Source organism: Emydura macquarii, unplaced genomic scaffold (assembly GCF_026122565.2).
Source record: "Emydura macquarii macquarii isolate MOO-44397 ecotype Brisbane River unplaced genomic scaffold, CSIRO-AGI_Emac_v2 contig_3470, whole genome shotgun sequence".
In the NCBI taxonomy this organism is placed as follows: Eukaryota; Metazoa; Chordata; order Testudines; family Chelidae; genus Emydura; species Emydura macquarii.
In genome coordinates, this window is record NW_027133607.1 from 4,701,475 (window position 1) to 4,773,563 (window position 72,089).

The window sequence follows — 72,089 nt, forward strand, 5'->3', positions numbered from 1 at the left end:
CCCAGAGACACTGCAGACTATCTACAGCAATAGCTGACTTGTTGCCCAGCACAGTGCTCACTGGTTCTTAGCAACTTTAAACTTCCATCTAGAAAGAACCAAAGTACTCTATCATCCAGTCTCTTGTCCAACATGACACCCACTGGGCTTTTTTGGCTTTTTCTTTTTTTAAAACACATGACATCAACCGACCCAAACAATCAACTGACAAGATGCTGAATCTAAACTAAACCTTAGGAGCAGATATTGGGGATAACACAAACATTCTGATCTTCAAGTCTGACCACAACCTCAGTCAGGCAAGGATTATGATATTCCCTCCATCCCATCAGGATATAGAAGCAACCAAACTGGACTCCCTCCAGAAACTCCAGGACATTTTACATTTTCAGCATGCCCTAAACAGGCAAGGCCCTCAGATGCAAGGAGAAGATGCTGAGGAATTAATACATTTTATTAAAGGTAAAGTTTAAAAGTACAAACAATTCACAGAGTTTACACAAAGAGTTGCTGGACATCTGGGTATTGTGTACAGATTATTGACAAGAGCAGAGTTTGGTTAGAAGTTTTAACAAGTGCAAGGAATACATAATCTGCAGTAACCCGGATACAGGGATCGAGGGTTTGATTTGGAAAAAAAAGCGATCAGTAATTTGGGAACATCACTTATTGTAGGGGTTACATAGGATGTAGTTAATGGGGAGTAGATATGTCCATAATAGTGGATTGTCCCTCATCGAGTCAGTGATGTGATGTAGATAGTCCTTTAATCTATAAATTCTATGAAATCTATAATATAATAATAAATTCTAATATAATAATAAAAAATAAATAATATAAAATAAAATAATAATATAAATTCTATAAAATCTATAATCACCTGTTAACCATGATATATAACACCCTGGCCTTGTGTTACTCATATCCACAACAACTGTGCAGGTCACGTTAACTCACCAATGAACTTTGTCAGATGAATGGCACAGGCAGGAGAATAGGCTGTCAATGGTGCAAAATTCCAAATCCATATGCCAACAGCAGAAAGACATTCTACAGAAGAACTATGCTATGACAGGGAAAACAAAAAAGAGAACCAGAAATAAAGCATTCTCAATTTAGGGATCCAGCTATGAAGACATGGGATGATACTCAAGAGTAGCCTAATCAAAACCTAAACTCTTTTTAGGTCACTTCAAGGCCTTCCTCCCTGAGGATGCTTTCTCACCATAACTGGAAACATTTTTTTTTAAAACCCCCTTTGTCATATGGTGGCCCCAGCTGGAACATCCTCCTGCAGCAGTCCCTGGAACAACAGGAACACCTACTTTAATTTCCCTTTCCAGAGTCCCAGAAATAGTCCAGACCATCTTCCCAAGTATTAATGCAGCCCTTGTGAGATTCGTTTATTATATGCACATAAATCATAACAAAACAAGTCCCAACAGTCCCTCAACAATCAGCCCCAACATCTCTCAACATGCTCTGGCATCTCTCACCATACCTCATGCCCAAGCCTCCAGGTCTCTTTGGCCCTCCAGCTCTGAGAGCCAGCAGACATCTCTGCCTTCTGCTCTCAGCCTTCAGCTCTCTCCCACTTTTTCTGCCCGTGGCTCTCTGACTCAGCTAGATACCCCCTCCACTGGCTTCCTAAACCTCAGCCCTTTTCAGCCTCCCAGCAATGGCTTTGGCTCCTCAACCTCAGCAGGCTAGCCTTGCCATTGGCTTCCTGCTAATTCCTCCTTCTTTCTAAGAAATGCCTGCAGAGACCTTTCCTCTGAGACCTCCAGCCTCCTGACCTAAGGCAGCTCTCACTTGCCCATTTTCCTGACTAATTCTCATAGACTGCTCTCACCAGATCTCGTCCCTGATCCTTCACAGCGCTAGGTGCTGTCCCACCCTCTTAATTGATTAAACTGGGAGAATCTGTTCTGGCAAGGGGGAGCTGGACCTGCTTCATTTACAGGGGCAAGACACATTGTGACATTCATATTGTTACCCATGATAATCTAGTTTACACCCAGGAAGCACTTAGGCAGTATGGTGATAGGCAGTATAACAACCCCTAAGACAAACATATTGGTAATATTACTATCCTAGACCAGTATCCCTTGATTTTATTTGGTAGTTGGGACAATCAACAAGAATCTTGAGAAGATCTAAGCCAAAGCAATGCAAAGCAATGGAGAAAATGCATGCTTTTTGAGTGCTAGTGAATTCCAAAAACAAAAACCAACAAAACCTAAAATATCCTAGAGCTGTGGCACTATGGACAAACCCGTGTTGACTTAACATGCATTTTATTGACTTCAGTCAAGCATAAGCCAGGGCAGAATTTGGCCTTATGACTGTATGCCATCAGGGCTGACTACTGCTGGCATTTGCCTGTCCAGTATCAGTTCCCTTGAATACTTCCCAATTTAAGTGTCATTCCCCTGAAGGATCTTCACTACCTGCTCAAACATTCTACAGCTACGTTGAGTCTTTCTGCTAAGTGGCGGACTATGCTGAAGATACTTGGCTAACTAGGCATGTATTTTCAAGACCTCTTTCCACACTGATTTACACAATTTTTTGTTGGGATAATAGGTGATCAACCAACCGCCATATAAATTAATAAGACTCAAACTAAGTACGCTCCTCTCATTTCTAAAATATATATCTATAATATATAGCACTGGCTGCCTTGGTGACCAAAAGCCTTGAATGTACCCCCCACTCCACATTCTGTGTACTGCCCATCATTATAGCTCATTATGCATTAACTCATATCTACACTTAACTTTCCTTTTCAAAATAGCATTAATCTTTTCTCTGTATTTCAGTTGGGGGTTCAACAGCATGTCAAGAACACTGTCACCAAATTCCATAATCTGAGACCAGCTAATGTCAATTAACAGATGGATCAAGGCCCAAGGAACTGCTTCTATAAATGCTCCCAGAAAACCACAATATATTCATGCATTCTTCTAATATCACCTGATTTGAGGCTGTCAGAGTCACTTAACTGCTTGGATAGGAAAACTCTCTCTAATCCCATGTTGATACAACCAATTTTTGCTTTGCTTCACAAGCCAGCTATATTGCACTACAGTGTCCAACACTTTCCATGAGACATTTTCAGACTATTAGATTGTGTTTTTACAAATTAAGACCTGATATTCCACTCCTTTACCCTGGTTTTATGTCAGGATAACAAAGCAGAGAGACATACTCACATTGTCTAGATAAAATAACTAATAAGTCAATTTCCTGTTCTGTCTTATGCTACAAGAACCGCTCTCATGAGTAAGTTTTCTGGATTTGTGGCTAACCTGATATGGCAATACTTGGTATTGAAACTGCTTTCCTGTTATAACAAACCTTTGTTAGGAAAACAGAAAGGTACTTTTTTACACTATAAGAGCTACCAGGTGCAAATTTCATAGTTGCCCCCAACTCTATATCCCTTCTCTTCTTCCACCACCACTTGTGACATATAAGTTATACATGTATAGTGGAATCTTTGTCAATGGAGAATCAGTTGTTTGTTTGTTTGTTTTTTGAAGACTTTAAAGTCAAATACCAGTCCAAAAAGTCATAACATCATGGGCATATCAAAGTGAAAAAATTCTATGGTCCCAATTCCCCATACTGGCATTGAAGTCAGTTACACCAATGTAAATTGGAAGTGAGACAGAAGATAAATCACACACTATGCTAGTTTGAAATTCCATAGCCAGATTCTGCTCTCTATTACAGTGTACATCCTGAAAAGTCTACTTACCCTGATGGAGGTAAACCAACATGCCTCCATCAGAAGCAAAAAACTTATACTGGTGTAAATCCAGGGTGAGAGCCAGATCTAGGAATACTTTATCTATGATGCATTCTGGAACAGTCCCTGCAGCTATGTTCCAGAAGCATTTCTGTTTTGGCCTCTGGCCAGTTTTAGCAAAAGCTGAAGTACATACTGTCTAGCTAACCTATTTTTAATTGAGTTTATATGTTGCAAAAAACTTGGTTCCACCTACTGGATAAACCTCTAATGCAAAATAAAATGGTGCTGGGTCATACTGCCCTCTTTTAGAAATACTGACATTCAGAGTAGAGTAGAAACATCATCTTATTTAAAAAGGGAACATGTGCCACCTAGGTTTTGCAGTGCTTAATTTGAAAGTCATTGCCTTGCCATGCCAGTATATGGCATCATCATCCTTTCTGGTTCAATCACACTGGATGTTTTGCTCAACTATACACAGCATGAAGTGTCAAACTTTAAATTCACATGTTGAAATTATGTGCCCTTACTGCAGTTGATGCGACTCACAAAACAGTACCTACAGCATTGATCTGTTTTGGTAACTATTTCAAAATCTTAATCGTTATCTTAATTCAAGGCTTTGAATTAGTTCCAGTGGACTCCCCTTTAATCAAAGGTTAAAAGTCATTGCTATGTTCTATAACAAGAACAGAATATGACCATTAAAAAGCAAAAAAAAAAATCCCATAAATTCATTTACCAGTGTAACTTAGATGATAATTTCCCTTCTCATTTTAAAAGATATAAACAATTAATATTTACATCTCTGAATCAGACTGCAACCACATCTGTCTTAAAACCTGCTATGTTATCAACATTTTGAGAATGCTCCAAATAATCTAGGATGGTATTGTCCACAATCAGGACAAATACTTTGATCATTAACCCTAGTCACGCCTTTGACGCTTTAAAAACTCATCTCATAGATTATTCATATTGAAAATGTCTTAAGTATTTTCTCCGAGCCCACCAAAGTTCTTCAGTATAAAGGCCTTTTATCCAAGCTTTAGTGCAAAATATGTTGTTCCATGTTAGTTGGGTCCTTCCATAATTAACATTATGTGGTCTTGTACTTTTTGCCCAGGCATAATTTGGGAGCACAGTTCTTGCTCTAGCAGCGGGATGAGGGGATCAACTAGTAAACAAAAACAACTAATATTTCCCTCCTACCCTCAATATGTTTCCAAAATATAACTGTACACTTCACAAAAATTCTGTGGTCTAACAAAAATCTCTTATGGATACTGCACCACCTTGTGGTGCCTTGCAGTAAAGCCCTCTTCTACTGGCGTCCACTAGATCACTCTCATGGTCCGTGCCTCATCATCGCCACCAATATTCCAAGGGCAAAGCTATATAGAAGGTGGAATGCCTTTACCACCTCAGTACCTTCCACCACAAAGTCAGAGAGACAGAATAAACAAGGACTCTGACAGAAAGGGGAAGGCAGGTAGGAAGTATGAATATGCAGAGCCATCTTGAAGAACTCTGGTTAGAAATAAGCAACTGTCAATTCTTCTTCTAGTGATTCTACATATTCCCACTTATGGCAGACTGATAAGCAATGCTGAAAACTGGCCTGGAGGCAGGAGTAGGGTCCTAGTTGAAGAGAGACTGAAGCACTGCTTTACCAAATCCAGCATTTGCCCTGGATGCCAAGTCCAAAGCACAGTGCTTAATGAAAGTGTGCACCAAAAAGTCCACATTACAGCTCTGCAAATTTCAGCAATTGGCACCTACAAGCAAAGTAAGTAGCCAAAGCGCTAGTGGAATGTGGTTAAATCAAAGCAAGTACAGGAACTTTTCCTTGCATATAGCATTCAACAATACATTGTTTAATCCCTCTAGAGACAGCCTGTGAAGAAACTTTATAACCCAGCTGTTTTTTTAGTATAAGACAGAAACAATCTCTATGATTTACAAAAACTTTTAATTTCCATCTAAATAATAAGCGAGGACCCTTAGGGCATCCAAAGCATATAGGACAGATTTCCCCTTATTAGAATGAGACTTAGGGGGGAAAGCAGCAAATTAATAGTCTTGATTGATATGAAAATCAGACACCAACCTTAGGTAGGGATCTGGGATCATGGTCTAAGAACTACAGTACCTTGTCTTTATAAAAAGAAGTGAAAGGAGGATCAGTCATAAAGGTATTCAACTCCCTCACTCTCCTGGCCAACAGGGTGTCAATAATGAAAGCCATTGTGATAGATAAACAATAGAAAGAACATTCAGCTATGGCTTCAAAGAGCAATTTTACCAGCATGGCAAACACCAAGTTGAGATTCCAAGAAGTGACAGGATCTCTAACAGGGATACACATTTGATAAACCTTTTGTAAACCTTTTAACCAAACAATGAACAATGACCTACCATCAACTGAAGTACAATGGGTGGAGATGGCTGCCAATGAACTTTTTACAATTCATTAGATAACACCTGAGATTTTTAAACACACAGTATAACACAAGGAATGGAAGCAAGTACAAGAAAATCAGATTTTCCCTTCATCCATGCCTAAAATCTGGTTCACTTCATACAGTGTGTACTTGGGCAAAACATCCAGTGTGATTTAAGCTGCTTCTAGTAGACTGTTTTCTGGCCTTAATTAGCATGTCCTGCACAGACAAAAGACATGACAGCTCAAGAACAGACAGAATCCAAGTCCAATCACACACACCATCAGGGGAATTGTGAATCTGGGTTGCAGACTACTGGTACTGTTGATACCTTTGACTTTACAAAAAGTACTACAACAATGACGAAGACTGGGGGTCAGACTCCCTCTGGTTCCAAAAAAGAGTTGAGGGCCTCTTCCTAGCAGAGGAAATTAAACCCAAAGAGCAAGCAGGCTGTCGATCTCACATCCTTTAGTTTTTCCAGGAATTCGTCTGTCTTTTCACTGGAAAGACCCTCTCCTTTAACGGGGAAATCCTCCAGCTTAAGTCTAGTGTCTAGAGCTAGTGAGAAGGAATGAAGCCAAGCATGCTTCCTCCTCATGCTCACAGCAGATGCCAATGCTCTGCAGTAGAGTCTGAAGCTTCAAGGAGGATCTGAGGGAATGCTTGGCTACATTTTAGTCCTCCATTAAAATGGCATTTGCCAAACTTCTTCTGTTGTCAGGTAAGTTCTGTAAAAAAATAGTCACATCCCATAAACGGAACTGGTATCGGACCATGACCGTCTAATAGTTTGCCATCCAAATACTGAGGGATGATGATGCGAACAAATTTCTCTCCAACAAATCAATCTTTTTCCCTTCCCTATCAGATAGTGTGGAGTGTGGCAGTCCAGATCTTGCCCTGTTATTGGCAGCAGCCACCACCAGTGAATTAGGTACAGGATGGATACGTAACTAGAAAAATCCCAAGAGGGTATTTGATACAATTTGTCAGCCTCTCTGGAGACCAAATGACAAGAAGCAGACGCAGACCATACAGATTTAGCCAGCTGTAGCAAACCACCCAAAACGGGTAGGGGATATTCTACTCCTAGAAGTAGTACCAAGGAATCAAACACTGGGTGTGAAGACTCTTCCACAGGCACTGCAAGCAGATTCAGAGTGGACGACCAAATCATGCAATCCACCAAATCATGAAACTGCAAAGCATCCTTGGAAGAAGAGGAAATGATAAATCCAGGAGGTGGTGTTCGTCCAGTGATAAATCCAGTTCATAGTCTATTTCCAAATGCTCCTGCTCAAAAGAGGGGAGCTATCACTTCATCTTCTTCCTTGGACAGCATTTCAGGCATTGCTGTCTGTAGCACTGAGGGATCCTGAGAAATCAGATCTGAGAATCTCTGGACTGCCAGATCCTTTGCAGATGAAACATTACACACGGAGGATATCCTGATGTTGCCCCAATAAGGCCATAGGCCGCAGGACTGCCAGTCTTTCCAGCAATTAGAGTGAAGAAACATGCCTACAGAGGTGGACCAAAGACTAGTGCAATGCAAGCCACATGTTTCTGCATTCTTTATCTTCCTCCAGGTAAGGATCTGCATCTGAATCTAAGATAGAGTGCACTGGGAATAACAGATCTGGAGGGTGATATGGGGATCCAACTCTTTGTGGAGACCCTAGGGTCCTCAGAGGAGGAAACAGAGTGTTCCACAGAAAGGTCAACATGTTTTGGATTCTTCTAAGAGGAGATGAGGAAGAATACCTTGGAAGTGGAGGAACATGCCTCCTCTTCCAAACCTTGTGTTTTTACACTCAGATCCAACACATGCACAGAAGCCAAAAGATTAACTTGGGCTGTCATTTTGACAAAACTTTCTGGAAACAAGGACGTGGATAGAATCAATACAGGAAACAAAGATTTGGTCCGTATCAAATCTGATGACTTACACAAATCCATCTCCCATGCTGCTGAAGCAGGTTTCTCTAAGGGTCCAAGAACCAGAACCTGGTCTGCATTGCCTGGGACAGCTGATGTTCCCCCAGTGACACTGGGAGGCCATGCAGAGAATGGCCATAGCCAGGGAGCACTGTGGAGAGTACGTGCTGCAGGAAGTACCACCCAAGGGAGTCAAAATGATAATATCCTGCGGTCCTCTGATTGGCCAAGTGCCCTATTTACCACAGGAGTTGCCCTAGGATGTTATCCAGGCCACCACATGGACTCTGACCTGCTGTGACTTCATCCAAATGTTGCCTTGTCTCCGACCCCAGCCTGACTCTGACCCAGATCTGACACACTAATCAAATCCATGTTCCCGGATCCAGAAGTGGAAATCAGAACAGACCCTGGTCTTACAACCAGATAAGTTCTGATGGGATTGGATATTTGCAAGGCATGAGGTAACGGCTCCAGCAAAGATGGCCAAGCTGTCTCTCAAGCCGTTCTTTCAGAACTGGGTCAGTTGATTTGGACATATGTAGTCTCAGGGTTTTGACTCAGAGAATCACAGGGACCAGATCCAGCCGACAGGGGCTGCACTTTCTTGGAACCCTTCAGTTGTTCAGAGCCGCTGGAAATCTCAGGAGCCAAGACTGGCCTTCTAGACCTTGGATCTAAGGATAGATCACATCCAGAAGGTCTGGCCTTGACAGCCTCTTTCAGAAGGAAGAATTGTTAACGAGTCTCTCTTGTAGGCTCTGGGAGTAAAGATCCGACTAACTGAACATCCAGAAGGCGTGTGTCCTTCTGCCAGGAACATAAGGCATCACAGGTGGTCAATGAATGCCAGGAAGACAGCTGGGCAATAAGTGTACCTCCTGAATCCCAGCTTTCTCTGCTTCTTTGATTCTGCCATAAACATGAACTTGGGGGAAAAATTACTAACTAACTATACTTAGCAAGCTAACACTATCTTAAGAAACAAAAAAGCTCCAACTCCAAAGAGACCAGAGAGGTTCACATCCATCCAGGCACACAGTTGGAAGGAATCAAGTTAGTGAGGGTGTTCTACCTCCTATATAGCCTCTCCCTCAGTTAATCCGTGATGCTGAGAGGAAGGATGGGGAGGGGTATAAGAGCACTTTAGCTAACACTTGCAGAAGAGGGCTCTTACTGTAAGGCAAAACAAGGTGGTGAAATACTCATAAGTGGGAATATGCAGAGCCACTCGAAGAAAAACTAGTAGATTTCATCCTCTCCCATCTAGTTTTATTCATAGGTTGGAAGAGGAAAATAGCTTTCCTGCTTTTTCAATTCCTAAATGGCTTCTTAACTTTGAATAAACTAGTCATTGAAGTGAACTAGGTGAATAAACTGAAATGGAGAAAGATATTCTTTCTGCACCTGCAGAAGATGCTACTGCTATCAAAAGCTGGTTTAGCATTTAAAAACATTCTAGTTCCAGGTGCTTAGCCAGTGATTTCTACCAATTCAGTTGTTTGACTTTCTTTGTAACTTGGTAGCAAACATATGCTGCTTAATATTATTTTTTGTATTTAAATTATTTTAATAGATTGTAATAATTTTAGTCCTTAAAATTGGTTGATAATTACACATTTAATTTTAAATTGGTTAATTTAAAAAAAATAAACTTGTATTTAATTTAAATTAAAAAATTAATTTTTATCCACCCTGCTGAAGCTGCACAAAGAGTACAATTTTACGCTCACTGAATCAGTAGAGATACTCCAACTGATTTCCTTTGCAATTGGACTGGGCCCATAATACTCAAACAAGTGATGGTGCTTATTAGCTAACGGACTCTTCCAAAATGCAAGTAGTTTCCACATTAAAGAAAGAAGATCATATCCCATAAAAAAGAATGAAGGAGTCAGGTGAACTGACTAAAAAAATATCTGGACAACAACAGGAATGTTGGCTGAATGGAAGAGGCGATGCAAAACCTGACAAGGGATGATAAGTAAATCAGTCCCAGTCATAGTGTTATTCAATGTGTCTGCTCCGCTCACTTTGCTAGTACTGCCTAAACAGAGAGGAACTTTAAATAGCAAGGCTGCTATTACCACCAAAATAAGAAGGGTAATGGAAGGATAGTGTATTCAACCAGGTGTCTAGAGAATTCCAAACCTGAGACAGCATCAGAGGGAGATATAAAGGTTCACATTTTGGAGAAAACGACATCTCTGTTAAAAATTCACAGCTCACCCCTTTGACTAAGGTAATCAAAACGTGAAATATAAAAATATTCCTCCTTTAACACACCCAGTTAGTCCTCCAGCAGTATCAGAATGCCAACACTGACATGCCTGAAATTTCTGACATGAAAAGAAAAACGAGAGAGAGGGAGAAATCTTAAAACATAAAAATGGACACAAACTCACATTTTTCAACAAATTCTTGCAGGTCACCTTCAATACCAATAATTGATGAAGGGTTTTTTGTTTTGTTTTTTTAATTTGTTATTATTATTGTTGTTTATATTGCCTTTTTGATTTTGACCCAGAGGCCTGGAATAACCTACTTTTTCCTGTACGAACTTTTCATGTGTAAAATACCTTCTCAAAATTCACATCCTTCAGCTTTCCTTCAGTCATTAAACTCAGCTCTCGTATTAACTATGTTATCTCTCACCAAAGTATTAATATAAAAATCCCCTAAAACAAAGAAAATATAAAACTGCAACATAATAATCACTGATCCAAGTCTTTAAAAATGATGTGCAGCCACAGCAGCTTCCCTTTCCCCCTGTGTTGTGCTGATTCCCTGCGTCCTCCTCAACACCTCATGATTTGGAATCGTTTTTCAGTTTTCTCATCTGATTTTAAAGTGCATGTTCCTCAGGGCACGGATCCTGTTGTCTTATTTGTCTGTAGGTGCTATATACATGAATGATGCTATATAATAGGGCCAGATTCTGTCACTTTTATGTTGAGTAGTAACTTATTCCTGTAGTAAGGGTAGCTTATTGACTATGTAAGTCAATAAGACTGCTTGCCTAATACCCTATTTTAATAGTATCAGAATCTAAGTATATAAATATAGAATAGATACAGTAAAACCTGCCAAAGAGCAACCACTGATGGGAGTTAGCAAAAGTGGTCGGTTGTAAGAGGTGGTCTCTCTTCAAAAGTTTCCCACCAGAGAGCGGTGGTGTTCTATGGCCTCTGTAAGTAGTCGGTCATGATAGCTGCTCTCTCTTCAGAGGTGGTCTCTAAGGCAGGTTTTACTGTAATTAAAACATGAACTATTCTCATGCCTTGTCAAAGCACCGCATACATATTAGGCTGTAACTTGAGTCCAGATAATAGGAATTGCCATTCCAGATCAAACCAGTTGTCCATCTAGTCCAGTATCCTGTCTGTCAGTGGCCAGTATCAGACGCTTCAGAGGTAGGTACAAGACACCTCGTAATGGAGAATAACACACCCTGAAGGGATAGTTTTTCTTTTTAACTGCTGGTTCCCTTGATGCACGAGGGTTCTTTTGATTCACTCACAGATTGTTTGAGGTAATCACAAACAGATTCCCAAATATATCATTCATTTTTATTCTATTTTTCTATTCTGCATTTTTGAAAAATTGAATCATTTACAAATATCTGAACTACCACATGAACTTCATTATGCATCATTCTCACAATGTTTAAAATTTCTGCCTTTTTATTTTTAAAGTAGCAACAGAAATGAAGAATATAAAACCATAAACAATTGGTTGCTTAATATTGCGGTCTGTGTGTCCTCCTAGTGATGACTGTCTGAAACTGCAGCTTTTAGGCTTTTGGTCACTTCACTTGTTTAAATACTGAATAATAAAAATTTGATTTCCTGGTGTTCAGATAAATTACAACTGTAGGGCCCGGTCCTATATATGCATATATGAGTAAAATTCCCTCCCCAACTTCCTCCACAACACACTTAACTAGTCATTTTTGTAAAGATGAATAGAATTGGACCCAAAGTTATTCTACTCTACATTTAAAATTTATAAATCACAAGTAAAATTCTCAGATGTTCCTAAGCAGCTTAAATTCTATTTTCAAAAGTAACTTAGGCTCCTAAGACACTTGGGGTATGTCTACACCGCCAAAAGAGACCTGCAGCAATGCAACACAGAGCCCAGATCAACCGACTCGGGCTCACACTGCAAGGCTACAAAAAGCAATGTAGAAGTTCAGGCTCTGGCTGGAGCCTGGGCCCTGAAAACCAGCAAGAAGGGAGGGACTCGGAGCCTGGGCTCCAGCCCAAGACCACACATAAACACTGCTATCTTTAGCTCCCACACTGCAAGCCCCACTAGCCCAAGTCAGTTGACCCAGGCTCGGAGACTCACTGTTACAGGTTTTTTTTTTTGGTTTTTTTTTTTTTTTGGTTTTTTTACTGTTTACATGTACCATTAGAGACAGATTTTTAAATGTATTTAGGCACCTAAAGATGCACAAAGGCACCTAATACGATCATCAGTTTTGAAAATGTTACCACACAACTTTAAATATGAATATTTAAAACATTCACATGATAGCTATGAGTTAAAAGCACAGCATTCTTTCAACCCCAGTGTGGTCCAACTGGTTTCTCACAACTCCAAACATCTTACTACACAGTAGGTCTGACTATCACCTAAGTATTACCTTACATCTGCTCTACCCTTGAAATCCACATTGAAAAGCAAACCTTTCTCAAGAATAATAGGCTTTTTATGCCCTCCCATGAGGAACAGGCAAGTTCAGCTGTGTTCTAGGTGGAGTGATGATAAATACGTTTTTTATATACATAAAAGGAATATATATACATGAAAGGAATGTGGTCAGCAACTGCCTTCAAAGGCTCCCTAGTATTCTTCAATACATTCATACACTGAACATAGGACCAGCTTCCCTTAGGGAATTAACAAGTGCCCTTTGTGTTCTGGTTTGTCCCTAAGGACTTGATCTTCAAGATGATGAGCACTCTAGCCCCCTGATCCAGCTAAGCATTTAAGCACATGCTTACCTTTCAGTACAAGAGAATTCCCACTAAAGCTGAGCTGGATCAAGCCCTGAATCACGATCATGACACATGGAGTCATGAAGGATTCTCAGCAAAACAAATTAATAGCCTTACTTGTCTAGACTATCTAGTACTAGATTTATATTTTTAAAAAACACTGAAATAAATTTAACACTGTTGATCTGTTTTGCCCATTATTTCTGGATTTACAGATACTAATACAAAATAATATTCAATATGGCAACCAAAATTAATCTCAAATGCACTCTTGGACATCAGATGTTAAAATACAGGAGTTAAAAAAAAAACTAGCAAGTAATTTATTTTTTTAAAAGTCTCTGTGGAATCTGTGTTATGAGTGGCAACTTAGGTTATGCTTAACTTTTCAGAGATTAATTTGGCTACTGAATCTTCACAAAATAAATCACAGCCTAAAATCCTGACCACAGAAGGATTATATTGTGAAGCTGAGTTAGCACAGCAAGATTGGGACATATACGCTGGACTTGCTGCTTCAAAGTTAGGGCCTGATCGTGAGTAATGCTGAGCACCCACAATTCCCATCAACTTCAGCACCTCTGACAACCAGGTCATTATTTTCAATTTAACAAAAGGAGTCAAATTTTCAAAACATAGCAAAAGCCACATGTACAGTGCTCTGATTTGGAGATGGGTTTCTACTGCACTAAAGTCCCAGGCCTGAATCTCAGAAGACGAACAGGTCAAAAGATGGAGGTGAAAGTGACAAACACAGAGGGAAGGGTGAACCTGAAAGAGGTTTAGTACCTCATGCAATGCCATAACCATATAAATCATGCACGGCTGAGCAACAGTGCTAAAAATCTGTTTGCTCCGGCGTGGCAAAGATTGTCTGGATTGCTTAAGAAAGATCAAGTAAGAGATAAAGATGGACAAGCTAGAGACAAATAACTGCTTGTAATCTAATCATGGAAATTTAGAGAAATACTGACAGCATCCTTTTTTTTCATTTTGAAGCAAGGCAGCTATTGCTGGCATGATATTATCATGGAAAAGCCAAAAATGATTTTTAACAATAATAAATCATAATGTTGAGTTGCTATAAATGAATAAATACACATCACTGTAAGAACTGCTATTGAACTAGAGAACTATCTATACTAAAAACACTTTCTCAACTGGTATTCTTTCTGAAAAAATCTAGCAAATCATCATCAATCTTCTACAGTCAAATAAATGCCTGAGCTGTACTGGATGAGTAACCAAATACCCACCAACTTCAGATTTGCCTGACAACACTTCCAAATGTCACACATGGTTCTCAATAATCAAAGTCACGTCTCTATCAGCCACTATTTTGCTTACGTGATCCAAGAATTCTAAAAGATTTGAATGGCACAATTTTCCTTTATAGAAGCTATGCTGGTTTGCCCCTATCATATTATGCTTTTCTGGATGTTTTATAATAAGTCTTCATTATTGTTTCAATTAATTAATCTGATAATGAAGTCAAACTTGATGATCTGCAAATCCTAGGCACAACTCCCCCTTGGTGCCTTTATAAAAAAAAAGAGAGAGGAATAATATTTGCTATATTCAGTTTTGGAGAACTGAAGGATATTTTTTTTGCTGATCATCCATTTAATTTTTAAGTTCCTTTTGAACTCTGCTCCTCAAATACCCTCTCTAGCCCTCTAATTTCCACCATACACTTTACCTGCCAGCATTTATGCTTCTTTCAAGCAATAGAGCTCCAATAGAGCTGGATTTCCAATTTCTGAAGGATACGTATTTGGCTCAAAAAAACTGTCTTTTACATTATATGGTTTTTTCGCTGGGGTTTTTTTTGGGGTGGGGCGGTCTGCCTTGTTGCTTCCTTTTTTATATTTAAGGGTATGCATGTCTCCAGTATTGCCAACTCTTGTGATTTTATCATAAACCTTGCAATATTTGGTGGTTCTCTTAAAGCCTCAAGTACTGGAATCAGGAGATAGAAAACTGAAATTCTTATGCTATTTAAAAAAAAGTATGTTTCTAACACTCATGACTGTGAAGAAAAGCTGGAAAAAGTAACCTAAATGCCCCCTAAAGACTCAGAAACCAGAAGGGAAACAAAACAAAAAAAATCCCAAATGAATTCTTTTTAAAAAACTCATGATTTTGAAGCCACTTATGATTTTGGGGGGTCTGACTCATTATTTTTGAATGGTTGGTATTGGTAATACTGCTTCTGTATGTCTGACATGGTATGCTTGAGCAGTCTCCATGCTACATTGGATAATTTAATCCATTGATATATATATGAAGTAAATTTCTATGCAATGTTTGTTCTGCAAACACTAATTGAGTGCACTCCAGTGTACCCTTGTATTATTGAAATGTCCTTATTCTACAGTAGTTATATAAACAACACTGAAACAGAAGCAAAACAAGATGGACAGCTAACAGCAAGAGAGGAAAAAACAAAACACAGCTGAGTTTTTCTAAGAAATACACTTTTAGATTTACCACATAAAATGAGGTTTTCAGGAAACGGCTCATACCGGAAGCCAGTGACCTCATAGTTCTTTATAAATATCACACAATTACAAGTTGTAAGAAAACCTGCATTTAGATATATTTCCTGCTATCACTTTGTTTTAATACTCAGATGTTAACGAAATTAACTCTATGCTACCTAATTCAACACCTACCAAAACCTAAGTCTCGATGAAAGCCTTAGGATTTCTAGAGAGACAAGGTGGGTAAAATATCATCTTTTATTGGACCAACTTCTGTTGTTATTTCACCCACCTTGTCTCTCTAATACCTAATATAGTTACAACAATCCTGCATACAGGATTTCTAGACTTTTAGCATTAACATCAAAGCTGCACCCATCTCATCCAAAGCACTGAAGCCAAAACACCATTAACTTCTTGGTAGCAGAAACATAACCTTTTAATGTGTGTGTTTCTGAACTCTAAAGTCTATTGTGAAACTTACCATAAACATTCCTGATTCCCAGCATCTAAACCAACCACCAAACATTACTGGCACTGCAAATGTACACAGGGTTCTATAGAAGAGAATAAGATAGCTCTTTTTGGTGCATGGACTTTCTAATGCTACATCTTACCAAAATTTAGAACAACTCCAGTGACAATATTGTATTTGGGTGAGAAAGGATTCCCCCAATTCATTTGAATATTTCTGGCAAAGGGTGCTATTTCTGGTGTGATAGATTTCTTCTTGATATTTGTCATCTGTTTTCTTATTTATAGACATTTCTCATCTCCTATTCTATCTGGACACGACTCCAATCCCCAGACTCTAGTCTGCCCATCCCTCACCACTTCCTCTACTTTCCCCCTAAAAAAATCCCTACTGCTATTATTAGAGGCTATTTATATATATTATTATAGTTCTGCAGTAATGTTAGAAACATTACCAGCAATAGACATCTGAAGCTAACAGTGGTTATAGCACTCCCTGCTGACAAAGAATAGTTATAGGATGGAGGAGTAATGATGGATAATGTAACATCAGATCAGTACTGCACACCTAGTGCAGACTCTTGCAGCGTGACATGATCCTTTCCACAATGCAAAAACACTGGAACCATACTCCTAAGTGTTAATACATCGATTAGCATGTGTTCTGTCAGTTACATAGTCTCCTAAACAAATACAGATGTTTTGATTTTCCAGTTTAAAAGCAGACAAGCTCTATAAATACAGACAAATGGGGATATTAAAGAACTGGGAATATGAAGTGATCACAAACATGCCAATATAATTTTCTGTCCAGCTGTCATGAATGATAAAAACATGCATCAGTCAGAAATGCCTCTTCAGAGATTCTTTGAAGTGTTTACTTTCGTTATTATATGAAAACCAAAATAACAGTACAATCATACAATTGGCCTGTTCATTATTCCATCAATGAGTGCACACAGAGTACTGCTAGGTGTTCTCTGTATTCCATGAATTAGAGATCCTCAAATAACAACAAAGAAAAGAGACATATGAACAAAATAGTTTTAACTTCAACAATTAGCTTAAATACACACATGAATGGGCATGATTCTCTTTCATCATTTTCACCATTGTAAGTCCAGTGTAACTCCAGTGAAGCCTTGATTTACACTGATGTTTAAGAGAAAGAACAGGCCCAATAATTTAAAGGACATACAGCTTTAAAAGTTGTATTTGGAAATGGGCACTTTTGGGGGATTTTATACTTTCATAACTTCACAGATTCTAAGACCAGAAAGGAAAATCATGATACTCTAGTTTGATCTCCTGTATAATAAAGACAGGCCATACAACTTCCCTAAAATAATTCCTAGAGCAGGTCTTCAAGAAAAACATCCAATTGTGATTTAAACATTTTTGCTGATAGAGAATTGGTGAGTTGTTCCAATAGTTAATTACTTTATTTCCAATCTGAATTTGTCTAGCATCAACTTCCAGCCATTGGACTGTATTGTATCTTTCTCCGCTAGATTGAAGAGCCCATTAATAAATATTTGTTCCCATGTAGGTACTTACAGTCTTTACTCACATAACCCCTTAGCCTTCCTTGTTAGAATAAACAGATTGAGCTCCTTGAGTCTATCATTATAAGGCAAGTCTTCTAGTTATTTTTTCATTCTCATGGCTCTTTTTTGAACCTTTTCCAATTTATCAACATCCTCCTTGAATTGTGGGCACCAGAACTGCACACAGTATTTCATCAGCAGTCGCACGAGTACCAAATACAGAGGTAAAATAACCTCTCTACTCCTATTTGAAATTCTTCTGTTTATGCTTCTGTGATGGGGTGCACTCCCACAATGGCTGAAAGGGTAAATTAAGCCCAATTAATTGTCAAGGCTGCTCCTGGAGGAGGAGGAGGAGCCAGAGAGCAGGAATTGATCAATTAGACATGAGGCTCAGCTGGGTAGGAACACAAAAGGCCTACATAAGCCACGAAGCTCGCAACAGAAGGGGTAGCTGCAGTCACCTCCTGGGAGGAGGGAAGTGTGTTGGGATTATAGAGGATAGTCCACAGTTGCTTGCTGGAAGGGAGTTAGAAGACTGGTAAACCCAAAGAGGGGGGAAGCCGGGAAAGTAGGAGAAGTCTCAGGACTAGCAACAAGGAATAGCAGTGCATGCCTGGGCTGAAAACCAGAAGAAACCGAGCTGAAACCCAGAGTGGAGGGCAGGCTGGTTCCCCTACCACTGGGAATATGGCAAATACCAGGCAGAGAAAGGACTGTTGACTACCTGGGACGATCTGGTTTGGGAAAGACTGTTACTCTCCCCCACAAGAGGGAACCATATTGTGACTCAGCCAGAGGGCCAAATCATGAAAAGGAAGTTGCAGTTCCTGTAGAGAGAGAAGCCACAGGACAAGAGGACGGTGGGAGAGACACTGCCAGAGGAGGGCACAATGCCTGGCCAGAGCTAATCCCCAGGATGGCCAGCAGGAGGCACCCCCAGCAGTAAATGCACTCCATGACTGCATCCAAGGATTGCATAAGCTCTTTTGGCCACAGCATCACACTGGGAGCTCATATTCAGCTGACTATCCACCACAACTCCCAAATCTTATTCAGAGTCACTTCTTTCCAAGACAGAATCCCTCATCCTGTAACATGGCCTACATTCTTTGTTCCTAGATGTACACATTTACATTTAGCTGTATTAAAATGCACACTGTTTGCTTGCGTCCAGTTTACCAAGCCATCCAGATCCCTCTTAATGACCTGTCCTCTTCATTATTTACCACTCCCCCAATTTGTGTCATCTGCAAACCTTATCAGTGATTAATTTGTTTTCTTTCAGGTCATTGATAAAAATGTTAAATAGCATAGGACCGAGAACCTATCCCTGCAGGACTCCACAGGAAATAGACCTGCTTGATGACGATTCCGTTTACAGTTACATTTTGAAACCTATCAGTTGACCAGTTTTTAATCCATTTACTGTGTGCCACGTCACTTTTATATCATTCTAGTGTTTTAATCAAAATGTCATTTAATCAAAATGTCACTACATCAATCGCCATACCAAAGTTGACATATATTATGTCAACACTATTATCTTTATCATCCAAATTTGTAATCTCATAAAAAAAAAAATCAGGTTAGTTTGATAGATTTAACTTCTGTAAATCCATATTGATTTGCATTAGTTACATTGTCCTCCTTTTGTTCTTTATTAATCGAGTCCTGTAACAACCGCTTCTTTATCTTGCCCTGGATAAAAGTCAGGATGACAGACCTATAATTACCCAGGTCATCCTGTTTACCTTTTTCAAAACCGGGCACATCATCACCTTTTTCCCAGTCTTCTGGAACTTCTGCAGTGCTCCAAGACTTATTGAAAATCAACATTAATTAATGGTACAGCAGCTCCAAAGCCAGCTCTTTTAAAACTTTTGGATGCAAGTTATCTGAACCTGCTGATTTTAAAGTGTCTGATTTTAGTAGCTTCTGCTTAACATCGTCCAGAGATACTAGTGGAATGGAAAGCGTGTTATCATTACCACACGATGAGACTATATCATCTGTTTTATCCCCCAAATACAAAACAGAAATATTTATTGAATACTTCTGCCTTTTCTGCATTATTATTGATAATTCTATCATTTTCATCTAATAATAGACCAATATCATTGTCAGGATTCTTTTTTTCCTAGTATATTTAAAAATTCCTTCTTATTGTCCTTAACTCTGCTGGCTATAGCATTCCCCTTATGTATCTTGGCTTCCCTTATAAATTTTCTACAACTCCTAACTTATGATTTATATTCATTACTATCAATTTCCCCTTTCTTTCATATGTTTTATTTTATATTTTTACAACTGCCTTCACTTCCCCTCTAAAGCAGGTTGACTTTTTAACCAGCACAGCCTTCTTTCTTGATTTTGGTATTTTTATGGATTTTTTGGGAACCTAGTAAGGGGTTCTTAAATTATTCTCAATTATCATTCACGTTTTTCTGATTAAATTCTTCCTCCCAGCTGATTTGGCTCATAACTGTATTCAACTTTGTTAATTTGGCCATATTAAAGCACCAACTATATATATTAATGGTTTGGACTCTATTCTGATTGCATATTACAAATGTGATCAAGTCATGATCACTTGTACCTTAGTTACCATTAATTTTTGGCTCTCTGATCAGTTCCTCTTTGTTAGGATAAGGTCTAATATAGAATTCCCCTGTGTTGGCGGCAAGACTTTTTGAGTTAGGAAATTGTCATCTATTATGTTTAAAAATTCCAAGGATGTTTAATAGTGGCAGCATGAGATCTCCAGCATATGTCTCTCAAATTGAAGTTCCCCATGATTATGCAGTTTTTTTTCTATATACTGTAGATATATGCACATAAGAAAGCAGTCACCCTGTTTCCTTGTGTGATTTGGTGGTCTGTAGCAAACATGAACTAATATCCCATCTTGAGCTTTATCTGTTTTAGCTTATAAGCATTCAAGATAAATGTCTTCTGAGTTTTCAGTGATTTTGGAACAGGTTACGCCATTTTTGACAGAGTACCTCACCCCTCCACATTTGCCCACTCGATCCTTCCGAAATAGGTTATAACCATTGATTTTAACACTCCAATTGTGCGAATCATCCCACCAGGTTTCAGTAATACCAACTAGATCGAATATATGCTCATAAATGAGCAATTCCTCTTGTTTGTTACCCAGGCTTCTTTAGTACTTCAGTAGTAAATCTAAATTAAATGAACCATATGACGACAATTTAATAGGGCAAGAAGAATCCTTTAATAGAAAATCACGGCACTTAGAACTGCATGGGGATGACTCATTTAAAAAGAAAAACAAAATATTTCCAGTATATGAGCCAGAAGATTGCTGGACCACATCAGTTTATGGTAAAACACAGGAACAGATTTAAAAACATTTGAAGATAAGCTCTTTAAAAGCCAACATTATCCTGGGCCAATTTATTAATCTAATGGTAGCACAATAAACCATCATACAGGAGAGCTAAGTTTGAGATTTCAGTATTTTGTTTCCGTGGTAGGGCTGCAAGAAGCACTTCACTTCTCCCTACAATCAACTTGCCCCACCAATTCACGACGTGAGCTGATAATCTCCAGAGCAAATCATGTCTACCCTTGGCAACCCAGACAATCTCCATAACTAGGGCAGATGTAAGAAGGGCCCAATTGACAAGTGAACTGTGGAGGGCAAATATTATGGTCAAGCATGAGGCTTGAGGGGTATATGTACAGAGAAACAAACAGAACAGCTGGAAAAGCAGGCTGGCATAGGTGAGAGGCTGCAGACCTCACCACCCAGCCTGGACCCCATTGGGATCAGAAAATGCCCTCCTCATCCACCTGAAGGAAAAAAATGAGGAGAGATTCCTGTTCGTGACACCCATCCTCTTATCCCTCCAATCCATCCCTCCCCCCAACGATACACAGATGGGTAATACCTTGAGCAGACTACAAACGTCAAATCACAACTCCTCTTAATTTAATAGCTGCATGGTCATCTTACATATTACACACACATAGTGGTAATAAAGAGAGGCATTACAGACACATTTTGTGGATTGTTCAAATCCTATCATTTATATGAAAATTAAACTTCATTTTTATGTATTTTAAATTTTGGCACTGAACTTTGATAAAAGTTAATCTGTTATTCTAGTCTCCCTTGCTTTTAGTGTCCCCTCTCATTCCTTTGTGTTCCCTTATTTTCTCCCTCATCTTTTTTTTAAACTTTCATCCTTCCATTCCCTCTTCTTTCATAAAAGCCTGCCTATGGACTTCACTTACTTGCTTCCTCCCACCAATGCACTTCAGTCACCTACTGCCTCTCCTACCCTCTCTTCCCCCCACACCCATCCATGCAACCACCAATCATTGTCCCTTCCTATTCAGGATCCCAGGAATGCTCAACCCAATCCTTTCCCATGCTGGGGAATTCCTAGCCCTTCCTACGGAGGTTGTCAGGATTCCTCTTCCCTGAAGCAGTGGTTGCAGCTTCTGTTGCCCACAGCACACCCTATAGGGGAAGAAGAAACTCAGCAGTATCAGCACTTTCTCCTTTCGTAGGTGGGGAGGAGGAGAAGCAAGAGCACTGTAAAAAGTAACTCCAGACATCTCACGCATGGGACCCAGCTGGCAAATGCTGACTATGCTTTTCATTAGAGGGCAAGCGGAGGGGTCTACAACACAAAGCCTTGATGAAGAGGAGCAAAAGCAGGTAGAAGTGCTGAAAGAGAGGAACTCAAGAATCTAAGCATTCTATGTAACTATTAGATGAAATTAAAGTCTCATTAATTTTATTAAATAATTCAAATGACACTTTGTAACTACACCAGAGCTGACTACACAGAATAAAGAATATTAGAAAATGTTATTCAATTGGTAGCATGTTTAGTTATGCTTGGGATAACAAAAATATTAATAGATTTTTGGAACTATAAGTATTAATGGCCAGTCAAATTTAGTTGGTAAATTTAGGTGGAAGTTGAGTTAGAATGGAACTGGGGAAATGGCAGACACCGTAAGACCATACTGCAAGATATGCAGCATGTAGCTCTTCTTCAGGAAATTGGGAGAAGGGTTGTGAAATTCAATTACGTAGTCTTTGCAAATCACACTTAATCCAGAAATTTTGCTCCTGTGATGGAAAAAAGGAAACCCAGAACTGGCTCCTGTTGGACGTGAGTTGGCCAGAACAGGGCTTGGATTTGTATTCTGGTTTACAAAGGGAAATCTGCCTACCCTGGGGTAAGACTGTGCTTGACCTGAGATTTCCATACAAAGAAATACAGCGAGGGCTTCACCAAAAGGAGGAAGTTTGATATATATATTTGACTGTGTTGCTGGAGTAGGAAAAGAGGAATTTTCACTAAAGTGTTCGTCAAGGCAGAATCCAGCACATTCCTGAACAGCAAGGGCTCTTTAATGAAACCGATAAAAGACAAAGCTTAGAGGAAATGTCACCATCTCAGGGATGTGTTCAGAGGACTCGACGAGTTACTAGCAAGTTTTGGAATAAGATGCTGCTGCAGAGCCTAGTCCACCTTGAAGTCAAGCATTATGAAAAGCTCCATCCAGTTTACAGAGTTAGCAGAGATGCTTGGGCAAGGAGGAATCTGGAGATGATCATCTTCCTTCAATCATTCTGACAAAGAAGGGTGCACTAGCAGAATTTGGTCAGAGACACCAGCCTACAAAAACATAGACAATAGTGCATCATCTTCTGCACAAAGAGGTTGCTAAGGGAGAACCAGAGGTCCCCATTCCTCAGGAGAGACCTCGTCAGAAAATCCTAACAGGATAAAATTTGTCTTCCTTTTCAGGGGAGTCCCCATCCTCGTCCTCTTGAATCCCTGTTAAAAGTGAGCAGCATCAAGAGTGAGGAACTGTCGTCAGACACCTTTTCCTAGTCTGCATACTCTAAGCCTGGTTGTGGCTGTGCCATGCAAAGCTGCAATGGGTGGAGGCAAGAATTCTGGACATCTGCTTGAAGGCTCCACAACAGAAGGCAGAGGGGTATAACATCAAGACAGTCACTTATTGCCCTTCCTGCTAGATTTCTTGTTCTCTTCTGGCTTCTTTTGCTTTATTTAGATTTCAAGAGTTCCTTGAGATCACAAAAACAAAAGACTACATTAAAGAATAAGTGCCCGCTACTGTTGCTCCACAGAAGGAAAGAAAACAATGGAAGAAAGAAAGAGAAAGTGAGCACCTGCAGGAGAGAAAGGGCTAGCCCCCAAAATGATTTATCCCCACAGGCATCACCTACCTGAGAGCAATGGAGACACACCATCATGCACAGTAATAGAGGCCACATCACAGGAAGGAACATTTTTTTTAAAATTATGGACTGTATAACAAAATATACTGAATAAAGAAGTAGTTAATGTAATAGTTGGAATATAACAAGCAGTTCTGCCCAAATTGTTAAACAAGACAGCAAGGTTATCAGCTTTTGGTTAAGATCATCATGAAGATTTAGTGACCAAATGTAAACACTGAATGAAATGAAGCCAGCGATATTTACCTGTATGGGCAATAAATCTTGCTATCCAAAAAGAGAAGACAGTTTATATATAATGTTAAATACATTAGAAAGTTAGTTATGACACGGATTTCAATTCAGCTGCATTTGAAAGTTTTAGTGCCTAATTCTGATTAGAATCTAGCTTTTCGATTTTTCTAAAGTACTAGAGATAGAAGACAGTCTAAATACCATAGTCTATATGTCTATTGTCGTTATAGTTCCTTTGCATATAACAATTCTGTTCTTCAAAGTCTATTTCATGTCAGATGCAAGTAAAGCAATGTGATGGCTTCTAACACCATAACAGACTAATAGAAAATTAATCACAAAAATTATCAGCCAACAGTAGCCTAAAATGTAGATCAAATTATCTTGGATAGGATGATATTTTAGTGGTCATTTTACCAAAAGAGAAAAATCACAGAAGATAGGTATAAACATAACTAGACATATCTAACAGAATGCATCATTGGAATGGCTTTGTATTTAAAATATTTAGCTGGTACTATTACTACTAGGATATCTTCTTTTCTAATTGTCTCAAAAGTAACGTAACAGAAATAGTACACCAAGAGAGACTCTCTCCCCTTATAGGCCCGTGTCAATGTGTCAAATGCCTCTATTAGCATTTTTTGGATTATTCCACATTGTATGTAGTCTAGTACATGATGATTACCCTTGAGCAACACCCACACATTACCAATCCACATTTCCTGTTAGTAACTAACATTTCAGTCAGTAGTATCTGTGAACGCCCATTTCCCCCCAATACATTCACCCTCAGTGGTCCTCTTCCTCAATGTTTTAGGAGGGCTAGCTGACTTCTATATGGCCCTAGGGTAGATTATAACAGGAAGAGAGATTGGGGAAAAGAGAGGTATATATTAAAGTACCAAGGCCAAATTTTGCTCTCATACACACATAGCTCCCATTAACTTCTATGACAGCTATATATACACACTTGGGTGCAGAGTTTGGCTTTATGAGAATGACAAAGCAGACATCTCTCTACCCCACAAAAAATAAAATCTACAGTATATTTAGAGAAGCCAACTATGCTACATCTTATCATGGGATCTCAAAACCATGTACGTACACACTCAGTTACAGTAAAATCATATACATATGGTAAGTTAGATCCCATGACCACCCCCTTGCACACAGCACCAACACCCCAGTTTAAGTATCTTCAGCATTCCAAATACCTGGGCACAGCTAGCATTGCCTGTATTTTACCCCATCCTCATCTGATATGTGTTTGGACTACTGAGAATAGGCAGAAACCAAATAATTTAAACATTAAACCTGAGACATTTGCCTACATTTTGAAAAAAGCTTTAGGTTTTAGATACAAGACTATAGTATAGTTCCTAGACCATGTCTCATGGAGAGCTGGCCTGTCACATGATGTTGGCTCCTCCTTCTTCCTTGCATCTGTTTCTACAGCAGTGGTTCCCAAACATTTTTGATCTGCCCGCCCTGAGGAGCCGGGGGCTATGGCCAGGAGCAGGGCCACAGCTGGGCTGCAGTCAGGCCAGGAGTCACGGCCAGAAGTGGGGCACCAAGGCAGTGGCATACCTGGGGGGAGAGGGGCAGGAGGGGGCAATGCCCCCGGCACTAACCTTGGGGGACGCTGGCCAGGCCATTGGAGTAGGAGCCACCCCCCCACTGACATCCCCAGCAACCGATGACCCAGCCCCTCCACCTCCTGGCCCCACCACCCCTGCGCTGGGAGCAAGGAGAGAGCTGTGGGGATCCCGGCTGCACAGGGGTCAGGTCCCACCACCGCCGGGCAGCCCGGGAGCATCTGCCCGGCCTCTGTGACTCCTACTCCCCACTGGAGGGGCCAGGTCGGCGTGGCCACCAGAGATGTCAGCGGGGAGCAGCTCCTCCAAGGAGGGCCCGGCCAGCACCCCCCAAGCCAGCACACGGGGGCATGACCCCCTCAGTATGCCACTACCACCGCCCCCTCAGCAGGAGGCAGAGTGGGGGAGAGCAGGAAACGGATCCGCAGACACCCCCCCAGAGGCACTGACACTGCCACCTACGGGGGAGTGGGGAGGGCGCAAATACCAGTATTGGCCCCCTGGCGCCAGAGACCCAAGGCATGCCATTGCATCAAGGTCAGAGCCAGAGCTGTGACTGGGACCAGAGCACAGCTGGGGCCCAAGCAGGGCTGGGTGACGCTCACACCCCGCCCTCAAAGGGGGTTGGCCCAGGCTCTGCCGCAAACACCCCCGAACGTTCCTCTGTGCCCCCTTAGAAGGTACCCCCCCCCAATTTGGGGACCACTGTTCTATAGGCATCCAGGGTCTTTACTGTACAGATAAGCCCATATACTTGTAGAAGCAGTTGTAAACAAGGAGGAATCACAGCCTAGCTGCCTCCCTTAGAGGTCACTGCTGTACTTGGTAGGAAAAAAGAAACAGGAACTGCCCCTTGGACTTGAGCTTTGGACCCAGAATCATAAATGGAAGAAGGTTGTTGGGGAGAAGAGAAACAGCCAGTAGAGCTAAAGCAGCATATGCAGTGGGAGACGAGGGGAAAGTGATTGGGAAAAATATGTGGGGAAGAGAAAGGAAGAGAAAGAGACCAGATAGCAATAAAGCATGTGGAGGGGAGAGGGGAGAGAGAGACAGAAAAAAAACACTGGTGAAAGTTAAAGTGATAGAAGTCAGTGAATTTTAGACCTTACATTTGGATGGTTTTAAAAATATAAAAACAGGGTCTTACAATTTAATAGAAATGTTTTCATGAGTATTTATTTCCATTGCAAGAGTATATAAACATCTTTTTCCTTTTTGAAGTACTGAGCCCAAACAATAATCTCTATTAGATTTGGCTGTAGAGGCCTACAACATAGTTCAGTACTACTGATTTCATCCACAGAGGCCAATGGCACACACAAACACACACCAGTATGACACAATATTTATAGATTCTTTAAAAACCAAAAGTATTACTTCATACAATGCAAAATGCCATTAAAGTTCTTTTCTAAAATACAAACATTCATAGAAATGATTCAAAAGCCTGAAAGTTTGTCCCTCTCACCAACAGAAGTTGGTTCAATAAAAGATATTACCTCACCCATCTTTTCTCTCTAACATCCATACACACTAGTCACTCAGAAATACCAAGTACTCACCATCTTGCTCTGCTGCATCACTTCAGCTGTGAATAGTAGCAAAGCCAGGATTCCCTACCGTTCATTACTGACATTTCTCAGAACAGGATAAAATATTAACATAGTTACCATTGGTCTCCAGGAAATTGTGGTTATGTAAGTGAAATTTTCTCTTCTGTTTTACAAACACATATTTGCATAATTACTTACAACAGCTATTACAGCAGTAAGCGTTATAGAAATTAATACATTTTCTGTGCAGCATATGCACAATATTGCTATGTTAAAAAAGGAATCAATTAGGGACTGAAATAGCAGGAAACTGAGATTTTACTCCATTTAAATATATAAGTGTTGGTTGTGTGCACCTAGAAAGACAACATACTGTACTATAGATTATATACAGAAGAATGAGTATAGATTCTGGGAGGGGAAGGGTATCAGATATTCTCAGCCATCACTAGCTATGTGTGAGGTTGACCAAGTCACTTCATCTCTCTCTCTCGGCTCATTCCATCTCCCCATCCCTAAGGACAGATATTCAGCTGACATAAATTGTCAAAACTCCACTGAACTCAATGGAGCCATAACAATTTACACCTGCTGAGGATCTGCCTGCAAATGTGAAAAATGGAGCTGGAAAAACTTATCCACCAACTCCACTAGGATTAAACTACTTCATGTCTGTACTGCATTCTGTGTAGGTATCCATTTTATTTTTTGAGCTAGTCAAAAGACAAGGGAAATAATGTGAACATTTTGACAAAGTTTTCCTTTTGTTGGAGGAGAGGATTCAAATTTCTTTATTTATATATATATATGTGTGTGTATATATATATATATATATATATATATATATATATATATAAATTTGAATCCTCTCCCCCAACAAAAGGAAAATTGTGTCAAAATGTTCACATTATATATAAGTGCCCAGCCCTATTCATTTTCTAGAGAAATGTACAACTTATTTGTACTTCTGAAAAACACTTACTTTTAACAGAAACTGATTCATGTTGCTGTTCATGAAATCTTAACTTTTAAAGGATGGTGCATTTAAACAGATTATTTTGTCCTAAAATTGTTTTGTTTAATCTTTGTTTTAATAACAAGCTCTTTCAAAGACTAGCAAAAAAATTTCAGATCAACTCCGCCACATCATTACTTAAGAACCTGACCTGTAAAGACATGTTTAAATAATTAACAAGTATCCTGGAATACAGCTTGCTCTGAAGCTCAAATTCAGGAACAGGTTAACTTTTCCCTTCCTGCACCACAATATTTCTCCTACATGTCTAGACTACACCATTCATTAAATAAATTCTCAGTTGTCAATCTGTCAGAAATCTCCAATGTTTATATTGCTGATGATAGATAGCTAGATATAGTAAATATGCATTACAGATATATCATTCCTACATTATGGGTAAGCATGTCATTATTTATATCATAACCCTCATTTCTAAGGCATTTTCAGCATGGCAGTAACTTTCCTTAATATTTTCAATGGACATAGGGCCCAGTCCTGGTATGAGCTCTGCACAGGTGTACCCCTGCATCTGCAATATAATGCTTTTTCATCCAAGAACTCAAAGCAGTTTACAAATATCAATGAATTCAGCCTCATAACACCACTATAAGGTAAGTACCAATCCAGGAAATGGATAGAGATGTTAAGTCACAGACCACATCAATGACAAAACTGGGAAACAGAAGCCAGCAGTCCCAATTCCCAATCTCTTGTTCTAGCCACTGGACAACAATGCCCTCTTCACAAGCTGAAATATTGTTGGTTTTTTTAAAAAAAAATTTAAAAGTTTTTACAAAATCCAAATCCCAAAGAAATGTTACATGACTTTTAAAAAAAAAAAATTCCAATGGGAACAGTAGCAACCACAGTACTGCCACCCTCAGTCATTAAAGAGTTAATATTTTTTTTAAATGAAATCTCAGATTCTGATATAATCACATTATTCCAGCAGCAGGAGTTTTAAGGAGAAAAAACCTCTAGATATCACAAGCCTCAGAATAAAATCATTAGATTTGGCAACACTACGGACCCAAACATACTAGCGCTGAAGGCCAGACTGTATGGATTTTCATTGTCAAAGTTGAAAAAAATGCAGTAAAGTAAATAAGCAATGGAACAGTGAAGCATGAACAGGAACTTACTACATACTTTCTGTTTTAATAATCTAATAGGTTATTAGTAGCATAGGTATAGAAATGTTTATGAAATAAGTTGACAGTTTCCCTTTTTACTAAAATGAAAAAATAGGTATCATATCTTCCAAATCGTAAAATCAAAAACTAACAGCACTTTAGCTGTTTCCTTTTCAGACATTTTTTGAGCTCTTCTACACTAAGAGTGATTTTTTTTTAAACAGTAAAATTTCACAAGTCATGAGTTTCTAAAGTGAAATTTTGGGCATATCTTATGTGAGATATAAACAGGTATTATTTAAACAAAAAGAAAACAGAAGAAGTCAAGCACAATAGCTATTTTTCATAACCCTTTTTAATACACACTGTATTCATCATCACAACAGTTCCATAAAACACAGTGTACCGTACATAGTGAGCCTTATTACGAACTCGCAGCATGAAGTAATATTTTTCTTCTTGAAGGTGAACTAAGTTACAAAATGAAATATTTTTCCTCTTAGCTGACTTACTAAGAAGATAAATTAACTCAGTAATATTAAAGAGCAATGGGAGATGGGAACATATTTTTACATTAATAACATCTCACTAGCAGGAACGAAGGAGAAGGCAATTTCCTGGTGTGCCCCTTATTGTTTATTCAACCTACAGATCCATGGACATCACAAATATCAGTGTCAGCAGTGTGCTGCATGACTATGCCCCTTTCACACTGCTCAAATCTATATCAAATAGGTGTGTCTCTATTGAGTAATCAATTTAAAGTGGATTGTTTTTGTTCCTCTTGCAAAATCCAAAGGGTAAGCGTAGCTGTACCTATACTTAGCAAATCAATGAGATTTACCTAAGTGAATCAAGATATTACTGTGCATATTATTATTTGTGCTATGATAGCATCTATAGTCTCCCCAAGATCCTTGCTCTCCACGCCAAATGCAAAAACCTGCCATCCCAATCTTCAAATCAACTCCTCTCTTCCCATTCATTTTAGCATAGTTCAAAATTACACTCATTATTAAAATGCTGAGCCCAATTTCCCTTTTACATTAGGGTAACTCCACTGATTTCTAGGGACCAATATCCAGTTTGCAATGGTATAAGTGAGAGGAAGATTATGGATCAAATCAGACAAATTGCTGTGCACTCTCCCTGATCTTGTCCCCATCCCTTGTAGGATCAGGCCCCAGATATATATTAAGCCCAGCACATATCATTAACCTAATCTTGCTACACCCCTTCCCATACCCTTTGTCTGGCTTTACAACCTTACCAGTGTGAGCACAAGAATCTTCTCAGCAGCTCTGGAACACCATTCTTGCATATCTCTGCCTCATTATCTGTCGTAAACCATTTCTCTTCTCCATTCTCTGTACTTCTGTGTTTGCCGTTATTTAGCTCTTTACAAGCAGTTGAGGATATAAATTGATTAATATGATACACCAGACAATTTTACTAGATGATTAAGTCTTTTTGAAAAGTTTTACAACAACAAAATACACTACAAGATACTCTTACAGTTATACTTCTCCAACCCTGCTTCCCTCCCTGCAATATTTAATAGCCTGCTAGTCTAGAAAAAAATACCCTGTTACTATTTGTGGTGAAAGCAGTGCAGCCATATTTAAATAGGAGTGCCAACCCTCAAGGCCTTTCTTCCTACAACCTTGTTAAGACACTATTAAAAAAAGACTTCCATAAAAAGTCATACCCACAGGCCTGATTTGGTACCTTGATGGGGTGATGCCGAGATACCCATAGGTAGGAACTGGATCCCGGATGAGTTTTAACAGGCAGTGCCCACGTACACAGAGGTAGAAATTTGTCCCTTTGGGGTTTGATATGGCAGGGCTCTGGGAACAAACAACAGGAGTCGGTCCCCTCATAGGAGGAGCAGGAATTCATCCCCTCATGAGGTCTGACAGGGCAGAGCCCTGGGATCTCACAAGCAGGAACTGGACCCCTTCTCTGGTCTGAGGGGAGCAAGGCCCTGGGACCCAGGAACAAGAATTGGCTGCCTCATGGGGTCTGACAGGGCAGGGCCCTGGGACCCATGCATAGGAATTGGTCTCCTTGTGCAATATGACAGGATAAGGCACTGGTATCTGTGGACAGGAATCAATCCCCTTGTGGGGACAGACAGACAGGAACTGGTCCACTACTGGGGGTGTGATGGGGCAGGGCCCTGTTACACACAGGAAGGCAGCAGTCCCTTGTAGGGTCCGATAGGGCACGGCTGTGGGACTGGCAGGCAGAAATTGGTCCCCTCGTAGGACGGACGGGTTGGGCCCTAGGAACTGCAGAAGGAACAGGTCCCTCCATCGGGTGTGACTGTGCGGGAGCTCTGGGGCCAGCAGGCAGGAACTGGTCTCCCCGCAGAGTCTGAGGTGGCAGGGCCCTGGGGCCCAGCCACACAAATCAGTCCCCGGCGCAGTCGGGCCCCAGGACACACGGGCAGGAACTGCTCCCTTCATGGGGTTTGATGGGGCTGGGATCTGGGACCCCCGGGCATGAATCGGACCCCTCGGGGGTATGACAGGGCCCTGGAAGCTGGGGGCACGAACTGGTCCCCTGGGGAGGGGGGTCTGAGGGAGCAGGGCCCTGGCACCCCCGGGCACGAAGCGCCCCCCTCAGCAGTGCTCCGGGACACGAGTCGGCCCCCTCCCTGGGTCTGACAGATGGGGCAGCGGGCTGCGACCCGCAGGCACGAACCGGAGCCCTTCGCAGCACCAGCCGGGGCGGGGCCCTGGCACCGGCGGACAGGAACCGGTCCTCTCAGGGAGCTGACGGGGCAGGGCGCTGGGACGGGACCGCCCCGCCCCCCCGGCCACGACTCGTTCCCGTCCTGATCTATCCGGCTTCGGCGCCCATCCCCCCCCCCCGTGCCTCCCGCCTCCCGGGCAGAAGTAGGAATCGGATGGCGGTTGGGGGCGGCGCGAGGCCCTGCCGCGTGACAAGCTGAGCCGGCGGCACGTGGCCCGGACCATAACAAACAGGAGGGTAGGCGTGGGGACGGCAGCCACCCGCTCATTGGCAGGGGCGGGCTGCGGCTAGCGCAGCGGCGCGGATCGGGGATTGGTCAGGCGCGCAGTGGGCGTGGCCCGCAGGGCCGGCGGATGGTGCTGCGAGGAGGCGCCAATCGGGGCAGCTCGCGCTGGGGTGGCGCTCGCTCCGTTGGGCCGTGCTCAGATGCCTCAGTACCGCCCCGCCCCCCACACACAGCCCCATCCTTTAGTCCCAACACAGCCGGTCCCCACCCCTCTGCCCCCACAGGGCTGCCACCCTACCCCTTTGCCAACGCCCCTGTGCCTGCCTCCCACCCACACACCTTCACCCCACACAGCCCTGTGCCCACTATATGGTCCCCTTCAACACCCAGCACAACCCTGTGTCCCCGCCCACACCTTCATTCCAACACAGCCCTGTGCCCATCATTCACAGACCTCCCCCTCTCACAGCTCAGCCGGCCCTGTGGTCCCACAAACACTGACTCATTTCCCCCAACACAGCTGTGCCCCCACAGCTTTACCCCCAGACAGCCCTGTGCCCACCATATACACAGGAACCCCCCTGCCTCCCAACACAGCTCTGTGCCCCCCACCCTCCCTCGCCCTAACACACCCTGTGCCCCTCACACACAGATTCGCCTGACTCCCCAACCCAGCTCTGCCCCACAAATACAGACCCTTTCATCCCCAACACACTGCAGTGTCCCTCATAGGCATCCTCACCACGACGCAGCCTTATGTCCGTCCCCCCCACTCCGTCATCTTAACATAGCTCTGTGTCACACACACACACACACACACACACACTCTCTCTGATCCCCTACCCAACACAGGCCTGTGCCTCCTGCCCCCAGTACAGCCCTGTATGGCACCATCCAGAAACCCCCACTGCAGCTCTGCCTACCAGGACGCTCACCCCTCTTCTACACAGCCCCGTGTCGCTTCTACGCAACCCGGAAAACCACTTCTCAACAACATGCTTTGTCCTTGACTACAGTCCTTTGGCCCCTCCCAACAGCCCTGTGTACATCTTCTTCCCACCCCCAAATGACACACAACACCTTCCTCAGACCCACTCGTTTCCCCTGTAAGGTGACCAGATAGCAAGTGTGAAAAATCCAGACCGGGGTAGAGGGTAATAGGAGCCTATATAAGACAAAGACCCGAATATTGGCGCTGTCCCTATAAAATCGGGGCATCTGGTCACCCTACTCCCCTGTCCTCCAGCACATAATCCCCATATTCTTCTCAACTCCGCACCAAATCACATGTCCAGCCGCCCCTCCTCCCCCATGTCTGCACCCATCCTCCCCATAACCAGCAACACATAATCCACGGAGCATTCCAGACGCTTCCTCCTCAGGATGTATATTGTCTCTTCATATACACACCATCAATGCCCCACCCCACAATACCCTATTACCCCTCCCCAAGAGGATAAACTACTGTGTCTTCACTCAACTCCACTTCCCGCATGCTCCTTAAGGCATAATACACCCTTCCACCTGGTATGGGGCCTCCTTCTCCCCTCTACAAAGGAGTTCTTTCTAAACCCTTTTCATTCGCCATCTTGCCATGTACCCATATCCCACCTCACCCCGCCCCCCATCTATTCCACTGCCGGCAAGTGCCTGTCCCCTACAGTTGTCCTGTAGCAGAGAGAGGGAGAAAGACCTGCGTCAATTAATTAGTGATGGTGTGTATAGTGCTCTGAACATATGAAGTGCTAAGTATACTTATTGCCAGCTAAACTGCCTGTGTCATAAACCTAGAACTTGCAAATCACAAACCCCCCTTCACACTACAGATACATCCACATTTTGTTATTCCGCACCACTACAAAAGATAACCTTTCCCAGACAACCAACCTGCACACCTCCTCAAAATCAAAGCCATACACACACACACACACACAACGCCCTCTCCTAAAACTAAGGGAGACCGTCTATACCCGTAGGAGGATACTCAAGTGTGTGTTATGGACACGCTGTTCTGCTGCTTTCCAAACCAAGATATCCCTGCAACCAATTATAACAGCAAACCCCCTTTCCAAACACAAAGCCTTCCTCCACATCGCAGCTCTCATTTCCCCCTTTCTCTAATGGCCCCCATCTAACTACGTAGCTACCCAGCAGTCACTTACCAAATCTCTACGAACCTCCATCACAATATAATTCTCCCTGCCAATAACCACAAACCAAGCCGCAGCACCTGCCATATACCCTGCTAGCCACCAGTGGCGTATGGAGGGTCTCCGGCGCCTGGGGGCCAAGCCTATATTTGTGCCCCCCCAAGCCTCATAACACCCCCCCACACACACAGGGCAGGAGGGGTCCCAGCACCACCCCCCAGCTGTCCCAGGGAGGGGGGTCTGTACCTGTGGGGGGACATGAGGCTTGGGGGGATGCCAATGCAGGCTTGGCTCCACCGCCCCCACCTCCTCGCACTTACCTGGTGCGTGGTGCCTGCCTCTCCCATTGCAGCCCCACAGCCAGGCGCTGGCTCAGTCAGGGCAGCCTCACCGCATCCCCCCCAGCTTGGGGGGGGGAGCTGGGCCAGCCCTTCATGACGTGCAGGGGGAGGTGCTGAGGGGCGCCCCTCAGCTCCTGCGCCCCCCTGCCCATTGTGAAGGGCCGGCCTGGCCCGCCCCCCCATGCCGCACTTACCCACTGCTCTAGCCCTGCAGCCTGGTGCCGGCTCAGATGGGTCAGCCTCATCCTCCCCAGGCCTGGGGGGCGCTGGGCAGGCCCTTCACGACTCACAGGGGGGCCCTGCATCCCCCATCTCCTGCACATCCTGAAGGGCTGGCCCAATGCCCCCGTGCAGGCCAGCACCCAGGGGCCTGAACCCCTTTCTCCCCCCCATCAGTACCCCACTGCAAGCCAGACACAGGGAGCTCCTAGATTAACCTGATTTTATAGGGAGAGTCCCAATATTCAGGGCTTTTTCTTATGTGGGCAGCTATTACCCCCCGATTTTGCACACTTGCTATCTGGTCAGCCTGGCCTCAGCACCGACCAATACCCAGATGCTCCACACTATAATAATCTAGTCCTATGTTTACTAAGGGGGGAAACGTGTGTCCCCCCCCCCCCTTCCTTAAAAAAACCACCCCCTCCAGCCTGCTTTTGGGAAGCCAGGAGTCTGCGAGTAAGAAGTCTGGGGAAGGTGGGGCACTCACTATTTCCATGTCCCCTGTGGCAAGGCGGAGGGGCTTGTTCTGCCCCGGCTGCGGGTGGCGCAGGTGGGTGGGTGCGGGTTGTGTTGTTATGGATTTGGGAATGTGACGTTTTGGAGATAAAAGGCGCGTCCACCTTCCCCACACACACACACACTCCGCTACAGCTGCGGCGGCGGCGGGGGGGGGAGTGTGTTATGGTTTGCCGGGGAAAGGCTGTCCCGACGCCCGCTGCTCTGCTGTTTTTGGCTGGTGGCGAAGGGAGGGCGGACTGGGGGCCGTCGTGCCCGCGGTGGATGTTGCCTGCGAAGGGGAGAGGTGGGATCTCGGGATGGAAACAGCCGCCCCCGCCCCCGCCTTCCCTCCGCTTCTGTTTACCCCAAGTTCGAATTTTAGCTGCGCAACATCAGCTGGAATGCGGACACGGAGCGAAAAAAAACACACACACGCACGGCCCCGCCGCCCGGGAGAAGCCATGTGGCATCCAGCCACACACACACACACACACACACACACACCTCCTCTCCTCTTAGCAACACAAACATGGCGCAATCGCCTTTCTTTCTTTCTTTCTTTTTTTTTTTAAATTCCCATTTCATGCTGGAAATCGCACTTCTCTCCCCGGTCACCGAAACGGCGCCTGGACCTGGGGCGGGGGCGGGGGGACCCGGAGAGAAGAAGTTAAACAGAGACTGTGAACAGGCGAAAGGATCGCACGACCCACAACTCACGTTCACACCGCGCGGCAGGGACAGGACAGCCGCCCTGCCTCGCTTCAACCGGGCGATGCAAGATTGAGGAGGAAAAGCTCCACACCGCCCCGGACCAATCTCTCCCGAGCAGCTTTTAAGTACTATAAACAACTTACCTTACGACGATCCAGGGGCTGGCAAATCTTGCTCGGCTTCCCCACACCCGCCGTCTTCTCCCCCCAACGAAGCAAAGTGGAAGGAAAACAAAAAAAAAAAAATGGGTAGTTTCCAGCTCGGCTCTTCCACATCATTTCCTCTTCCTTAGGATGGTGGCGACTCTGGAGACAGGTGCAATCCCATCTGTGCTGATTAAAAGTTGTTCTTCCTCCTGGACCGAGGAGGATGGGGTCCAGCAGGACCCCCTCCTCGCTTTTCCATGCCCCCTGTCCCTCTGCTGGGTGGAGCTGGGCTCCTGCGTGCTGCAGGATGCCCCGTAGCTCCCTTCTCTCTCTGTCCCTTTCCCAGTCCCTGTTTATGTAGCCCTGGGCTCCCCTAATGCTTTTCTCGCTTCAATGTTGTTTCATTATATCATGTCCATCATGTGACACCGAGAGGCCTCTCTATGGAAACTTAAAGGGGACTCTCACGTGACTCTGCAGCAGCGGCAGCAACAGCAAGACCAGCAGCAGCATAACACCATCGCCTCCCATCCACCAGACCCCCTTCGCCCCAGTCCAGAGGGGCTCCCTGTAGGGCTGGAGGCGAGGCGGCAGCGGCAGGGCACAAAGCAGTAAATACACCCCAGCCTGCCTTTCCAAGGCAGCTCTTTCTAGTCAGAAAAGCCACTCACTGTGGAATGATTTCTTGGTGTTGCCTAATTTTTCCTAAGCAGTGACGATGTGCTAATATCAAATGGGCTCAGCTGACAAGTGGAAGCAAGTTTGTTTTTTTGTTCCCCTCACACTGCCTGTGCTGCAAGCTCAGCTTGATCTCTGAAGGGGAATGGTTATGAATAATAACAATTAATAACCAAACGAGCTGTGTTCTTTCTGCTTGCTACATCGTCACCAGCCCCAAAGAGTCCAGAATCAGAATGTAGCCTGCTCCTTTTGTGGATGACGCATCAGCCAGAATACAATGCAGCTTTGCTCTTCTGCAGCTAAATTGGGTCTTCAGTGCTGACAGTAGCAAAAACTTGTTTGTGTCAGTAAAACTAAGCAGATGTGACATGGAAGATGTAAGCATCACTGTGCATTTTTATAGAGTTAATTTTATGGCAAAAATACAGACATGACCAGATACTGAAAAGCTGTGCACCGTTGAGTTCCGTAATTACATTAACTCTGTAAAGTAATTTGTGGTTCATTTGTGTAAAAAATTACCTATACAATTAATATAGTGTATAGTTATGTATACTTAGCTATATTGTATATGCTACTGCATTTTATATATATATACATATATATATATATATATATATTTCTTGGTGATAATATTTTATATATAGAAAGAGAACCATTTAAAATTTTGTGAAATTATCTGTGTTCCATCCTTTAATGTTATTCTTTAGCTCCAGCTCCTCTCTCCAGCCTGTGTACATTGGGGAGCTCCTAAGGGGCTGGAGAGAAGGAATTCTGCATACAGGAGACAGATTGCAGCAGAGCAATTCTGAGGCTGCTGTTCTAACCTCAGTGCTGAAGTTGCCTCTGTTCTGCTTGTGGCCCAGTGGTGGGGAGGCTAGTCAGTGGGTCTAAATGTCAGGGGCCTCACACTTCCTCTCTTCAAATCCTGTCACATGATGGTGCACACAGAGTCTCTGTAGAGGTGGGCTGTATATATACAGCATATAAGGGGTGCACACCCCCTTCATGGGCTCCCCAAATCCTGCTCCCACCACAATAGAACCCCCCTATTATTTAAGTTAATACACAAAGTCCAAAGATTTGGAGCAGTTGAGAGTCTCGGTCTTTGCTACTAAAAAGTTACATGAACAAAAAACATGCATCATTCACGCTTTTTGACGTTCACTTAAAATTTTCATCTGTTACTGTTTGTGAGTATGGACTGGGGCTTTGAGAGCCTTTACTTTTTTTTTTACTCCAATATTTCATAGAATAATTTGGGTTGAAAGAGGTCATAGTTCATGAACTGATGCACATTTGTACCCACTGCTCCCTATTGGATGGAATTAGAACTACTAAACAGGGTATCAGAAGTCCTATACTGGTAACTGATGGAGATTCTTCTTTAAGTCAGTTGCTGGGTGCCTGTACTTTCGAATGAAGAATATCCAAGCTCTGTCCCTGCTACTGTGGAAGAACCCATCTTCTTTTCCCTTCACACTACCAACATGCAATTCTAAGCGGTGATGGTGTGCACTGTTGTATTGAGTTGCCATGGATTTGTAATAATATATTCTTGGCCTCCTATGTTTTTATTCATTACAGAAAGTGGGGAGCTGAGTTAGGAACTGTGTAAATGATGTAAAGTAAAAGTTTAGAGGGAACAGAGAGAGAAGCAGTTACCCACCCTTGTGTCCCTTCTCCTCTAGATCAGTATTTCTCAACCTTTTAAGCAAGTACCCCCTAACTTCTGAAAATTTTAATAAGTACCCCAACACTCAGTTTTCCATGGGATTTTATATTTAGACTAATGTGAGCCATATGTTGGAAGAAGGCCTGAGTATATAAGGCCATGATATGACAGATGTCAGATCTAGTGTGGGTAGGGTTACCACCCTTACCCCAGGGGTGCACAACTCAAGTATGTACCTGGGCTAGAGGTTATGTTGGCCAAAGCTAGGAGGCTTTGAGCAGCATCCAAATGCTGGGGAATATAATGCGCCGTGCCAAATTTTTGCCATAGATTTGAGAGGAAGAAGGGGTGAGAGAGAGACAGGGAAGGAGGGTAACTGGTAAAATCTGGGGCTGTCCTAGAGCAGTGAAATTGACAAGTTTTCTGGGCACCAAGCTTTAAGCCAGGGAGGGGGACTGCCACCTGGGCAAGTTGCAGGCAACTACCAGCTGGCTGCCATACCAGGAGGTTTGTGACTGCCACCCACTCCGATCTAGAGCAGAGGAGGCGTCCGCGCCTGCTAGGACCCAAGGATGGGGGCAGGCGGCTGCTGCCCATCTTCAAGCAGGGGCAAGGGAGGCTGTCCCTTGGCTCAGAGCCGGGGCATGCATGGCTGCTACCCAGCTGCGAGCTCAGCTCATGAGATGCAGCAGGCTGCCACCGGGCTCCCATCTGGGAGCTGGGACCCAGGGGGCTAGTGCCCGCATCCCAGCTCAGAGCTGGGACCTAGCAGGAAGCTGGGGGCTGCCCCTTTCCCAGAAGCCGGCAGCTGCTGCCTGCCACCCAGCTGGGAGCTATGACTGGGAGGGAAGCTGGGGCTACCCCCTCCCTTCCCCAGAAGCCGGGGGCCTGCCACACGCCTCCCAACTGGGACCCAGCTTCCCCGGAAGTCGGCAGCTGCCACCCACCTCCCCTTCACTCTGTTTTGCCCCATGGAGGCCCTGCCTGTGTTTCTCACAGGTTGAGAAACTATGCTCTGGATATCCCCTATTCTTTCCTCTTGTTCTCCCACTAATCTTTGCCTTCCACTCCAATCTTCCCAAGCTGCCTTGCTATCTTTTTCCTTCACTCGCCCTTGCTTGTCCCTATTAAATTTTGCCCTTGTCAAGTCCTAGCCCCACCTTCCCCCAAGTTCTTCCTCTCCTGTTTTATCCACCCCATTTATCTCCCTTTTATTCCATGATCTTGTCCTTGCCCTTTTTTCAGGAGACATTTGTTGGAATTGTAGGTTGGGAAAAAGTCAGTTTCTAGGACTGGTGCCAGAGCCACTCTTTTTAGGGTGCTGTGTCATGGGAAGAGAGGTACCTGGTCACAAGCACCAAGGGAGATTTGGAGGCTGGGGAAAGCAACATTAGCCAAGAAGAATCTCTTGCAGCAGATCGGAGTTCTCTACATGCATCCAATGCAGGGTTTGGGGTAGAAAGAGAAGGCAACAGTCCTATGTCAGGCACTGCCCATGAGCTCTGCGGATGATGGTGGGAGCTTTTCAAGCACCACGGTAGGAGCAGCAGGAGTATGTGATTCATGGCCTGAGACACATCACAGCTTTATGTCATCTTATCAAGCCAACGCATTTAAGATTACAGCTGAGCAGCGAAAGGGAACAATACGTTCCTTTTAAAAGGCTTTGGTGTTTTTGCAACACTTGTTTTGAATTCTTGCAGTTAGAATCTCTCCTCCGTTCAAATCCTGTCTCCCCACAAAAAAAAAAAGTTGCTTGTTATTAGATTTTTCAAAGCTTGGCTCCTTACTACTGAACCCATTTCATCAAGCTTCTGAAAAATGCAAGCTTTAAAGATGTCTCATATCTCCTCCCTTCCAAGTTTCCATACCATTACCTAGAAATGGCACAATATGTCATATTAAGATAACTTTTGTGAGAAAAGTTTAAATATACATGTACACATGCATGCACACCCACAGCAAAATCCTTCATTGTGTGATTTTGGAGGGACTTTTACAGCTGCCTTAAAATTAAACCCAAACAGAGGGAGTCTCCTGCTAAATGAATGAGTCATGGCAGATCTCTGAAGAGCAATACTGTTTTGTAACAAGATTTAAAAATAACAATGGCAAATTTAATCTCTATTGCTGATGGATATCTTTACGTGTGTCTTTGCCACAGCTTCCTATGGAACATCCATACAATGCAAGGAAATATTAGGACATTATTGGTGGAATCTCCATCCTTAGAAGGTTTTAAGGCCTGCCTTAACAAAGCCCTGGCTGGGATGACTTAGTTGGGGTTGGTCCTGCTTTGAGAAGGGGATTGGACTAGATGATCTGAGGTCCATTTCAACCCTATTTTTCTATAATTCTATCAAGCTGCTCCATACCAATTACTTCATATGGCCCCACTTCTGCAATTAGATCCATATAGGTAAATCCTTGCACCTGTGCAGAGCCCCATTTAGGTCAATATGACACTGGCAAGCACAGGCTGCCCACATGGAACCAATGGCAGGATTAGGGCCTATATCAGGGCCTATAACAGGTCCAAGAGTATTTAGAAGGATTGGACATACACAAGTCCATGGAGCCGGATGCAATGCACCCGAGGGTGCTGAGGGAGTTGGCTGAGGTGATTTCAGAGCCATTGGCGATTATCTTTGAAAGCTTGTGGCAACAGGGGGAGGTCCCTGAGGACTGGAAAAAAGCAAATATAGTGCCCATCTTCAAAAAAGGGAGGAAAGAGGATTCAGGGAACTACAGACCAGTCAGCCTCACTTCAATCCCTGGAAAAATCATGGAGCAGGTCCTTAAGGAATCCATTTTAAGGCACTTGGAAGAGAGGAAGGTGATCAGGAACAGTCAACACGGATTCACCAAGGGAAAGTCATGCCTGACCAACCTGATTGCCTTCTATGATGAGGTGACTGGCTCTGTGGATGTAGGGAAGGCGGTGGATGTGATATACCTTGACTTTAGCAAAGCTTTTGATACTGTCTCTCATAGTATTCTTATCAGCAAGTTAAAGAAGTATGGGCTGGATGAATGGACTATAAAATGGATAGAGAACTGGCTAGAGCATAGGGCTCAACGACTAATGATCAATGGCTCCATATCTAGCTGGCAACCGGTCACAAGCAGAGTGCCCCAGGGGTCGGTCTTGGGGCCAGTTTTGTTCAACATCTTCATTAATGATCTAGAAGATGGGGTAGATTGCACCCTCAGCAAGTTTGCAGATGACACTAAGCTGGGGGGAGTGGTAGATACCCTGGAAGGTAGGGATAGGATACAGAGGGACCTAGACAAACTGGAGGATTGGGCCAAAAGAAATCTAATGAGGTTCAACAAAGAAAAGTGCAGAGTCCTCCACTTAGGAAGAAAGAATCCCATGCACAGCTAAAGACTGGGGACCGACGAGCTGGGCAGCAGTTCTGCAGAAAAGGACCTGGGGGTAACAGTGGATAAAAAGCTGGATATGAGTCAGCAGTGTGCCCTGGTTGTCAAGAAGGCTAATAGCATATTGGGCTGCATTAGGAGGAGCATTGCCAGCAGGTCGCGGGAAGTGATTATTCCCCTCTATTCGGCATTGGTAATGACTTATTTGGAGTATTGCGTCCAGTTTTGGGCCCCCCACTACAACAAGGATGTGGACAAGTTGGAGAGAGTACAGCGGAGGGCAACAAAAATGATTAGGGGGCTGGAGCACAGGACTTATGAGGAGAGGCTGAGGGAACTAGGTTTGTTTAGCCTGCAAAAGAGAAGAATGAGGGGGGATTTGATAGCAGCCTTTAACTACCCGAAAGGCGGTCCCAGGGAGGATGGGGCTAGGCTGTTCTTGGTAGTGGCGGATGACAGAACAAGGAGCAATGGTCTCAAGTTGCAGTTGGGGAGGTCTAGGTTGGACATTAGGAAAAACTTTTTCCCTAGGAGGGTGGTGAAGCACTGGAATGGGTTACCTAGAGAGGTGGTGGAATCTCCATTCTTAGAGGTTTTTAAACGGAGGCTTGACAAAGCCCTGGCTGGGATGATTTATCTGAGGTTAATCCTGCTTTGAGCAGGGGGTTGGACTAGATGACCTCCTGAGGTCCCTTCCAACTCTAATATTCTATGATCATTCCACAAAAGTAGTTAAAGGGTTTCTTGCAAAAATAAACTGTTCTGTTCCCCAGTGACTAGTAATGTCCTAGATTTTTAAACTGTAAGAATTGTTTAAAATCTTGTTCACTTTTCAGCATTATTCTTGTTTTGCACTTTGTTCATGCAGGACAATAAAACTAAACTTATCAGTTTCACTTCTCTTTCTAGTCTGCTGCACTATTTTCGATGAGTAAGCGCAGTGCAGTTACATTTAAATTCACAGTACTCAGGGTGAAATTTTAATTCCAAAAAACTGTTTTCAGTAATTTTTTTTTCTTTTTATGTTTCAATAAAACATTACTATTTGCATCAGACTTTGGATGAAAAATATGTTGACAAGGCTCCCATAACACAACCAAGTTATGAAATTGATACAAAAGCCTAGGAAATCCAAGATGCTCTTGTTTCTAAGACAGTGGATGCTGTCAGAATAAAATAAAATAAAGCTTTGTTTACATGTAGAGGACAATGTCTGTTACTCAGGTTTCTAAAATGATGCAGCAGGAAATTCTGAACAAATCTAGCACAAACAAAAATATAACTCAGCAGCTATTCATCAACTGATAAGGAAAAATAGTTGTTTATCTCTGGGAGAGTTTTGGTTTTCAGTCTTCCATTGAACTGCCCAATCCAGATCCAGCAAACACCACTGGGACCACTCACCTGCCTAAAGTTATTCACATGTGAAAGTATCAGCAGGATTAGGTCTAATCATTTAGCAGGGGAGGTAATTTTTCCCTCAGATGCAAATTTCTGGACTGGCCAGCATTTATACAGTTAAAAAGTCAGCTGTTAGGTGGATGCTCAGACAAGATTATAAAATACCTGCCTATTCTAGAATACCTAATATAACAGATCACTGCAAAGTTGCTGAGTCATTTTCACTGTTTCCACTGTATAGTCAGCTAGTTGTTCAGTTTCCTCTATTATTTGTGTAGGCCTTACAGACATAACAGGTTAAAAGTAATTTTTTTAAGTGTAAAAATAGAATTGTAAAACTATAAAAGTTGTCAGGGTAATTCCTATTATCTACTATATTGAAGACCAAAATTAATACCAGAAAATACTTTTAACTCATGGTTTGGAAATGATTAGCTTCTTGGGACTCATTTGCTGATCCTCTGTATAGGAGAATGATCCAAGAAGGTATTTCACGTGAGATTCCACTGAACACCTGAGGAATAATTGCCCTAAAATAAGGGAAGCTACATCCATACCCCATCCAACCCAGGTTAATGCAGCTGTCATTAGCACAGAGGTGCCTCATGGGCCCCCGATTAATTTTGTGGGGTCTGACCCATTGGACATAGAATGTATTAAAGTTGCCAAGGTGAATGACAAAGAATACCTGCAGCAGACAGATGCTGGTGCCCAGATATCTCTATCAAAGAAAGCAGAATCAGAGAGAATTACATGTACTTGGCCAGGAGGTAGAACCCCTGGCATTGGGGAGATATACGTTTAGCTAAGGTACATTTGGAGTGGGAAGGTTTAGCAAGTACCTTAGAAGTTGGGGTGCTGGATTGTATTTCGACAGCAATTCTTGTGGGAAATGATATTTTGTCTACGTCTGAAGTGGGTAATATAGTAACTTGCAGCAAAAAGGAATATTGTTTTGTAGTCTCAGGAGAGAATTGTGCAGGCAAAAAGACAACTGTAGGGGGAGGGGATGGCTGCATCCCCAGCTCAGCAGGCGCTAGCACTGTGGTTTCAGGTGTGGGTGGGGCCGAAAAGAGTTGTGAGCATACACAGCTGAAGAGGGAAGAATTATCCCCTGTAACTGGAGAGGCTGTTCAGGTTCTCTGTAGCTAGAGGTTTGCAGATGAACAGAGAGCAGACACCGAGCTTGAAAGCAGCTGGGGGTACATCCTCGAGGTGATCCAATCAGGGGAAAATGAGGAATGTGTGGGGTTTTTTGTTTTTAAAAGGGGCAGGGTGATTTTACAGGAAAGCTTCCAAGGGGAAAGATAAAAGCACTGGGAAACTTTACAAGCAACTGGTTGAGCCTGACTGTCACCGTGGGGAGTTAATGTTACTAGCATTGTCCTTTTGTTGGTCACTTAGGAGCACAGAATTTACAACAGATTAAAAAAGAATTTTTACTGGCAAAGGTACAGAATAATACCAGAGACTATTGCAGGTCTTGTGACTTTATCAAGAGATCCCAAAAAGTTCCTCTACACCTCCTTCCCTGTGATATAAGAGGCATTTTTAGGGTAGTAATGGACATTGTAGGCCTATGCTACATCCGACCCAAAAGGGGAAGAGATATTGTGGTTGTAGTGTATTTTGCCACTAAATATCCAGAAGCAGTTGCTCTAACTAACATAAAGGCTGACTCTGTGGCAAGAGCCCTTTTCACTATTTTCAAATCTTCCCTAGAGAGATTTTATCAGATCGTGGTCAGATGTCATGTCCAAGTAAGTTATAGAGGCTGTGTGGGGTGAAACAGCTAAAGGCTGCCCCATATTACCCAGAAACAAATGGCTTGGCTGAGAGATTCAATGGGACTCCGAAATCAATATTGGGAATGTATGCAAACAAGAGAGCCAGTGATTGGGATGAAATTTTATCCTAAGTCCCCTATTTCATCTTCTGTAAGGAAAATAAGTGAGGGGACCCCAAGTTCTCAGAGATGCCTCAGAAAGAGGTACTGAGATAGAGGGGAAACCAGTACTAAATATGTAGAAAGGTTCAGAAAAAAGTAAAGACATTATGGAGGTGGTTCAAACTAACCTCACTGGCAGCCAGACCAAACAAAAGGCATGGTATTATAAACATGCTTGGAAATGCTCTTTTGAAGTAGGGGACTTGGTGCTTATCCCTATGAAAAAATACAAAATGCAAAACTCATGGGACTGCCCTTTTGGAGAGATAGACGAGATGACTGGGTGTACATATGTTAAAAGACGTCACAGTAACACGGCCCCACAGCTGGTGTATGTGAATAGGCTTTAAAGCTTATTAAGGGTGACGGAATGGAAAAGTAAATATTGTGTATGCCTCAGTTTCCCCTTTATGCTGCATGGTTAACTAGGTGATGGGAAAAGGTGGTTTACTCTCGGGCAGGCTATGACAGAGGTGTAAATGGCACGTAGCGGTCTTGGGTTTGGGGACCCAGGTCAATGGAAGGTCTGGGAAGACAATGGCAAATCCAATCACCTGGACATTTGGTACCTAGCAACTAATAACCATGCATGACCCACACTTTCCTAGCAAGCCAGCTGTGTTTGACTAGCTGGACAACAAAAGACTGAGGAGTGGGGCCAGGTGGGATTGGCCTGGAAACTTGGACAAAGTGGACACAAGGGGACAGAGCGGGAGCCTGGAGGGGGACACACTGCTTAGCTGGGGTTCTAGGCTAACCAGAAAGGCCCATGCTGTAACTTTCTTTTCTCTATGCTAACCAAGGTCTTTCTATGCTGGTGTTCCAGATGACTAATAAACCCAATGTTTTGACAATGCTTTGTGAATGTCACTGCTGATGCTGAAGAAGGGGGGTGCATTGCCCCCTTTGGGTGTACAATTCTCAGGTGGACTCACTGAAGGAAGCTCACAGTATGAAGAAGGGGTGCTGAAGGCTCAAAGATTCAGTCGTAGGAGGCAGTTAAGCCAAATGGCTTACCCTAGTAAAAGAGTGAGATCCTAAGGGGGTCTGGCATCTTGAAGGGGTCCTCCCAGGGACTATTCCAGAGCACCAATCTTGTGGATCCATGACAGGAAGCAACGGTAAATGTGATGTGATGTGTTGAAGGGGAAACTGAGGCATCACACGTCACTGATAAGTTGTCTTGGCATTCAGACATCAAATCACTTGAAAGCATTGAAGTATCCAATGAATTAGACTGAAAGAGCAAAGATTCTGGCTACATGGAATAGACGGCTTGCTGGAGAAAACCGAAGGAAGTTTCATGTGATCATCCATAAGGCTGACACTGTAGGTCCTCCGCCTGCCTCTAGCAGGGCTTATCATACCACTGGCCCAGTGCAAGAACAAATCCATACGGAAATACAGCTCATGCTGGATTTGGGTGTGATTAAAGAATGTGGTAGTTCTTGGGCATCACCCATTGTGCTAGTACCTACAAAAAATAAAACTAAGTTTTTTGTTGATTATAGAAAACTAAAAATACCGTCACTGTTCCACATGTTTATCCTATGCCTGGAATTGATTATATGCTTGATATTTTAAGCAAAGCTAGATATCTAAGCACATTTGATCTTGTGAAAGGTTATTGGCAAATCCCTTTAGATGAAGATGTGCAGAAAAAGATCTGCTTTTATTACTGAGTATGAATTCAAAATATTACCATTTGAGTTAATTAATGGAGGAGCCACTTTTCAAAGCTCAGAGAGCCAGGCCTGACTGTAAAAGACTAAGTGTTAAACAGGAGCAGCAATGGTCCCTTATTTGGTTAACAGGATAGGGAGCTGTCAAATCTCTCCTCATCCCTTAAAGGTGGAAGCCATTGTAAACTGGCCTGTGGCCCAGACCAAAAAGCAGGTTGTCTTTCATAAACCTGGTTAATCACTACTGCCCATTTATGTGTGGTTTCAATGACATTGTATCTGCAATCACACATTTATATAAAAAGCCAAAGCCAAACCAAGTTGTGTGGTCAAAAACCCTGTCAAGAGGGTTTTGATAAGGTACAGAAAATCTTATCCGAAAAGCCTGTTCTGGCTAGCCCAGTTTTGACAGAATGTTTGAATGTTACTGATGCATCTGACATTGGTCTGAGAGGAGTATTAATGCAAGCAGGGAAAGTAATAAGAAGCACCCCATTTCTTTTGTCAGCAAGAAATTGACACCCACTGAATGGAATTGCTCTGTCAGAGAAAGAGGGTTATGTCAGTGTGGGCAGACAAGCAACTAAGGACCTATCCTTTAAACAAAAGATTCAGGGTCCTAAGTGATCCTTCTCCATTAGTCTGGTTAAAAAAAAACAAAACCACAAGGGCACTAATTCTTTACTCCTTCACTGGAGCATCATTTTCCAAGAATATGACATGGAAATTGTACATCTTAAGGCGAAAAAAATATTGTGGCCGATGCCCTGTCCAGGAAGGAAGTTTTTGACCCACTGCATATGGATCAGCCAGAGGCTAATCATCCTAAAGTTTTGTAAAGGGGGAGGTGTAACTCTAGGCACCCCTATATTCACACCCTATCTGCTACTGCAATGATAGTCATACAATATATGCTTTGTGAGGTATCATATGAAAACAAATGCTGTCTTGCTAGATTAAGTTTTATTTTTACTTTTGCTTGTAACCATCTCTTCCTTTCTCTCTCTTTTACTTGGTATCACTGATTCCATGCTCTTTTGTTAATCAACTTGTTTTACTTTTACTATAAACCAATTCAGCGTTGTGTTTGAAGGGGAGGGTGTATTTACTCCACTTAAATTTATAAGCTGTGATGGACTGACTCTTCAACAGACCAGTGAACTTAATTTCTTTTGTGCATGCACACTGGTAGGGGCTGTGCATTGCAGAGAAACATCTGAGGAGCTCAGGGACTGGAAGTTGCTGATTGTCTCCCTCACCAGCAAAACTTCTCAAGACTCTCCCAGCCTAAACCTCACCTAGAAGGAAACAGACTAGGGTGGCAGGGAACTGACATACACAGTCTACTCTCTAGCGAAGCTCATGCTTCCTAAGGCAGAGAGGTAACTCAGTAGCTCACAGCTCTGGGTACCTGAGAAGTGTGTTCCAGTGTTCCTTTACAAAAAAATAATAGCCATCTGGGGAGTGATATAGGCCTTAAAAATAGCAGAGCATTCACAGTATAGTGCTCTGTTAGTCTTGGGAGATCTGTGTGAGAGATACAGTTATGGGCCAGGTTTCCATACCCATGCTTTTGCCAAATATGGTCAGCGTCTATATACATGTCTCTATGTCCTTTATCTACCATTTGCCTTGTTCTGGTTTTACCAATCCAGGATGGACATCCTACTTTCCCAGACATAACATACACTGCCATGGCAATTGAGATTAGTGTTGTGAGACAATAGAAAAATCTTTGGCTCAAACTGTAAGCTTCAAACAGCTGAGCCAATATGTGAACGAGCTGGATAAACAATATAAACTATATCATATTTGCCACCCTCTCTTCTATCCCATTTGTTCCTGCTGCAGTCGCAAATTGCATGTGACTCAGCAGTACCATGCTGTCCTAATGCACCCATGAGAACACAAGAATAACCTGGCACTGCTATTTTTTTAAGCTAAGGTTGCAGCTCCCAGCTAAATGCATCACATTTTCCATCATGAGGGATCTCTTAAGAATCAAGGCCTTAATTTATAAAGCACAGGCTGCTGAATCTTTGTTGATTAATCTATAAGATGAAAAATCTTCCTCTACTTTGATGGGGCTGCTATTATTTATTATCTGTATTATGGTAGAGTCTAGAGACCAACTGATGGTCCCATTGTGCTAGGAACTTGTACAAGCATAGAATGAGAGAGTACCTGCCCTGAGGAGCTTGCAATCTCAAGTGGACAAAACCAACAAAAGGGGTGGAGTGGAGGGATATACTATTAAAGTCAAGTCAACAGTGGGCAGGGCAAAAGGTACAAGGTTTTGTTAGAGGGGAGTTAGAGAGATGGAGCCACCTGGGCCCTGGTGCCCCTGGATGTGGGCTCGCCCCTGCAGAGTCCTTGCTCCTTGGAGGGTGCTCACGGAGAGGTAACCACATCTGGATCTCATTCTTCCTTCTACCTTCTGTGGTGTGGCTGTACCTACCGCAGCTGCCTCTGTGTTGATTGCTGGCTGGCTGAGTTTCTAGACTAGACTGAGCCATAGTTTATTGCTGTGAGGATGAGGCAGTGCCTCGCTGAAGCGTACCATGAGCAGATCCAAGCACGCATTTTGACGTAGAGTCACAATTCCTTCTCTGCTCCCTCTTGCTCCTAGCTGGGAATAATTTGCTACAACCCATTAGCAGGTGTAGCCAGGGCCCCCCCAATGGCGGGGGGGGGAAGGGGGGGGAAGGAGTAGCATACTTCCCCCATTGCACTCGCTAGCAAACCTCAGCCCTTGTGTGGGAGGGAAGGAACAAATCAAGGCTTCACCTCACTTTCCATCCCTTTCTGGCCACTCCCAACCCACCTTCTTGATGGTATAGGTGGAGTAGTAGCTGCAGGAGCCACAAATATCCCAGATGTACCCAAGCCAAGATTTGGGGAGGCTGTGCAGGGGAGCATTTTTCCTCGCTTTAGTCCACTGAATAGAGGCCAGGAATGAACTGGCAGATAAGGCTTAGCAGAAACTGCCTTTGATTGAACAAGCTTTGGACAAGTTTTACTTAACGTCTCTGCTGCAGTTTCTTCATCTGTAAAATGGGAACGATTTAGCTACCTCACAGGATTGTTACAAGGATTAGATAATGACTGTAAAGTGCTTTGAAGATGAAAGCTGCCATTAAAATGCTAAGTACTAATGTATCAGAAGTTTTGTAGTGTGACTGGTAGCTATTAATGGCGATAAAATATGGCAACAAAGCTATGGATACCTAGGGTTTCACAGTTGTTGCCATGCTGAATGACAGCCGTTTTGAGCTTCTCAGCAACAGCAGAGAAAGGGGTTTTTGCTTTTAGAGAAGGAGCAACTGCAGTCTATCACTTGAGCTAAAGAAAAATCTCTGAGCAGCTTGCTGTATATAGTTTAAATGCCAGAGGTGATCCTGGCAATTGCAGGCTGGTAAGCCTAACTTCAGTTCTTGACAAATTGGTTGAAACAATGGTAAAAGAACAGAATTATCAGACACAGATGAACACAACATGGGAAAGAGAATACAGCTTTTGTAGAGGGAAATCATGCCTCAATCTATTCAAATACTTTGAAGGTCTCAACAACCATGTAGACAAGGGTGATCCAATGGATATAATGATTTGGACTTTCAAAAGCCTTTGACACAGTCCCACACCAAAAGTTCTTAAGCAAAGTAAGTAGTCTTGGGATAAGCAGGAAGGTCCTTTCCTGGATCAGTAACTGGTTAAAAGAGAGGAAACAGAGTAGGAATAAGTGGTCATTTTTCACAATGGAGAGAGGTAAATAACAGGTTCAAGTACAGATCCTTGGGGGACCCTCTGCTGTTCAACATTCATAAATAAGGAAAAGGGGATAAAGAGTGAGGTGGTGAAAAATTTTAGATACAAAGTTACTCAAAACTGTTAAATCCAAAGTTGACTGCAAAGAGTTCAAGGGATCTTACCAAACTGGGTGACAAAATGGCAGATGAGATTCAGCATTGATAAGTGCAAAGTAATGCACATTAGACAAAATAAACCCAACTATACATACAAGATGATGGGGTCTAAATTAGCTGTGATCATTCAAGACAAGATCTTTGAGTCCTTGTGGATAGTTCTCTGAAAACATCTGCTCAATGTGCAGTGGTAGTCAAAAAAGCTAGCAGAGTGTTAGGAACCATTAGGAAAGGGATAGATAATAAGAAAAACACCATATGGCTCTATATCAGTGTTTCTCAATTGGTGTTCCGCGGGAACACTGTTAGGATTCCGCAAGAAAGTGACAACGCACCGCCGAGAGCAGCTGTTCTCTGCGCCGCCGCAAAAGGGAAGATGTCCTGGATTTTTCAGCGGAGGGTATCGAGTACGAGTGTAATTTCTCCGCGGGGAAATTTAATTGAGAAACGCTGACCTAGTTGTTTGTATATAATTTGCTTATTTCAACATTTTTTTTGGCCCCATATGTAAAAATACTGTTAAGAGTTTGGGGGGTTCCACAATTATTTATCGAGTTCAAAAGGGTTCTGTGGCCAAATTTAATTGAGAAACACTGCTCTATGTAAAACTATGGTACTCCAATGCCTTTAATATTATGTGCAATCCTGGTTGCCCCATCTCAAAAATGTTATTAGAATTGGAAAAAAGTACAGTGAAGGGCAACAAAAATGATTAGAAGTATGGTACAGTTTCCATATTAGGAAAGATAAAAAATACTGGTACTGTTCATCTTAGAAAACAGATGACAAAGCAGGAATAGGTAGAGGTCTATAAAATGGTGTGGAGAAACTGAATAGAGAAGTGTTATTTATCCCTTTACATAACACAAGAACCAGGGGTCACCAAATGGTTAGCAGGTCTTACACAAACATAAGGAAGTACTTCTTCAAACACCACACAGTAAACTTGTGAAACTCATTGCCAGGGATATTGTGAAGGCCAACAATATAACTGGATTTAAAAAAGAATTAGATAAGTTCATGGAGGATAAGTCCATCAGTGGCTATTAGCCAAGATGGTCAGGAATGCACCCCATGGGTGCTCCTAAATTTCTGACTGTCAGAGTGGATAACACGGGATGGATCATGTCATGCTGGCTAGCCAGTGTTTCTTAACCTGGAGTTTTAGAGGGGTCGCAAGTGCAGAGCTGGTATTGGGGGTGGCAAGAAAGGTAATTGCCTGGAGCCACAGGGGCGCCATGAAACTAAGTTACATGCCTCAGCCCTGTGGGGGTGGGACTCAGGCTTCAGGGGTACAGTAGTTTGGAAAGGTTAAGAACCACTGGGCTAGACTGAGGGGGGGGGACACTTATGTTATTTAACATCAATACATCAGAATCATAAAAAATCATGCGGGATATGCCATGTCAGGTACTGTTAGAAAGGCAATAATGTGCTAAGTAAGATAATAATGTTTATGTTCATGTGTTATGTGTGTAATGGAAGTTACAGATATGGTTGATATATCTGTATTTCAAATTGTGCTGTGTCTAGGCAACACCCCAGACAGGATGGCTACAGCACTAGCCTGCTTAATGGCCCATTAAGAAATTCACAGGTACAAAGGGCCCAGGGGGAGAAGCCAAGGATATACCTGATGAGTCACCAGGACTTGCTCATGTGACTCTGGACTCCATTTGATTCTTGTAAAATTCCACAAGCAGCATGGCCTAAGCCAAAGGACATAAAAGGCAGCTGCAGGACATCCATTTTGTCTTTAGATCAACTCATCTACAACTGCACTGAAGCTGTGAAACAAAGGACTGAGGCCCATCCAGGTACTAGATGTACACCAGAGGGACTATACAAGCCTGCAAACTCCACAATTCTATTAGAAATCTGATATATACGGACTTTCAAATCAATTGTGTGTGTCTGATTGCTTTAATCCAGTAATATTTCTCTTATAGTTTCTTTTTATAATAAACCTTTAGTTTTAGTTACTAAAGGATTGGCTGGCAGCGTGGTATTTTGGGTAAGATCTAAACTGATATTGATCTAGCTGACCCTTTGGTGGGGTCAGGAGAAACCGTTTTGGTTAAGAGCATAGAGTTTTAAATAACTGATCTCTTTACTGGACCTAGTGGATGATTGGGGGCCGGAGACTGAAATGCAGTAAAGGGGCTGTGTATATTTTTATTTTGGCTTCTTGATAACCAGTGTGAAGAATCAGAAGCGCAGTTTGTGGCTGGTTGGGAAGTCTGACTTCAGTATCACCCACCAGTGTTGGGAGAATCTGCTCACCTTTTAGAGCCTGCCCTGATCTTGGCATTTTCAGGTGGCTACGCTAGGCATGGACGGGTCACAGATCACTCATTAATTGTCCTTTTTGTTCATTCCCTCTGAAGCATCAGACACTCTTGACAGACAGAATACTGAGCTGGATGGACCATTGGCCTGACCCAGTATGACTGTTCTTACAGTTTATTCACAGTCCTCATTCCACCCAGCAGAGGACTGTGTTACACATGCACACTAGCAGGGGTCATTACAATCGTAATAATACATGTATGTAATTGGCTGAGTGTTTCACATTAAGGAAGGTGTGCATAAATCTATGCATCTAACATTCTCACTTAGAGTCTGGTATTAGAGGCTTAATGACTGCAATTATTATAACTGAGGAAATAATCCAGCAATTTTAGTTATCGTACATGCCAAATTCATCCAATAGCCAGGGTGAGCATATAGGCTGGCGTCTATCTGATCTGACCTGTCAATGCATCTCTCCCTGCCCTTTATTTGCATCTCCTGTTATTAAGAGTAACCACATGCCCCTCTATGAATCGTTCCAGCATGCTCTAGTCTGGTGGTGTTACTTCCTTCACAGAACTCCATTGAAGTATACAGACTAGCTATAGGAAGGAACAGGGTAAGTACTGCTTCTCTTTCATACATTATGCATTTCTGCAGTTATTTTGTAGGCCTTATGAATAAAGTACTAAAACTCAGTCGTTATGGAAGTAGGTGCTCTGTCAAAGCTGCTCCCAAAAGAGGGAGAGGGAAGTATTAGAATTTTTTTAAGTGAAACTATGCAATTAAGGGGTGGGGGGACACACACACACACACACACACACACACACACACACACACACCCCTTATCTATGATGGGGAAAGGATCCACACTTGATGTGGCATCACCAGCAATTTTTTATTTAACAATTTAGCATTAAAAAAAAGTGTTTGCTGCTGTACAAAAATGCACAATACTTGCCCCACCAAGCGGCCATTCAAAACAGACCAGGATGGACAGGATGCATCGGGAAGCCTAAAGTATTATTTTTTGTTTGTTAGAGCAACGTGATAGTTGAGTTATTTCTTGTGAGCATAGGTGGGCATGGTGGGGCATTCCCACAATACGAGAGCTAGTACACATCTAGGGAAGAAATTTAAAGGTCTGAGCACATTCAATAGTGCGAGTACTCTTCTAAGTCTTGATCTTTAAGGCATTCAGCACACAAGTGGCTTCCCCCCAAAAGTGTGTAAGTTTCCTTTTAAGAGATCAGGTGACAGGACATAAAACACTGATCCATGTGAAATGTAGTATGGTTTGTACCTTGCCTATAAAAGATCTATTGTAAATCATGGGTAATGCTCTGAGTACATCTATCATGTGACTGTTACTTGACTGAACATGTGTATATACAGGGCTTAGTCCTACATGGTGCTGAGCACTCTGGCCTTATTCCAGCAAAGAATATAAGTAGGAGCTTAATTTTAAGCATATGAATGGTCCTGTTGGCTTTAGTGGGACTACTCATGTGCTTAATACTACATTTGTGCTTAAGTACTTTGGTGGATCAGGGCCAGAGCATTCAGCACCTTTCAGGATGAACCCACAGAGTACACATGGTGGTACTATGTGGTGTAAACATTTTATGTAGATGAGTTTGGGATGGTTTTTATTATTACACAGATTGTCCCAAATGACTGTCACTATAACTCTTTATACCACACCACCATGTTTTCTGCATATGCCATATATAGGTCTATAACAAAAATATTTTCTTAAAATACTCCCTAAAACAATTGGGACTCTCTTTCATATAAAAGGGTAAACGGAATGATCTGGGTAACTATAGGCCTATTAGCCTGACATATCCCAAACAAAACCATGGAAAGGCTGATGGAAACACAATCAATAAAGAATTAGGAGGTTGATAGTATAATTAATGCCAGTCAAGATGGTTTTATGGAAAATAGATCTTGTCAAGAACACTTGATATTGGTTTTCTGATGAGATGACAAATTTTGGTTGATAAAGGTAACCACTTTTTGATCCATTTAATATAGGTTACATTGGTTTCTGTACAGTGCTAATTTTTGTCAGAATGTTGTGCAAGGTTAACTAGTAGATTGCAAAAAGTATTTGTAAAAGGGGGAATTGTCACCTTCTGAAGGTATTTCTAGTGAGATCCTGCAGGGATCTGTTCTTGGTCCTAGGCTAGTCAATATCTTTATCAATGGTTTGGAAGAACATTGAAAATCAATACAGGTAAAATTTGCAGATGACAAAAATTGGTGGAGTGGTAAACAATGGGGACACATCAGTTACAGACAGATCTGGATCTCTTGGTTAAATGGGTTTATTTAAACAAGCAGTTTAATACAGCCAAATGCAAGGTCATACATTTAAGAATGCAAGTCACACTTACAAGATGGGAGACAATATCCTGGTGTGCAGTGAGACCGAAAAGGACTGGATAACCAACTGAACATGACCTCTTAATATGATGGTATAATGGAGAGTGAATGCAATTCTTGGATGCACAAGCAGGAGAACATCAAGTAGAAGAAGGGAAGTTGTATTATCTATGTACATGGTATTAGTGAGGCCATTACTGTAATACTATGTCCAACTCTGATGAACCCACTTCCAAAAGGAAGTTGAAAAATTGGAAAGGATTCAGAATGACGCTAGATCGGGAAAATATGTTTTTCAAGAGAAGGTTAAGTAGTGACGATCACTGTCTACAAGTACCTACCATGGATAGCGATTTAGATGGCTCTGTAATCTAGCAGAAAAAGGCATAAAAAGATCTAATGGATGGAAGCTTAAATGAGACAGTGCAAACTTAACATTGATGATGTTAACCAATGGAGCTATTTACTTTGAGATATGGTAGATTCTCCTTCAGTTGAAGTCTTAAAGTCAAGACTAGTGGTCTTTCTACAACAGATGCCCTAGCTCCAGGAGAAGTTGTGGTCTTGATGCAGCAATTACTAAGTGAGGTTTATGGTCTGTTTATAGACAAAACAGAAACTAGATTGTGGTAGTGGTCCCTTTCTGGCCTTCAAAACATATGAATTTATATTCCTCCACCTGTAAATACTTTTAGACCCATATTTTTAAGGTATTTAGGTGTTGCTGTGCTCACTGTTGCAATGCCTAACTGATTTAGGAGCCTAAATCTCATTCAAAAGGGATTTAGGCACTTAGGAGTCTAAATTCTATTGATAGTCAATGATATTTGAACTAAGTGCCTAAATACCTTCGGAAAATGAGAGGTAGGCTCTTACATCAGTTAGGCATGGCTATGCAGCAACACCTAAATACCTTTAAAAATCTGGGCTGTAGGTACCAGTTGTCCAGAGCCCTGACAAATTAAAAAATAGACATTCAAAATTTCTAAAAATTACCCCAGATAACGTTTCAGTGTCTAAAAATGTCATGACAGTAAAGTCAGCTCTCAGGACTTTCCAGGGAAAACAGCAAATGCTGTAAAAACAATGAGAGTTCTGTAGCACTTTAAAGACTAACAAATTTCTGCAGGTATAAGCTTTCATGGGCTGTAACCCACTTCGTCAGACGCAAGGAATAGAAATCACATAGGAGGCATATATATACACACATATCCAAGGGTAAGGAACAACAATGGTGAAAAAAGCAAAGTCCATTCAGTTAAGAGTAGTTGAGGCCTATTCACAACCATTGATTAGGAGGTGAGAATCTGTGATCAGTGACAATTACTTCTTGTAATGAGAATACAAATGCTGAAGAGGTGAATATTTTTTATTTGACATAAAGCTCCCTTTTCTAGGCTTTATGGGTCACAAGACATCACACCTTAAATCTCTCTGGTCCAAGACTGAGTATTGCCATCCTGGGCCTCGGAGATGTGTAATTTCAGGAGAGATTGTCTATATTTGAGGGAAAGAGGATATTTTTCCCTTCTCGTGCTGCTTAGAGGTCTGGAATTTTGGATTGAGTTTTAGCAGAGATGGATTAGTGGGCAAAATCCAGGTGAGGCTGTCAGAGGCGTGTGAGAAATGCAGTTTATCACACAGCTCTAAAATGTAGCACAGTGCCACACAGCCTGATTTATCATCTGTTGAGCACCAATTGTGTGAATGAAATAGATTAAAGACAATGTAATCTGAAAAAAGCAAGAGGGGACCAAAAAACCAAACAGGGGCAGAGTGGATTTATTCTGCTCTCATTCAGACATTACCCTCCACCTTGCATCTGTATCATTCTGTATTGTGATCCTGTCACATTTTATAATTTAAATGCATTCCGGATAATTGCTTGGATAATCGCAGTAATATCAAGGTGCTGCAGATAGCAGCATTGGGATTTAGCTGGTGGCAATGGCCCAGATCCTCAAAAGTTGCCTGACTCCCACTGAAATCAAAGAGTTAGGCACCAAGACACCTTTGAAGATCTAGGCCTGAGGAGGGGGCACTCTTCCCTCTGAGTCAGCAGTGAACCAATGTCTCAGCATTGTTCTAAGCCAGAGGCACTGAGGTGCTACTTTTCAGATGAGATGTAAAACCCAAGTGCTTGACCATTTATGGCTATTAAAGATCCCAGAACATAGTAGGCTTGCTAACAGCAGTGTGCTGGCCAAATTACAACTCAGAGCAAATTAATGAGTCTGCTCCCAGTGGAGTCAATAGTAAAATTCCCTGACTTAAGCTGATGCAAGTAATGTTCGGTCTACCTATATTCCCCCTACTGCTCTAAATGGATACCATATTCTCTCACCTCCTGGCCTGAACAGTTGTGCAATGTTATATGCTGTTCAAGAGCTGCTACGCTTCACTTTGAAGTGGCTGCATTTCAGTTGTGGTTACAGTGATCCTGTATTTCCCAAGATGCATGCTGATTCAGGTAACCTGCATTTTGGGGGGACACCCCCCAAAAGACCCACATTCCAGAACTGCAATCCAAGAGGAGAGTTGGGCTGAAATTCTTAGAGTCCATGTTACTAGAGTTTACAATCACCTGGACCAGTGACTCAACCTTTCTAGACTACTGTACCCCTTCCAGGAGTCTAATTTGTCTTGAATATCCCTAAATTTCACCTCACTTAAAATCTACTTCTTAAAAAAACAAACAAAAAAAAAAAAAAAAAAAAACAGTGTCACTGCAGACAATTACTGAAAAAAAAAAATGCTTTTTTCCCCTCATTTTAACCATATAATTATAAAATAAATCAATTGGAATATAAATATTGTACTTACATTTCAGTGTGTAGGATTAGAGCAGTATAAACAAGTCATTGTCTGTATGAAATTTTAATTTGTACTGACTTAGCTAATACTTTTTATGTAGCCTGTTGTAAAACTAGGCACATATCTAGATGAGTTGATGTACCCCTGGAAGACCTCTGCATACCCCCAGGGGTACGCATATCCCTGGCTGAGAACCACTGACCTGGACTACCTGCCCCTTTCTAATGTAATTTAGTTTCTCCTACATGTGGCCATGATAGCCATTATATACATTTATATTTCTCAAATTAAGGCCCTGATTTTGCAACGTGTTGCACAAAGGCAGACCCCTCCTGGAGCCCAGTAAAGTCAGTGGGGCGCAGGGTCCCTGTGCAACCTGTTGCAGAAACAGGATCCACAGTATAAATGTCAATGCACTATGTAATCTCACATCATTTGTGGATGGCCAGAATTGCAAGGCAGAAAAGTAAGGACAAAAAAAAAAAAATAGCCAAATTAAAGGCATAAATAAAACCATGTTGTAGGTACTCCCTATTAGAGGTGTGCCAGATGGGAAGACGCAGAGACACAATCCAGCCTTGGAGAATACAACTCCCATAATGCCTTGGGGGGGAGAGACTTCTATTTCCAGGGGTGCAGTGAACCTCATTTTGGAGGAAAATGCAGCGGGCTCCATTTTGTGGGTGGGAGTCTGGCCAGAGCTCCGTCCAAATGGGACATCAGCCCTGTGCTGCAGTCCCCTGTCCTGACTTGGGAGCTGAGGCTGTGTTACCGGCCCCTGCTCAAGGGAGGGGAGATGGCTTGGTGGAGCTCTGTCCAATCCAGCAGCTACTGCTAAACTGCTGCTTGGGACCTGCCGGGGCTTTGAGCAGGCGGGCCCCCAATAAGACTATTCGTGAGCTTCAGGGGAGCCAGGGCAAAAGCTGTTGCTGTGCCCAGAACGGACTGAGGTTGCCGTGCAGTGACGGCAGCGAGAAGAGGCAGTGGAGGCTGAGACGTGGTCTTGGCTGTGAAGGAGGTGGTCTGTCCCTCCCGGTCAGTCTGTGAGGGAGGCCACACCTCCTCATGGCTGCACCTGTCTGGGCAAGCTTTCGGCAGGAGAGGAGCTCTCCCCAGTCTATAGCCTCAAGCAGGGCAAGGCACATAAGCCGTTTCTCTAGCCCCAGGCCCTCAGGCAGGGCAAGGCAGGCAAGCAGTCTCTCTAGCCCAATGAGGCCTCAGAGGCCAGGCAAGGCAAATAAACAGTCTATGGGCCTGGGCCTGGGCCTGGCCCTCAGGCAGGGTGGGGCAAGCACATAGTTTATAGCCCAATGAGGCTTCACAGGCCAGGGTGAGGCTACCACCCCACAGGTGGGGTGGTAAGGAGGAGAGGGGTGGCACAGGCCCCCCCCCCACTCCACCATCACCCAGCCCAGGGCCCTGTCAGCAGCAGAGCATCCACCGCTGGGGTCAAGGGGGCACCAGCTGAAACTCACTGACAGGCACTCAAGTGCGAGCCCCGCCGGACCTGAGTCAGCTACACCTAGGCTACTTCCTCCGCCCCTGTACCTGCAGCCAAGGGTCATCATCTGCCTCCTCGGAGTACATCATCACCAGCAGACCAAGCAAGCCCACACCATCTAGGCTGCCCCGTAGGTCGGGTAGTCCTCAAAGCAACCGAGGGCCTCGCTGGCTCCACTCTCCAGCAGTGAACTGGAAACATCCTTTTCCTTCAGCAGCTACTTCTCAAGTGAGCTGTAGGGCCTGCCCTTTATACTTCTGGTTCCCATTCTGGCTCCGCCCCTCTGCTTCCCCGCCTGGTGGACATGGCTTCCCTGGCTCCACCCTTCAGGGGGTTGAGTGGCAGTCTCTCCCTGTCCGTCTCAGAGGGAGGCCACACCCCCCTTGCCACATTGGCTAACTGACCTCCAGCGTTACTGACCTCCAGTAATAACAACTCCCATTTTCAGTGTGGTTGTGCAGCTTGGAACAAGCCCCAGTTGGAATTGCTTGGCCCTTGTTGACGTGGCTGGACTACTTTACCACACCAGCAAAGCGCTTTAGGATCTTCAGGTGCACCCGGGCATGTATCTAGAACTCTGAAATTAAGAGGTGAACACACTCAGGGGTGAGTAACTGGTGGCAATATAAATTGGTGACGTTTTATTTACTACTGTAAAGTGCATTTATTAATCGATTTATGGAAGTGCCCCCTACTGACAAAGTGTTGTGTCATGTTTTTCTAAATGCAGTAAAGTGTGTTAACCTTCAGATAAGATTATATTATTTGTCTAGAGTTTATAACTGGTTCTTTTGGGTTAGACCCATTGCACAGATTAGCTCAGGTTTATTCCTGGAAGCTTTCCAAGGCACACCAGTGTTTGTGTGTACAGGAACCAGCAAGATTATTTTCCTTATAAGTAAAAGGACTGCAGCAGAAGGATGGATAGAGGATTCCCATTTCCACCTGTCCAACATCACCACTGGAATACTCCAGACCTCCTTCACTGTCGACAACATCAGGCACCTGGCACACAGGTGAGTGTTGCCTGCTCCAGAATAACCCTGGGTGACTGGCAGGAATGAGGGACTAGTCTCCAGATAGCCTCATCAGTATTGCTGGCCCGGTAGCGGGCTGCCTGATTGGCCATGTCACCTGATTAGCTGCAGGGGCCAGCAGTGCCTGCTCCTGGGTTACCTTGCTTCTCCTGCTTCTACCTTGCATGCAATCCTGCCTCTGTCCTGCCCATGCCTTGAACTCCTTCTTGCCTGCTACCCTGCTTGCTCCAGTTCCTGACCTTCAGTTTGACCCTTGGCTTTGGCTCCTGACTCCGACTCTAGTCTTTGGGGCCTGATGCCCGCTCCGACCACTAGGCCTGATGCCCGCTCCGACCACTAAGTTTGACAGCCCTCATCCCACTCGACTGACAGTGACAAGGCAGAGCCGCTGATGCTTAGGGCTGTTGACAAATATTTGGTCAAAGCCCAATTTTAATGAAAAATAGGAAAAATTTAGACATTTATGTGCCAGTCACGATTCCCTCTCCCACTGGGTTCTGAGTGGCTGTACCAGCGAGTAAGCCAGTCATCACAGGCTCATTGCAGTAACACTTCAGAGCATTGTCAAGTATTCTGTTTAGGATACTGATTTTGCAAAATGGGTGGGCAGTTATGAACAAGTGGGTTTTTGCTTCAGCTCTTTTGCAATAGGAAGTAATGACACCTCTCAGCCCTGCTTTCCTGATGGATTTGACGCATACCCCCCAAAAAGGGTAGGTTCCCCGGACTCTGGGGGACGTGGGGAGAACGGTATGGAATTCTGCAATGATCCACACTCACCAAAGCAGCGTTGAGAGTCATGCTACAAAGCAGAGGCCTAATGAAATGCCTCTGGGGAACAGGTTGATTTGAAACCCTGGGGCCAGATTCATAGAAGCTGTCACAGGGAGTTATAAATTATACTTCCCTTCATCAGTTAATACCCCTGTGCTCCGGAGAAGATGCATACTGAAGTAGGCTACCCTCTGTGGGTTTTCTAGCAATGTAAAAGGCAGCTTTACTGTATTTTGCAGCCAGGACTCCATTGGAAACAAGCTGATGAAGGCTGCTAAGGGGAAAAATCTACCTTACCCATGCATCCTTCCTTGCCAACACTGTTCATTTTGGGGCCATCAACAAGACCCTTTGTGCAGGGAAGGGTGCAATCTCTTTCCACTGTCACAGCTATGCCACTGCCCGTCTCTTTTTGCAAGGGCCTTGCACCATGTTTAAACCCAGGGCTGACCCTGTGTGTTTTGCACATCATCACATAAATGTTTGGAAGGAAACGCAGGCTTCCATGAGAAATGCTTTCCCATGATACGTTTTCATTTTGGCACACGCACCGTTTATGATGAAAGGTTCCTAAAATAATTGTACTAGATGAACTGTCTGTTCTCCATGCTTTGAGACCAGTACAACATGACATTTTAGAGATAAAGTGTTGCAGAACACTCCTGGACTTAAATTCCATTGGAACTCATCTGGAATCTATTCTTCTTTCTCTTTTATTGCTATCACCTAGTCCTTCCAAACTTACCATCCAGTACATTCCCATCACTTACATCTTCAACTGTGTGCAAATCTGCAGCAGATATTTCAATCTACAAAAGTAATTTCTTCAGTGGAGAATGTGCAGTGGAGATTATGAAATGTAAAATCAAATGACACTGGTTAGCCTGTCCTTCATATCTTGACCAGGTGGACAAATGACAGTGGTAGGGTCTTGGGACAGTATCCTAAGTGTATTGCCTTTCCTTTTTGTGCATCTGACCCCTGTCTCCGAGGGGGGGCAGGAGGAGGGGGGGAAATTCATTTCCACTGTAGGTGCCCAGCTATCTTGCCATTAAAGGGACACTCAAGTTGGTCATATATTTTTTTTTAAACCCTTACTTCAGTTACTAGCACCATCTTAGATTATTAAAACAATAACTATAAGATAGTGATAGATAGTATTTCCTTAGGAAAGTGCTTTGAGATTCACTGATGACAAGCGCTATATAAGAGCCATGTATTATCATTAATAACAACACTGAAGTCACTTTGGGACAGGTTTGGCCCTTCATGAGGAGCACTGTGTGTGTGTTGGGGGGTTGGAGGGGGAAAGGCTATGGGGTCTTTACTCCTATTTTCTTACATGGTCTACATGCATGGCCAGAGAGATTTACAGTTCCTACACTGAGCGGGGTGGGGGAGCACAGGAATTGCTCCCTCCCTACTCCCCTGGAGGTACATGAGACAAAGAGTCAAGGCTGTGGGTGAGCAGCAATGCCAGTGGGAGAAAGCTGCACCCCTCAAAGTGGTACAGTAGCAAATGCCTAGACTCTCCATACCTGGGAACTAACTCCTCGTGCTTCCCTACCATGGGGCAGCTCTGCAACTCATTTTATTATGGGCTGTGGCTACCTGGCACAAATCAAGTCTTTTATTGTTGTGAATTTTTTTCTTTAATACAGCACCTAAATATGTGCTAGAGGCTTTGGGGCTGATATTTTCAAAGCTACCAGAAATAATGGGATAATTTTCAACAGAATGGGAGTTGGGCAGCCAGGGCCCCCACAGGACTTTGCAAATCTCAGCCTAAATGCTCCTTTCCCAAACAGTCCCTGCCCCAAACTATTTACAATCTAAACACAGAAACATGTAGCTAAGGCAATAGGATAAAAGATACAAAGAGGATTTTCATCTGATTGTTTATTTATTGTGTGTGAAATGCAGGGCGTGACTTTCACCACTTATGGTGTTGGTTTATTTTGTGGCGCTATCGTTGCCCCTTTTGACCCATCCAGCTAGCCAAAAATTCAGGGTTTAGTAAGTTGTTCCAGTGAGGAGGAGAAATTGGTGGCACGCAAGTATTTCATAGAAATGAAGGACTGGAAGGAACCTCAACAGATTATCTAGTCCAGCCCCCTGTGCTAAGGCAGGACCAAGTAGACATAGACCATCCCTGACAGGTGTTTGTCCAGCATCTTCTTAGAAACCTCCAATTATGGGGATTCCACAGCCTCCCTTAGAAGCCTATTCAAGAGCGTAACTACCCTTATAGTTGGAAAGCTTTTGCTAATATCTAACCTAAATCTCCCTTGCTGCAGATTAAGCCCATTACTTCTTGTGCTACCTTCAGTGGAACTGATCACCATCCTTTTTATAACAGCCCTTAACCTATTTGACCCCTCAGGCTTCTTTTCTCAAGACTACACATGCCCTGTGTTTTTAGCCTTTCCTCATAGATCAGGTTTTTTAAACCTTTTCTCATTTTTGTTGCTTTCCTTTGCACTCTTCAGTTTATCCACATCTTTCCTAAATTATGGTATCCAGAACTAGGCACAGGGCTATAGGTGAGACCTGACCCATGGTGAGTAGAGTGGGACATTAGCTGGGGTGTCTTACAATATTCCTGTTATTAAACCCCACAATGATACTTTTTCACAACTGTATTAGATTGTTGACTCGTATTCAATTTGTGATCTACTATAATCTTCAGATCCTTTCCAGCAATACTACTAACTAGCCAGATATTCCCCAATTTTGTAGTTGTACCTTGGATTTTTTTCCTTCTTAAGTGAAGTACTTTGCAGTTGTCTTTATTGAATTTCATTTTGTTGATTTCAGACCAATTCTCTAATTTGTCAAGATCGTTTTGAATTCTAATCCTGCCCTCCAAAGTGTTGCAACCCCTCCCAGCTTCATTTCATCTGCATATTTTATAAGCATACATTCCACTCCATTATCCAAGTCATTAATGAAAATATGAACTAGTACCAGACCCAGAACTGGCCCATATGGGACTCCACTGGATACACCCTCCCAGTTTGACAGCAAATCATTGATAACCATCCGCTGAGTACAGTCTTTCAACCAATTGTGTACCCACTTCATAGTAATTTCATTTAGACCACATTTCCCTAATTTACTTATGAGAATGTCATGGAGGACCGTGTCAAAAACCTTACTAAAAATCAAGCTATATCACATCTGCTGTTTTCCCCTATCCACTTGATCATTAGCTCTGTCAAAAAAAAAAAAAAAAAAGATTTGTTCTTGACAAGTCCATGCCGGCTATTCCTTGTAACCCTATTTCCTTCAGCTGCTTACAAACTGATTTTTAAAATAATTTGTTACAGTATCTTTCCAGGTATCGAAAGTTAGGCTAACTGGTCTACAATTCCCTGCATCCTCTTTGTTCCCCTTTTTAAAGATAGGAATTATATTTGCTCTTCCCCAGGCCTCTGGGACCTCACACATCTTCCATGAGTTCTGTGGGATAATTGCTTACAGTTCTGAGATTGCTTAAGTATCATAGGATGAATCTGATCAGATCCTGCCAATTTGAATGCATTTATCTTACTAAAATATTCCTGTTCTTTCCCTATTTTAGTTTGCGTCCCTTCCCCCTTGTTGTTAATATTAACTGCATTGAGCGCCTGGTCACCATTAACCTTTTTAGTGAAGACAGATGCAGGTATTTTTATTTACAAAGAATGTATAAAGACCTGTGTCTCTGAATGCAGGAGGAATCAAATAGCAGGAAACAGCTTCTTTTGCTCACAGCCTTGAGAATGCTCTTTTTAGCCTGCAACCCTGACCTCAAAACCTCTCCTAAGGTTTCTTCCAGGGTCAGCCACCATGCTTTCAGCTGCTCCTTCAGGCTATCTTCCTCTCTTTTCCCCCCAAGTTTTTTTTCTATTCTGCCCTCTCTCTCACTCACACACTCCCTGTCCAAAACAATACTCAGCAAAAGCTCTGGGGAGGGATTCAGACATTCCTTTTGTCTTAGATGGAGGCTTATGCTTGCAGTTATGTTAATGAAGGGTAAGATCACACCTTTCAACCTCAACAGGGTTTTAATTCACCCTACAACAAGGTTTTGCCCGGCTCATATCACCCCCACCCCACCACCTCAGCTTCAGAATATTACAGGAAAGGTATTTGTTGATCTTGCAGCCACCTACAATGCAGTCAGTCATCGTGGGTTCCTTGCCAAGGTATCAGTGGTAATGAAGAGCGACCACTTCTTGGAGCTAATACAGACCATACTGCAGAACAGAAGATTCTTTGCAAACTTTTGTGCCAAACAGAGCCAATGGCAATGACAGAAGAAAGGCCTCCCACAAGGTAGTGTCTTAGCACCTTCATTATTCAACAGGTATATAAATGACCAGCCAAGCTTCCCCAGCACAAATTGCTTTATCTGCACAGATAATCTGTGCCCCACCACACAGCACAGTGAGTTTGGCAAATTAAAAAGACCCTAGATAAGTACTATGCAGCCAGCCAGCTGCACGCAAACCCAGCAAAGACATAAGATATGTATTTTATCTTAAAAACAAAAAAAACAAGAGGCCAAATGTGAACTCAACATCAGCTGGCTTGGGACGAAACATCATTCCATAAATCCCATAAACCTCAGTGTTCCTCTTAACTGCACACTCTTCTTTAGTGCCCACGTCAGGAAAACTAAAGCTAAGATTAGCATATAAAACAACAATCTCAACAAGCTGATTACATCAAAGTAGGACCAATCAATTCTGCGATCAACAGCACTGGCACTTTGTTACTCATAAGAAAGTAAGAAAGGCCATACTGGGTCAGACCAATGGTTCATCTAGCCCAGTATCCTGTCTTCCGACAGTGGCCAGTGCCAGGTACTTCAGAGGACTGAACAGAAGACAGAACAGGGCAATAACTGAGTGATCCATCCCCTGTTGTCTACTCTCCGCTTCTGGCAGTCAGAGGTATAGGGACACCCAGAGCATGGGGTTGCATCCCTGATCATTTTGGCTAATAGCCATTGATGGAATTTATCTAATTCTTGGTTCCACAGGTTGACTGCATTGTGTTAAGAAGTACTTCCTTGTGTTTGTTTTAAACCTGCTGCTATTAGTTTCATCAGGTGACCCCTGGTTTTTGTATTATGTGAAGGGGTAAACAACACTTCCTTATTGATTTTCTCCAAACCATTCATGCTTTTATAGACTTCTATCATTTCCCCATTTAGATGTCTCTTTTCTAAACTGAACAGTCTCAATCTTTTTAATTTCTCCTCAGATGGAAGCTGTTCCATCCCCCTAATCAATTTTGTTGCCCTTCTCTGTACTTTTTCCAATTCTAATATATGTTTTTGGCGTTGGGGCAATCAGAACTGCATGTACTATTTGAGATGTAGGGATACCATGAATTTATATATTATAATGCTGCTATTTTCTATCCTATTGGTTTCTAACATTATCTTTTTTGACTGCCACTGCACACTGAGTGGATGTTTCCATAGAACTGTCCCCAAATGACTCCTAAATCTCTTTTTTTTTTTTTTTTTTTTGGAGTGGTAACAGCTAATTTAGACCCCCTCATGAGATCAAGCCCTCATGCAAACAAGGTAGATCCTGCTATTAACACTGCCTGCCGCTAAATTACAGGATGCCTTAAATCAACCCAAGTCAACAGCCTCTACCTCCTCTCAGGCACTGCTCCACCTGATACACAACGGGAAGTTGCTAGTAGAGTGGATTGCACAAGGCATGCAGAGTTCCAAGACATCCGCTATATAACACCAATGTTGAGTTAACCGAAATCATGACTTTTTTTTTTTTTTTTTTTTTTTTTGGGGGGGGGGGGGGGGGGGTTGTTTTGCCACCATTAAACCACCAACATTATCACCCAAACAAAGAGTTCAATTATGGCAAACTAGAGTAGAGAATGACCTTGTAACCCATGCACTCCTGATCCCATAGTCAAGCACCTACCACCTGGTGCCCATCAGCCCAGGACTGTATGGCATTGCCTTAGCTGACTCCAAACTGGACTTAGCTGGTCTAGGGATGCAATAATCAAGTGGGGCTACATCACTGATCTCAATATCTGTGACCGCAGCAAAGAGCCTCAAAATTTGAAGCATCTCCTGCAATGCCAGCTGCTTGAGCACAGATGCTCTTTCAGTGACCTTGCGGATTACGAACAATACAAGGTTAACTATTTACATATATACACAGTGTCTTTGCATCAGGTGAGTTTCACATCACCAACATAAAATAATTTTATTCCTACCTAGATATCTTTGTGGCTTCTCTCCCCCTTCCCTGTGTACTTCAGAGGAGTCTCCATTGCTTCTGTGGAATTTGCTGGTTGTGACAGTCCCTGCCCATTCTGTTTGAGAGCGGGATTCATTATTGTAACAACCTCCCTAGTCTCAGCATCCACAGCTGCCTTCTCAGCATGCTGAAATCCTGTCCCTTTTATATCACCTTAGATGGTCCCTATGGATACTTTGGGTTTAGTCCCGGGACTCAACTGAATTCTGTACACCACTTAGGTTAGTTTGGTCAGCAAGTATAGGGTCTCTCCCAAAGTTTATCTAGTTTAGGGCTCCGCCCCATTTTTCTCCTCAGATTATGGAACCAGACCAGGTCTCCTCTTTTAAAATTTTCCCCAGGGGACCTTCTATCATACAGCCTTTTCTTTTTGTCAGAGGCTAGCCTCAAATTTTCCCTAGCAAAGCAGTGAGCTTTTCAGGTTTGGATTGTAGAGTTTCTACATGGTCCAAATGGTTCAAATCCATTTGCTGCTTTTGGGGAATTCCATACAAGTGGCTTGCTGGGGTCCTTAGCTCATGCCCAGATAGGAGTGTGAGGGTACCCTGTGTACTCTCATTGACTGATATTCTACAAGCCATCAAAAGGTATAAGCCTTTGCCAGTCCCTGGTCTGCAAAGGTAGCCAGCTGATCTCCCCCCCAGAATCCTATTGAACCTTACCACCATCCCAACAGATTGTGAGCATGTTGGGGTGGGACGAGTTTTGTGGATCCCTAGAATCTCACAGATCTGTTAAAACAATTCAGATTCAAAGTTTCTCCCCTGCTCCATGTGTAACTCATCTGGGACCCCAAATGTGGTGAAGAATTCTGTGACTGGGACCCCTGCTATTGTCACAGCCCCTCCAGTTCTTAGTGGGTATGCCCTAGAGGGCATTTTGTGGAGTAGTCCATAGCTACCAGCCAGTATTGATTGCCAGCCTCTGTCTCAGGCCAGGGCCCAAGAACATCCATGACAACGTGCTCCATGGGAGCCCCTATGAAATACTGCTGCAAAGGGGCTCACTCAATTTTAGGGGAACCCTTCTTTGAAATGCAAGTATCACATTTCCTGCACCAGTTTTCTGCATCCTGCCTGCATTTTACCCAATCAAAATTCTCCCTTAGCTTGGCTAAGGTTTGTGCAATGCCTAAATGTCCAGCAGTTTAAAGATAATGACATACCCTCTTTTTTTAGTGTTTGAGGTTATCTGGTATGACCAGCTGTTACCAGTACTGTCGCCTGCTGGTTTCTCCCCTCTCATAGAATATTTCATCTTTCAATGCAAGCTTTCATGGTGGTGTTCTGAGGGGAGACTATGTTCCAGGGAGATTGCATTTGCTAGTTGATTCTTCCAATCACACACTATCCTTATATTAGGATCCTCTCATTTAAAAGTTTTTAGTTGCTCTGAGGCCCATTCCTGCAACCTGACCCCATTGTTCCAGTGAATGAACCAGAAACATGGGTGCATCTCTGAATTAGGGGAAGAGAGCAACACCCATGTATTTGGGCAACTGATTCCTTGCTCTCCTGCTTGGGATTGCATTTGCAGTCAGCCTCCCAACAAGGCTGTCTGGACAAGGCTTAACCATTACCATGCTTATGGTCAGGACTGAATGTGATTGTGAATTGTGGCACTGCAATTTCTCCAACTATCTAGCAAACTGTTCCTCGGTATTCCCGAATCTAAAAAGCCATTGCAGGGATGCATAGTGTGTCCGGACCATAAACTTCCTCCCAGACAAATAGTGATGAAAACAACATATAGATTTAACCACTGCTAGGAGTTCCTTTCAAGTAGTGCAATAATTTCTCTTGGGAAAACGTAGACTTTTGCTATAATAAGCTACCACCCTCTTAAGTCCCTTGTGTTCATACTGCCACCAAACCATAAGCACTAGCATCTGTGTCCAATATGAAAGGGGTTTTGAACATGGATCAGCCAAGACAGGAACAGTCAATGTTTTTCAACTCTGAAAATGCTGCATCACACTCTGCTGACTTCTGAAATGGTTTCACTTTCTCACCCAACCTATGCAGTGAGTTTAAAATATTAGCAAACCCACAAATGAACCTTCTGCAATAGGAACAGAGCCCTATAGAACTCTGCATATCTAGGAGTGTTTAGGGACTTGGCCAGCTCTGTAAAGCCTTCATTTTCTTTTGGTCAATGAGGAGTGAATTTCCACTAATTGTGTGCTCCAAAAAGAGGTAAGCTATTTTGAACAACTCACCTTTCCTTGGGTTCAGTTTCAAACTGCCCAGCTTCAGCTTATCCCAGACCAATCGTAAATGTTTTAGCTCCTGCTCAAATGTTTTAGTATGCAACAGGATATCATCTAGCTATAACAGAAAGGCTGAAAGGGACATGCCATGTAATACTGACTCCATTAGCCTCTCAATTGTGGCTGGTGCCTTGCACAAGCCAAAAGTCATCACTTTAAATGGCCATATCCCTGGTCATGCTATGAAAGCAGTTCCCTTCCCCTTCCCCTCCCCCCCCCCAGTGTTTTGGATTGACTTCTGTTTGCCAATTCCCACTTTTACGTTCCAGTATGGGAAACCAGCGTGAACCTTCTACAGCATCCAGGGTCTATTTGTGGTAATGGACAAGAATCTTTTGAAGTGATTTAACTGAATTTTCTGTAGTCCACGCAGAATCTGGTGCTGCCATTCTTTTTCTTAGCCAGAACTATCGGTGAGGCGCAGGGGCTGATTGAAGGCTGAATTATGCCTTTCTGATACATTTCCTCAATAACCTGCAGTGCCTCTTCCCCTTTTGTGACTGGTAACTGGTGAGATGGCTGTTTGATACTGGAGGAAACTAACCCATTAATCATTCTCTGCCTATATCTTTGTTGGATCAGGAGAACGATTCCTGATACCTAACCAGAAAGTGTCTTAGATTGTTCTGTTTTTTTCCATTTCAGTGTACAGGACTGCACTGGAACAAGTCCAATAGAAACTCCGCAAGTTCACCTTCACCCCTTTCCCCTTTGTAGTTTTCCTCTATACCAGTATTTACCAGATCCACCGGCTCACATTTCACAACCACAGTTCCCTTTATTATCTGCTGCTTGTTAGAAACCTTCATCAAGAAACTACGAGCAGATCTTGTTTCAGATCCACAAGATCTTTAGCAGCTAAGAGTCTCCCGAGACTCTGGGTCTCAAAATAGGTTTCAACCACTCCCCGTCGTTCCCTGGCTAGAGAGTTACCCCAGCACGTAGCTGTTACAATGATTTCTGCCCCTGCAGGCATGGCCCTTTCTTTCATTGCAAACCAGTTGCATACATTCCATTTGTCTCACCTGGGCCATATCTTTCAAGGGAATTTCCATAGACTGAATTTGTAAGATATGTTTTCTGGCAAAGATTACATAGTTGTTAGCCATAATGAAATCCAAGCCAGTGATCTCATCTATTATTTCAGACACCCAGACTTCTTGCTCAAATACCAGCCGTCCAGTTTTTGGACAAGGGCCCTTGGCCCCGTCACTATCCCCATTTGATAATCCCCAGTTAGGTGGTTCCGTATTGGACCCCCTATTCCCTAGCCTATATACATCATAGTCCTATAAACACACTCAGTCGCCACAGTCCCATTATTGTTGTTCAACTGCCCAGACCTAAAAACAAAAACTGTGGGGCTGGTCCTTGTACCTTCAAAGTTTTCGCCTTCAGTTTGGTATTTCCCCAGACTGGGAGATTCACTGCTAACAACCTCCCTTTCTGTACTTCCTCCCAGCCACTGATTTGAGCTATAATGTTGAATGGATCTAAATAATCCTCCCAGGAAGTTTTTCCTT